Source organism: Lissotriton vulgaris, chromosome 9 (genome assembly GCF_964263255.1).
Source record: "Lissotriton vulgaris chromosome 9, aLisVul1.2, whole genome shotgun sequence".
In the NCBI taxonomy this organism is placed as follows: domain Eukaryota; kingdom Metazoa; phylum Chordata; class Amphibia; order Caudata; family Salamandridae; genus Lissotriton; species Lissotriton vulgaris.
The window spans coordinates 307691478-307763566 of record NC_141697.1 but is presented as its reverse complement, the minus strand read 5'-3'; positions in this window follow the sequence as shown (position 1 = coordinate 307763566).

Below are 72089 nucleotides of genomic sequence, written 5' to 3'. Positions count from 1 at the left end.
TTACCCTGCTACAGTTGTCAGCTATTTAGGGTGGTATGTGGGCCAGTGCCCAGGGGTTGTAATAAGTTGCATTTTTTCCCTCTATGTGTTGAGAGTAATGCACTTCCTACCCATATCCTGCGGCTTTCTCCACTATTTTTTCGTGTGAAAATCTGGACTTAGACATCCATTTTAAGTTGCTCCCAGGTTAAAAAAATATTAACGTAAAACTCCGTCCATCCATTCCCATAGTTGAAAGGAAAATGTTTTAGCTCACTCGCACCTGTTTCAATTGCTGTCTTGTACCAGCGAGAAAATATTGCCAGTTTGTGAGGAAAAAATTGCCAGAGCATCGAAGAAGGTAAAGCAGAATAGGCACAAGACACGGTAAGGCCAGTAATCGAAATCTACGCAAGGCTTCACTTTCATAGTAAAAATAATGTGTACCATTTATGCTTTCTACTGGCAGGTCGTGAACCAGCGAGTGTGAACTTACAGCTAACCAATGCAGCCCTTCAGAATCCCCTATGTGTCTTGCTCTCGGGCTATATACGGTTGGAGTTCTTTGTTTCCTCTTCTGTACTGAGCTCCAATCCCTCTCATTGCATCGAGTGAAGGTCGTTCTCATAAAAACCATTGAAACCATCTCTGCACACACCTCGGAATGCATCTCCTGTGCAGTATCTAGTCAAATGTATGTTAATTGGGAAAAGGAGGCAATCAGCATGTCATGCATTTTACGCATTCGCATTGGGTGTTTGCTGATGCTTGAGGCAGGCATTTTAGCAAGGCTCGGCTGCTTCTCACAAAATACCTTGAAAAAGTGTTAATCATGCCTAATTTTGCATTCGGTGATCATTGTAGTGAAAAACTGAAGGTCTTCTTTGCACATATTAAATGTTGTGGTGAGTGACGTTGATTTTTGTTTTGCTAACACAGCATTTAATTACCAGAGTGGTAGTTGTTCGTAAACTAAACAGTAGATGTCGCTATTATTCAATGCAGTAAGATCTCGCGCACCGGAGACTGTGAAGCCAGCGTCCCTCCATTCGGAGAACCCTGCAGCAGAGGGCGGTATTAGAAGAATCCATCTGTTTTCAATCAGCATCACAGTTTTTCACAAGTTAAGTCTAAATTTTGTAAGCAGCCGGTAAAGATATACAAGAAATTTACGCGCAGAGCAGTTTCGCTCTCGCTCGTCAAATTAAATTTATTTTGAGATTCAGTCTATCAAATGTTTGGAGGAACGACTATGCGCATGTCTTCAAGAAATAGTAGGCAGCAGATAGGTAACTAAAATGTGTACTTGGCACACTTACTTTTCAAACTACTTATGGATATGCATGCTGTGAAACAAATCGTTTGGAATGTAAGTTACTTACTCTCGGTTTTCCTGAGTAGATTGTAATAGAGAGTACATTGCTGTGCATGTCCCTGTGCTGGAGTGCAACTTGACATAGTGCCAATATCGGCAACCTTCCTCCGTTGTCATATAGCAACATAAATAAATAAACCACACAACACCGTTTTAGTGGAGAAATTTGCTGCAGGTGTATTTGCATAACCAATATGCCAACATGGTGGGTTATTTTACGGGCGATCCCAGGGCAGGCCAGCCCCTATGCCGACTGATGAGCCAAATTGCACCGTGGCCGTCGCCAATTGGTGATTACCAATCATTGGGAGGGGCCACCCCTCCATCAGTTGACCGCTAGTCCACTTCCTTACTCGCACCCCCCAAAAGGTTACGGCGGAGAGAACAAGCATTTGCAATGCAATAGGTTGTTCATTCGCGAGAGTTAGAGCTATTGCTATTGTAAATGTAAATGTCTTTCATCCATGTATAGGATGGTAGGATCCTTCTAGCATGGTTGCCCCCACCTTTTGCTGGTGTTATTCTGTTTCTGACTAGTCTGACTGGGATCCTGCTAATCAGGACCCCAGTCAATGTGCTTTCTCCCTAAATTCGACTTTGGTACGTACTTTTGTACCTTCCCAATTGGATTCTGGTGTACCCTTCTAAGTCTAACTATAGTTCTAAGGTACCCAGGACATAGGTACGCCAGGGGTCTTCCATAGGTTGTAGCATGTATTATGCCACCCTTGAGACACCAGTCAGACTGTGACTACAGGCCTGCTATTGCAGCCTGTGTGAGCTGGTACTTGCACAACTCACAACAGATATACATTTCTTTATAGCTTTATAGCTGAGGTCACTGCACTTAAAACCTATAAGTCACCCCTAAGGCAGGCCTTTCAATCCTGAAGGAAGGGTGCTAGGTTATAAGTGTGAAGGTGCCCTGCATGACCAGGACACCACCTAGAAACCCGATTCTCCAGGCTTTGTAAGTACGGTCCGCCATTTAATACATATAGAGTAGCCCCGCCTGTATTCCCAGTACCATCCTTTCAGGGTCTAACAGCAAGCTTGTGCTGAGGCCGACTACAGACACGATTCAGCCCTCCTGCTGCTGAGCTGAACTCGAGAAGGGGAAGGTAAAACAATAAGTTTCCTGTCACAGGGAGGTGTGACCACCTTCCAGACAGGACTTAGTGTATTGGCCTGGGGTAAGGGTGTTTGTCAGCACCACCAAACTGTTTTGAAGGGCACACATGGTGGCCTCCTTGCAAACTCCAGTTGGAAGCAGTTCAGGGAGCCATTGGCTCCCACTTTGGCGTGAAAGTGGACAAAGGACATTGGAGTATCTTCCCCTCTGTACAGCCCCCTTTCTGGGAGGGATCCCTGAATTGTCCCAACCCTTTCCCTAGTGTACTTAAGGGCTCACCTGTGGGTGACTCTTCAGATTCATTGTGAGACAAGATTCAGATCCGAAACAGCATCAACTTCAACCGTCGGGGTACCTTGGACTTCGTTGGACTTCGCCTGGAACCAAGACTGCATAAAGGAAGACTCCTGCGGCTCCTTGTCTTGTCATCCTGCCAGTCGACTGAATTTTCTGTGCCTGCGCTTCATCCACATTCTTCTCCAGGCTTGTTGGCATCAAAAACACCCAAAGTAATCTTCGTTGTAGTGGAGCAGTCTCTCCCCTGGATCTACAGGCACTGCAACAAATCTGACCAGTCTGCTGCTCCTGAGGTCCCACGGACTCTGAAAGGTTCTGCAACACAGGCGGGGGTTCTGAAACTCCCTGAAGACCTGCACTGTCTTCTCAGGAAGCTTGAGGCTAGTATCCCCCGTCGGAACCGCTGGAATAGAGCCCTGTCCCGCTGACTTGCCATTGCCAAGGCTTGTTGACTTTGTCCTCCAGAGATCTCTGGGCTACAAGAATCTGCAGCTTCCAGCATCTCTTGCTGCCAATATCTTTGTCCTCACCTCATCTTCTGGCCTGTGGGCCTGCATCTTTGGTAAGCTGGGACAGTCCTCTTGCAACTCCTATGCCTTCGGCCTGTGAGTGCTCTTGAGGGTCTTCTTCGGCTTTGGTGGGTGCCCCTGCTTACTCAGGGCCTGCTCTGACTCTCCTGCACTTGGTGAGTCTTCTGGACCTTGCTGGTCCCGACACTGCACCTTCTTCGTTTACCACGTCTGTTGCTGCTGCCAAGGCTTGCTGGTGCTCCCGCCGGACACCGATCCCCTGGTTCTCAACTTCTGTTGACGGCCAGGTTGTGCACTCAGGCCTTACATTATACCACCTTATATTGCCAGCTTTAAGGATCTTTCCCTTTCTCTGTACTAGTATTTTTACAGCTAGTCAGCCACCGAAGGAATGGCTGGGATTCAAGGTATCAGGGACAAATCATTGTCACAGGTACTAGGTAGGCACAGGCACATCAACAGCTAGTTAGCTTTGAAGATCTTATCAGTTGAGGAACAGCCTGGAAGAGCGCAAAACAGGCAGAAATCAGACACAGCACCACTTTATGCACTTAACCCACAATTGTCCCTAGTATTTGAGCCATACTGTATTGTATAATCACTGCTAACTGATACTCTTGCCCACCATAATGAAACTTCTTACTAGGATAATACCCAATATGCATAGTCAGTACTGAGAAGATCCTAGTCACTTATACATTTTTGCTTAAAGCAACCTTTAAACAAAACAGTTCTCGAAAACAACTGATAAATACAGTAAGTATGAGGGTACTGTGCTTGGTTGGTACTCCTTAGCCTTGACCGTAAGTGAGGTATTGGCTCTATGTTTTGTAGAATACAACAGGTCTTGCACAGCACATGCAGGCTGCCTAGGCTCTACCTAAAAATGGGGAAATTAGGTGAGCTTGGTGACCTCAAACTGAGACTGATATATTGTAAGCCATGTACCTGTGTGTCTATCATCATGATGGAAGCACAAAGACAGATTTTGAGACTAAGGGCATGGTTTCAAGTTATGTAGAACCTGGGTGACTATTGGTGCACATGGTAGTTACAGCTTTTGTGGTGTGGGGTGGAGATTGCGTAAAAAAAATCCTGAGTTTCCCACCACAGAATGAAGATTAACTTGTGAAATATATGTTTAACACACCGATTAACACATGTTTTGCATTTATGTCTTGGCATTTTATCCTTAATGATTTAATCTTTCTCGTTTTGCTGTTGAAATTTGCCAGGAGAACATTGCAGAATGTGGCCATCAATGCACAGTTCAGAATTCTAATCGGTGTAAAAATATCCGTTTGCCCATCAATCAGATTTTTAACCCCTTCGATGCTCATGATGGAACGGTTCCGTCATGAGCCCGTTGGCTCATTAGAACCTTCAGCACAGCGCAAAAATTCGCGCCTCGCTGAAGGTGTTAAACACAACTTTGAATAATGGTCTAAGTAAACTTGTGAATAGTTATGTCAATAGAGATTTTCCTAACTCTTTTTTGCCACTATTACAGCCTCACATGCTATAGGTTTTGTTTACAATATTGTAGATGTATTTTTACAGTGCTTCACACTCCTAACGAGGTGTAAAAGCACATTTGTGTCAAGGTCGCACACTGCTCCATGCAGTGACATAGACAGATCAGAGAGTGTTTGTTGTGTAGCCTTCATGGAGAGTTTTTTTATCATGAGGATAATTTTGTTGTAATGCTTCTGCATGAATTTGAATAGAAATTAAATGGGTGAGAGGTTGCTTAATCATTCAATTCTAACTGATGGACTGAAGTGAGTGCAGTCTGTCCTAACTTTGAAGAGTTTGAGTGCATGGATAAGACTGAAACTACATAACATGTACCATGAATAAAGCTTGTGACTGTCTTACTCATTGATGTAGGAGAGAAGTGTGAGGATTGATACAAACCCACAACACAATACCTGATATCTATAACGTGGTCTGTGTGTATATAGTTGGTACCACGTTGAATATGAAACTAAGAAAGAGCGCATGGATGAAATATTTTAAGCTTAGGAGTGGCAAACACATGGGTGCGGGAAGTTATGGGGCCTGAGAGTGCACCCAATCAACCGCAAAACAGTTTTTGTGGAAGGAAAAAGCCATATAAAGTTCACAGTACATCAGGGACTAAAGCACCCACAATGCACTTTGGGGTCGATTTTGGCGGTCCGCCTGCCCAACCGTTGCAGCCTCCAGGACACTGCAGCGACTGCGATTTTCCTGCCAACCTATTCTGAGTTGTACTGTCTGAAATGCCGAAACAGACTATGGCGCTGTTCCTGCCAGGGCCGCAGCAGTCTGCAAAGCTGGTGATGCATACTCCGATGCTGTCATGGATGCGGCGTACCCTCAAATCCTATTACAACTACACAGTTGCACTGGCAGTCTCCCAGCAGCAGTTATCCAACGGCAGAAGAACGCTGCAGTATGCTCACAACCAATCACCACAACAGTGACCATTGGATAGATTAAAAAACAACACAGCTGATGTGCTTATGCCAAGTGGACACATTGGCAAATCACACAATAAAACACAACCCTTCCCTGACCAGGATTCTTTGCTTCTCACCTAGAGCACAGATGATAGGAGACCCCTTTGTGACCCAAAGCAGCCCCCTTTTTTTCATGTCACCATTAGCAGTCTCCACCACCTTTAATTTTATGTTTGCACATTTCAACCAATATCACTTGTTTGTGTTTACTTTCATATAGTCACTCATATTTGTTTTAATATTTTTTATCATGCCTGACCCCAAAAACCTACAGTTCACTGAGACTGAGCTGACAGCCATGGTGGATGTTATCATTGGAGTAGAGCCCCAAATGTTTGCTTACCATGTTCAGCATACCCCTCCCAGTAGGAAAAAGGAATTGTTGGACAGGATAGTTAACATAGCGAATGCTGTTGGTACCACTCTACAAACACAGCTGGAAATTAGGAGGAGGAGGAATGACCTCAGGTTGAATGGGTGTACTTGGTTCAACAATCACTACTTGGAGGCCTAGAGGACTGGCAGTGACCCTCCCAGTGCCCCATTACAATTCTTTTCCTGGGAGGAGAATGGTCATCCTGCATTCTGAGGGCTTGACAGGAATAGCTGGGGGAGTGGAGTCAAGTAAAGTTACACTTCACTAACTGTAACAATACCACCATGTCCTATTTGCTCTCAACTCTGCTTTTACTATTCTATTATGTTATCTATCTACTTTACCAACAAACAATACTCAAAGTATCAGAGAATTTGGTTTGTCTATGTTACTGTGTATTGTTGCATATAAGAGAACGTGTATCAATCTGCATGATATGCAACAAGTTGGAATGGTGTCTGGAAGTGGATCACTATGCAAATATCATCCCAGGACCCATGATATGTGTTAATATGTAAATTCATGGTCCATCCCAAATGCATGTCACCAACAGGTATGTAACACTAGCCGTGTTTGAAGTGTTGGTGACTACAACTACCATGATGCCCTGTGACTGGAACTCTAATCAGGATGCTACATTCCTTTTGCCCCTACTCACTTGTCTGCCATGTTACAACTGATGGTCACTGTTCATGCAGGGCACCATTTGTCAAGTATTGGTAAGTTGACATAGATTGCACTACAACTACCATGAGACCCTGTGAATGGAACTCTAACTAAGATGCTATACTACATTTGGCCATTCTTGTCTGCCATGATAGAACTGGTATTCACTGATCATACAGGTCCCCATTTGTCAAGTGCTGGTAAGTTGAGATAGAAAAGCTACCACTGCTACCATGAGGCAGTGTGACTGGAATCATGGACTGGGTAATGTACATACAATGCTCCACTCAAATACATGTCTGAATTCTTTGCTTGATGGTATCCTGGTCTCATCATCTGAAATATGTTTTTATTTTATTTTATTTTTTATGTTTTATTTATTGATATTTATATTTGCAAAACAAAACCAAAATACATTCAACACCACAGACCAGTATACCAGTTATACATGTCTTGAATCAGTCAATATCATATATTGTACGTTACAAGTGTTATGTAGTGTGCGTCCAATGGAGCTGTATGCCCCAGCATCACCATGAACAGCTATTCATACAGCAACTTACATGAGGTTTACAGTTTTAGGAATATAGAAGCCAAGCCCAGACCCCGCCCAACATGACCCCTTCTATAAACATATCTGAATACCACATCGGATCATGTCATTTCCTCAATAGGGACATCATGTGCCATTGCGGCACTATCCTCACACCCCCCGTTTCCCGGCCCAAACATTAAATGGCTCCCAGATGTCTTGTGGTCTCGAAGTAGCTGGTATTAAGTCCCAAAATGTGCTTTATGTGAATGTCTGTACGTTGCATCCTTAATCCATTTCTTAGTCGAGGGCTTCCTCCCCCTCCCCCAGTGCACGGCTATCTGGCGTTTAGCAAATAACAGAAGTAGTAAATGTAGTTTGCGTTTCTTAATTGGCGTATCCTTGACGTAGCCTAGCAGTTCGAATAGGGGGGAGTGGGACAGCGACACAACAAGAATCTGATTAATTGATGTGAATATCATGGACCAAAATGAGGTAAGAGTTGGACAATCCCAGGCCATGTATAGAAAAGAGGCAGGGGCAAACCCACAACGCTAGCAGCTCTCATTCTCTCTTAGCCCCATACGGTATAGACCTATAGGTGTTCTGTAATACGTATGGAAGAATTTGGAATGTAGCAAACAGAGCCTATAGTTAGGGGATAACTAAGTAAGTTGACAGCAGCAATATGTCCATTCGTCCTCGGTTAATGGGATGGGGAGCTCGGCATTCCACCCCGGCAACGCTCCGGGTCGTATCACTGGAGCAGTGTTTTGCATGCGTGTATAAAGGTGTGTAATATGTTTTTCGTGGCGACGGTGAATGCAGCAAATTTTCTAGGGCTGAGAGGGTTGGTGGGGGGGCTGGGAAGTCATCATGTAAAGCACGACAGGCGACACGTAGTTTATGATAGAGAAACATTTCAGCAAACGGTACACCTTAACCATCAATTTCAACAGGGGGTTGCTGAATATGTTGTCTGGATAAAGGTCCGCATTGTGTGCAATGTCAGATTCTGTGCTATTGTCTTACTTATCCCGTCTTTGACTTTTGGCAGCATTGGATTTAGTGCTAATGGAATAGAAGGGGCATACAGTATCCGGACACCCGTCCATCTATGCAACCCATCCTAGGCCCAGCGTAGAGTTTCTGTGGTGTCAATGTCTTCTCTAGGGCTCCGATATGGCTGATATACCGCCACCCTGGGAAGAGGCGCTACTGCATCAGTCTCTACTGCCACATGGGGTTGAAATGGTGTTGGGTGAACCCAGTAATGTAAGAACTGTGCTTGCACACAGAGTGCTTATAATTTCATACCTGGAGCACCCATACGCCCCTGTGTAAACAGGAGGGTCAGTAATTCCCACAACACTCTAGCCTGCCCGCCATCCCACACCAGGGATATCAGCAGGGAACGTAATGTTTAAAAAAAAGCATGTGTAAGAATGATCGGCAGATTACCAAAAATATATAAAAATGTAGGCGATACTACCATTTTAGCCAGGGCAATCCTTCCAGCCAAAGATAGCGGTAGCTTTGACCATACCGCAACCTTATCTTCCATCCAGTTCACGGCACAGCCAAAATTCAACATCCAGACTTCCTGAAGGCCAGGGCTGATCCAGATGCCCAAATATTTAACCTTCTCGGCTTCCCATTTCAGAGGAAACTCAGAAGTGATAGCCTTAGTGTTATCTGTCAGGGGAAATATGACTCACTTAGCCCAATTAATGGATATACCGGCTAGCCCTTCAAATTTCATGAATTCTATGAGAATGGGGTCCAAATTTATCGTTGGGTCTATAAGATACAAAGTAACATCATCTGCAGAAAGCAAGATGTGGAGGCTTCTGGTGCTGAACCCAATCCCTCTGGCCATATGATGTTGTCTTATACGTGCGGCTAGGGGTTTCATCGCTATTGCGAAGAGCAAGGCGGACAAGGGGCAGCCCTGCTGTGTGCCTCGTAAGATTGGGAAATGTTCCAACAGGAGACCATTGACCCTTACCCGAGCGGTAAGCCAAGTGTACAGTAACCAGATCAGATTAATAAAAAGGGGAATAAACCCCATGCGGCCTAATATCGCAAAGAGATATGGCCATTCCAGTGTATCAAAAGCTGTAGTATGTAGCATCTAGGAATACTGCCACTGCCTGCACATCTGGGTGTAGGTAGTATAGTACCAAAAAATGGTCTGAAGATTATGAGAGGTAGACCTACCGGGGATGAACCCCAACTGGTCCGGTTGGGCAATAAAAAGGAGCATAGGTTGCAATCTATTGGCTATCAACTTAGCTAGAATCTTCACATCCACGTTAATTAACAACAATGGTCGATACAAGTCTAGCTCTGTGTCAGGTTTCTCAGGTTTTAACAAGGTGATAATGATCGCTTCGCACGTCATTTGGGGCAGTATACCCGAATCTTGGGCCTCCTCGTATACCGTCAACAGACGAGATGCTAGCTCCTCCACATACGTTTTATAGAATACGGTTGTCAGGCCATCGGTCCCGGAAGACTTGTCTAGGGGCATACTTTTATCACCTGATCAATGTCTTCAGTAGTAAATGGGATGTCCATGTATTCCTGTGATTGTTATTAAACCAAATTAGTCCCAAGTTATCTAAGAAGGCCTGCATGCCCTCCGGGCAGCTATCTTGAGTAGCCGTATATAGCTTATAAAAGAATATGGAGAACTCCTTAAGAATATCTGTTTGGCCCCTAACTGTTTCACCGTCTGTGTCAATCAGCTCGGGCACCTAAGTTGTGGACCGTGGGGTACGAATCATGCCAGCAAGTGTCTGCCCCGGCCTGTCGCCATATATACGCACTTCTGCATGCTTCCCCAGAAAGTTTACCTTGTGCTGTGCTTCCTCTGCATAGTCTAGCAGTTTGGCTTTCAGGCGAGATAAGGTTTCAGAGTAGTCAACAGCGTATAATTATGTTTCAAGGTCTTTAAATTGGCATTCAAATGCGGCAAGCGTACAGCAAAGTGTTTTCAGCACCCTGGCCTGACGTGCAATACATTGGCCTCTAATGACCACCTTGAATGCTTCCCACAATGAGGTTTCTGTGTCAATAGAGCCTACATTAAGCGTAAAATAGTCAGTTATATCAGTTCGTATTTATTCCTTAAAGGCCTCGTCCACCAGAGCATGCGGGGGTAGTTTCCAAGAGAACGCACGCGGAATGGAGTCTGGGAGTGCCAAATGCAGAAAGCACTGAGTGTGATCTGATAAAGTGTGTGGCAAGAGTGACACATCTATATCCCAACTGGCCACATCTCTAGATGTCAGCCAAAAGTCCAATCAGGATAAAGCTCTGTGATGCCCAGAGAAATAAGTGCCTTCCCTAGTCAATGGGTTTCTCAATCGCCAGACATCAACTAGGTTACCATCCATGAGTATGGCATGCAAAGCAGTGCTGGCAGTGGGATGAAGAGTCTGCGCTGTCTCTTGTCTGTCCATATCATCATCCAACACAGCGTTAAATTCTTCCCCCACAAAACTGTAGTGCACCGGTCACTCACCTTGGCCCACATATTTTGAAAGAACGTAGAGGAATTCACATTTGGGCCGTATAATGCTACTATCACAATGGTAGCACCACGCAGTGACCCCAATAGTATATTGTACCTGCCCTCTGGATATGTGTATGCCTCCCACTCCTTCCAGTTGATGCTTTGCTTAACCAGTACCGCTACACCACAGGGATAGTTTGAGTATATCGAGGAATAAACCTGTCACTATCTATTGCGTTTAAGCTTTGGGGAGGGTCTGATATTGAGGTGAGTCTCCTGCCGGAGGCATACACCTATATTATGTCTGGTCAGGTAGGCGTGCACAAGCCTAGATTTTCTACCTTCATTTAAACCTCTAATGATCCATGTAAGAAACCTTAGGCTGTTAGCGTGGTATACAATAATTCAATAAACATTAAATCACATTGTCCAGGGCAGTACTCCGTCATCGCAAATTTGGTTGTGCATTCAGTTCGATAATACTCTGGTACATGGCCAAAACATACATCAACAGCCTCAAACCTCAGCCCGCCACCCACTCCAACCCCCCAATCAGGATGAAGGAAACCCCCCAAAACATAAATAGTAATAACTGAGATACGGGAAACTTCCTATGGGGGTGTGGTAGCTCCGGCACACTTCCCTACCTAGGCAGGGTGGCCAAGAAACTGCAGAGAGTTAGGTTAGCAGCATAACTGCTAAATCTGCTAACCTGGATCTGCCCTACACTAGGCGGATAACCTACCCTTCACAGGTACTCCTTAAACTGCGAGATAAACCGTTACAGGGATGTATAAACGGGGAAAACGTTTATGTAGAAGGGCCATTCTCCTGCTGTCATTGCCACACTCAGTTGAACATCCTTAAGGAGAACACCAGCCATACTACCTACACAAACGAACACCTGCCCATCCCTGCTAACAATAATGCCAATGAGAATTGTATGATATACAAGAATCTCCTCTGTAATATTAGATCACTCTCCAAGCACTCAGCTGAGGTATGGGATCAAATCTCCACCAGAGAACCAGACTTATGCTTCTTAACTGAGACATGGCTAAAACCCCACTCGACCCCAGCCATCACATTAAGTATCCCGATGGGCTACAAGATAATCAGATTAGATCGCCCCATAAAAACAGGTGGAGGGATTGCGATTGTTTATAAACAACAAATTGGTATCACCATATTAGAAAAACATAGCACCCCCGATTTAGAATTACTGATCTTCAAAATAACATCTGCTCCCAAGGAAAGAAGACTGGGAGCGCTGGTGTACCGCCCTCCTGGACCGTGCGCTAATTTCTCTAACAAACTGATTGAAATACTTGCCCCATTCATAAATCACGATAGTGACTTTTTATTAGTAGGAGATTTTAATGTGCACAGCGAATTACAAGACTGTGGTGAGGCACAGTCCTTACTGACTGACCTGTCCCTATTGGGATTAATAAAACGTAATAACGGGCCAACTCACCAAGCAGGCCACACCTTAGATCTGGTCCTGTCCAACTCCCCTTCGGTCCTCTGCCTGCCCCCCCACACAAGTTACGTGGACAGACCACTTTGTCATTGAATTCCATACCTCCCATTTAAAACCTACCCCCCCAGGCCCCATCTCTCTACCCAGCAAACAAAGACAGTGGCATAAAATCAACAAAATCTCATTTAAAGAGGGGTTTGTGGAACCCTCCTTCACTTGCTCTGAGAATATTGACACTGCCCTCAAGAAATTTGAAAGGGCAACTAGGACAGCCATAGATCACATAGCCCCTGAAAAATTGTTTAAATCCCGACCAGCTCACAAACAAGAAGTTTGGTTCTCAGAAGAGCTGAGAATGCTAAAACAAGCTGCTAGAAAATTGGAAAAAACATGGAGATCATCCCACCAGTTGGACGACAAGAAACGTTACTGGAGCTCTCTACCTATCATAAAGCCACCCGTGCAGCACGTAAAACGCACATCACGTCCCAGATTACTGCTGCAGGAAACTCCCCCAGTGTTCTGTACCAAATCCTACAAACATTCATAAAACCATTGGCATGTAAAAGCTCTGAATCATCATCACAACAGCTATGTGATGATATCTCCCAGTTCTTTACTAAGAAAATTGACATAATATATGAGAAGATAACCACTTCCAACAAGGCATATGGTACGCTTCAGTCACTCCCTCTAACTAAAAATGAACCAAGTCAGATTACTCAGACCCTAGATTGTTTCCCCCTCATTACTATAGAGGAGGTATCATCGCTATCCACACAGATCAAGAGTGGAAGCCCGGATTATACAATTCCAGCTAGGATTATGCCCATGCTAACTGAAGAACTATGCCCTGTAATTTAGAGACTTGTGAACATGTCTCTAACCACAGGTGACGTTCCCAAGAATTGGAAACGAGCCTTGGTCAGACCAATTAGAAAAAATACTGCCTCACCGTGGACCGAACTCACCAATCTTAGTCCCATTTCCCCACTGCCATTCTTAGGGAAATTAATTGAAAAGCATGCTAACCATCATCTCTTTAAATACATTGAACTTGCTGGTGGCCTGGACTATTCACAATCTGGGTTCAGGCCAAGGCATAGCACTGAGTCCACTCTTCTATCTGTCACGGATGATCTGCGCATGTACCAGGATAAAGGCTATGCCGTCATCCTGGTACTATTAGACCTGTCGGCAGCGTTCAACACCGTGTCACACACCATCTTAATTGACTGGTTGGCTAACATTGGCAAAAAGAACAAATCCCTCGCCTGGCTAAAGAGCTTTCTAACCAATCGCACCCAGAGTGTCACCATGGGTGCCTACCGTTCAGAGGAGGTGGAGATTTCAAAAGGGGTGCCACAGGGCTCATTTCTGAGCCCAACTCTGTTTAACATCTACGTGTTACTCCTGGCAAGAGTGATGCGCACGTATGGCTTCATCCCAGTGTCATACGCAGATGACACACAGCTCCTCTTCCCTTTCAAAACCCTCTTTACTGAAGTAATCAGCTCCTTTTCATCCAGCATGAAGGCTATAGCACAGTGGATGTCCAGCAACTGCCTCCAATGCAATGTAAATAAAACGGAAGTCGTGCTATTCGGGGAGGCCAAAATGTTATGGTCCCCAGACTGGTGGCCGAAAGACCTAGGAACGGCTCCAGAACCTAAACAGGTTGTTAATAATCTAGGGATAAAACTGGACCAGGACTTATCATTAAAGCAAAACAGCAACTTTGTTGTAAGCTCCTGTTTCCATACCATCAGCCTGTTGTGCAAAGTTTTTCCCTTGCTCCCGGATTCATTTCGGAAAACTCTGGTACAGGCTCTAGTGTTAAGTCGAATCGACTATTGCAATGGCCTACTACTTTCTGCTAACAAGGGTGTGCTGGATAAACTACAAGTTATCCAGAATACAGCGGCCCGCTTAGTCCTAAATGTTCTGCCTAGAACAGCATCCCAACCTCTTCTGGACCAACTGCATTGGCTCTCAATCCGGCAGAGAACGAAATTTAAAATATGCTGTCTAATACAGAAATGCCTCAAAGGACATGGGCCCGCATACCTGATAAAGAAATTTACCGCATACATTCCCACTCGCTCTCTCAGATCCAGCGACCAACTTCTTCTGGTGGTACCCCGTGCCAGAAAGGCAAGATATGGCGGGAAAGCTTTATCCATTACGGGACCCATACTATGGAACAAACTCCCACTGTCCCTCAGACAATGCACAGAGCATTTTAAATTCCGTAAACAACTTAAAACCCTGCTGTTTAGTAATCAGATCTAAATCCCAACAGTAACAATCTGTTCTCTCATGTCCCTGGCCCTAAGCGCAGAGATACTCCTCATGGAAGTTGATTCAAGCGCTACACAAACCCGCAAATAAATAAATAAATAACTAGGTAGTAGGTCAGTGGTTAAATATCACAAGACACTTGCACGGCATTCCATCCCAGCCCATCCCAGCATGACCTCACGACGGTAATAATTGAACAACAGTCCTCAGATTGCTAGCATATAGAATAACAATTCCCTACATCAAACAGGGACCTCTTCCCATTGTCGGTGCATCCATTCCTAAAAATAATATAATGATCTGCAAATACTCCAGCTGTAACCAACATGAGATAGTAAAGAATATGACAATAGACTGGGTTACAAATAACAGACTCAGAGTCATGGTAAAATAAGAGAAGACCTAAATAGCCTCCATATAAAGTCCCAAGCGCCCTCAATCATTGTCACTTAGCTGGGTTTCCGCGGAAGCCTCCAATCCAAGGCTTCATTGCGCCCTTTTACCTCCTACATGTTTTGTAAACTTGAGCGTGGAAATGGCGTCAGTAAAAAAGTGGTAGGATCCATCATGCGACACCTTAAGTTTAGCAGGGTACAGCAGTGAATAGGGGATGTGTGCTTGCATAAGGATCCTTTTGGCAGGCTGTAATTTGCACCTCGCTGACTGAACCAGTGGTGTAAAGTCCGGATAGAAGGAGATCTGGTTCAATTTGTGCGTGATTTTACCCACCTCACGCGCCTGTCACAAAATTATATCTCGGTCCTCGGTTTTGCCAGGATCAGCCGGGGGTGGCCCTGATTGGATGTTTAGGACCTAAGGTGTGATGTGCTCTTTCTATCGTTAAGACCTGTGAGAGATGTGCATCAAAGAGTTCTCGCAGTAGGTCTGACACAAATGACTCCATTCCAACAATGGCTGTGGTCTCCGGGATGCCAGTAATGCGGCGGGATATCGCCTCCAAATCTTCATTGTTGGTGCATATCACACCTAATAATTTGTCCATTTGCAACAACTTCTCTTTTGTCTCCACTTGGAACTCATGTCATTCTATTTATTTTTTAATACATCCAATCGATTATAGTGAACCCCCTCCTGAGATTGGACAGATTCCATTTGAGTTGTCAGTGTGTCCTATTTGGCATCAATGGTAGGGAGGCTAGATCTCATTTCAAGCATGAGTGTTCAAATGTCCTCTCCCTAATCTCCCTATTGACTCTCGGTGGACCCCCCACCGCACCAGACTCCAGGACGGATTCTGTAAGATGGGTCGTCTTCCTTTGTTCAAAGTCTATTTTGGACTGTTTGGGGTCTTGTTTTCCCATGGCTGCTAGTGAGATCTGCACCACAGCGGCAGTATTAACACCACACTTGTGTCCGCTGCACACACCGGTCTTCCGCCTTCAAGCGGCCGTCTGGTGCTGGCAAAATGCTGAGACGTGAAAAAGGGATAGTAGCACCTGGTTCAGACAAGGCCCTCACAGCGCATACCACACTGAGGTAGGCAGGACCTCGGGATGTTCCTACCCCAGTTGAGCCCCTCTGAACCAGTGACATGAGGTGGTGTATGGGTCGATATCCACTACTCTCCAGCCAATTGCCACAGCTTTGAATGTTCATCGCCTTGCTTCGCCAGACCTGTTGACTGTCCAAGATGGTCACAGCTCACCGCAGTGTCCGACAGGGGTGGGCAAACTGGGTGTTATTAGTCTTGTGTGTGTTGCGGCGCACAGAGTAGTCAGGCACCGGGGGGCCAGCTGTTTAACTTCAGCCGTATTGCCCTAGGGGGATGTATGACGTTACCACGCATACCATTACCACGCATACCGTTACAACGCGGTATTTACAACGCATACCACTACAACGCCTAGCGCTTTGAGGTGCTGGATAGTGGTAAGTATAATTTTATATTCCAACTCCAGTCCCCGTGGATACTAGGGAAGGTGTTGGATATAAAATTAAACTTATTCCCTATCCTAGAGCGCCCCCCAGCGCAATGCGTTGTAATGGTATGCGCTGTAATGCCTGCGTTGTAAGTGTAGTGCGTGGTAAAAAATGCGTGGTAACAGTTGTACACCCCCTAGGGAAGGTTGCGGTGGCAGATCAGGCTTCACAATCCCAAAATGGTGCCCATGTGTCTCGGAGCTCCTCACAGTCTCCTCCATGTCTTCGGCTTACCCGCATGCTGCATCGCCGCACAACAGTGCCATGCCGTGGGTCTGCCTGACACCGCAGGCCCGTCCAGCACCACAGCAGGAGGTGTCCAGGTCAGTGGCCACTCGCCAATTCAACCAGGTAAGGCCTGCACTCTGTTTGAAGCCACGGTCTTAAGTAGTTTGGGTCTCCGCCCACCGAAGATGGTGCCCACATATCTCGGAGCACCCCGTATTCTCCTCCTCGCTCCGGGTTACCCATGTGTTACAGCACCGCTCAGCAGGGTCGCGCCGCGGGTTCGCCTGGCACCGCAGGAGGCGTCCAGTTCAGCGGCCACTTGTCGATTCATCCCGGTGGAGGCCCGCACCCCATCCGAGTGCACTGATTTGAGTAGTTCGGGTCTCCCACCATACAATGTTGAGATCCACCCTCATCTTCAAGTCTTTCAACTCAGGGCATGTATCTCATCTCCCAAGCGGGGTAGGCAGGCAAAGTCGGTGCCGCTTGGTGCAGCAGGTTTTCCACTACAGGTTGGTATGTTCCGGCAGGACCACAACTCCCCTTTTGTGCGGATATGTTAAGGATAAGTACTTGGCCGATGGAGCTCGCTCACAGAGCCGCCATTCTGCAACTCGGCAGACCACGCCCTATCATCTGAACTATTGATGGCATGAGTGACCCTATACCAACTGTGTACCCCTAAAATTTGTAAGCCATTAAGGAAAGTCAGCTGATTAGTAGTGGCAGGTGAGTTTTTGACTCTGCACTCCTCAATGCTAAATATACAATCAAAGTGTGTGTTTGCCTGTATTATACACAACTGGGCCTTGGAATGGTCAAATACATGGTACAATGGCACTGTGTAGTTTGCACTGTTTTGAAGTTGTCATGCCTATCCCCAAGGCCAAAATGCCACATATCAGCACACTTAATGACCTGATGAAATCTAACACTTGAATTGAATGTCTTCAAGTGTCAAATGTCTAGAAACCCACTTCAAGCAAATAGATGACAATATTAATCTCTACCTATTTTGTTTCATCCTAGGTCTCTATTTACTTTGACCTGAATGATGTGGATGTAGATGCCTCACTTCTAACAACAACAGTGTTCTCCATTTCTCAAAAGGTCCACTGGCCACAGCACCTGCAATGCAGTTGGATACCGAACAGACTTACACTACACCCGTGGATGAAGCCCTCAGTGATGACAACACTCCTGGAGATGTGGACATGTGTGACGGTCCTGGCCCATTTGGTTACCCTGGGCAGATGGCAAGAGAGGGGCTCACTATGCCCACAGCACTTCCTACCCTAGCTGTAACAACATAGGCAACCCCTACACCCCAACCCTGTGTACCTAGCACATTCAGTACCATCCTGTGCCCCCAGTCCTGGAATCTGAGGTTGCTCTCACCACCCCAGTCACTGTGGATACGGGACCCAGTGGGAGAGTGCAGCCTGTGCCAAAGGCAAATTGAGGGCACTGACACCCAGGCTATCATTACTCAAGTCCTGTGAGTCTACCAGGACTTCCAAGGTGTGATGGGCCAGAGACGAACAGAAATCTGGGAAATTAAGCCGATGCAGAGGGACACATAACAGGAGGTTGCAGGCATCCACACCTAGGTGGCAAGCATTAACGCCAACATGGCCTCCCTGGTTGGGGTGCTGTGGACATCAATACTAACCTCTGCAGGGCGTTTCACCCTGCACCATCCCTTCCTGTCATCAAAGTCCATCCAAGCCATCATCATCTGTAGCAGTCACAGGAAGGGAGGCCCTGTCAGAGGAAGACATGCCTGCATGCACCCCTGTCTCAGCAGCTGCGGATCCCCTCTCCACCACAAATAGGGGACGTCCGTGCAAAAATCCAAGATGTGGGGATGGCAGGACACCAACCAATGCCAGAAAGAGACCTCAACTCTAATTTTCTCCTGTATGTGCAACCAACTCACTTTGTGGACTATTCCTGGCCACTTTTCTTTTTTTTGGCATTTGGACGACAGACAATTTGGATTCTACAATGATTGTTACAGCCACCATGACTGGCTATTTCACTTTTTGAGGTTATCCTTGTTCACTTCTTTAAATACACATATCACCAAATCATTGTCTCTCACATATACAAATGTAAATGTACAACCATGTGAACTTTGCAAAGCCAAAACTGGGTACTTCTGGAAGCATGGCTATGTAATATGTAAACAATGTTTAACTCCCGATCACTAGAATATCACAACAACACATATACACAAGTGTCTGGTTTGATATCATTTTTACTCCGTTGTTCAAATCATAGGCTGACATGATGTCAGATACATAGCAAATAAGACAAGACTCAATTTTGTCTGTGTCAGTGATCACATAATCATCTGCAGACCTTTGCAATATGGAAGGAGGGGATCCATCTGACAATATCCTCTACAATAGGCAACATTAAATTAGGTCTACTTTATCAGCCGGATGCCATATTGCCTACCCCACAAAAGGAATCCCACATCAAATAAACAGACATATGTCAGTACCACAATTTCTGACTAGAGGGTCCTTCCAATCCAGTGTTGCTTGCATTTGGTGGAATGTCACAACAAATGTCAGTGACACAATGAGGATTGAGTCTAATTTGATGGAAACCCTTTACAATCTGTTGTGGATTAATCAGCCATTTTGCGAATAATCGATGATGTACCGGTCTCCTCTATGCATGTAGTGTTAGCCCTTTTTCCTTCTCTATCCTTATTAATACGCTATGTGTGTGCAAAGTCATCACATCTCACACCATACTTACACTCAGGAGAAGAAGATTTCTTAACTCAAGCTCATTCCTCCTCTTCACCTCTATCATCATCGTCATCTGGCATTTCAGGGTTTCCCACCTGGTAGCTCTTCATGGCCTCCAGTCTTTGGTATGTAAGGGATGTTCCGTCGCAGGCCAATGTTGTGGAACACGCAGCAACCCACAGTGATTTTACACATCTACTCGGGTGAGTTGAGGAGGGCTCCCTCAGTCTTTTTCAAACATCTTAATCTGGCTTTAAGGAGCCCAAAAGCCCACTCCACTAGCCGATGCATTCTTCCATGGGCCTCATTGAAGCGGACTTCCACTGAATTAGTAGGATTTCTCAGCAGTGCCAACAACCATGGCTGGCTGGGATACGCTGAGTCTCCTAGATGGAAGACAGACTGGAATGCTAACATGTTCAAATTATGCTACCTGTCATTACTCACACAAAGTTAGAACAGATCACACTTACCTACAAGGCAGGCACTCTCTGGTAGTAGTTGTGGCATCAGCTGGGGTATGAAAATGTTCCACAGTATGAAGTAAAATGTGCATATCTAAGGAATCTGGCACAGACGTTTGAGATATACAAATCTGGTAAGCAGACAACTTGTACATTAATAGAATGATAGTGCTTCCTGTTGTGGTACAATTGTTCCCCGGTATGCGGTGGTACTAAGGCAATATGTGTGCCTTCAGTGGATCCAATCACATGTGGGATGCGACCAAAAGCATAGAAAACAGCCTTCATAGTGGCTAAATTAACATGTCCAAAGAACTGGATGTAGCTGCCTACGTGTCTCAACCTTGTTGTAAGCACCTCTTGGAGTACACGACTGAACATTGGTTGTGACATAACACCAGAAATAGTGACCATGAAGTCAAAGGAACCTGTGGCTAGAAAATGCAATACTGACATGAGTTTCACAATTGGTGTGAGAGATGTAGGATGATTGATGTGAGGTAGGAGGTCAGGCTCCAACTGATTACATAAATCCAGTAATGTTTGACTAAACAAAATTTCTGGATGACATATCTTTCTTGCATGGTCTGAAGGTCTGGAAATGGCTGGCATAGTGAAGGCTGTCATATCCTCCCTCTCCCACAGTATCTATGTGAGGAGTTAAAATAAATGTGGACATTGGTCACAGTGTTCAGATTAACTGTTAGAAATGTGGGTATCTAGTTGACAATGGTTGGCACATTTGTCCAAATAGGGGTCCTTCTTTCTAGTCAGGATAAGGGGGATACACCCCTAAAATAACCCCTGCTCACCCCCTTGGTAGTTTGGCACAAGCAGCCAGGCTTATCTCAGAGGCAGTGTGTAAAACATTTGCACATAACCAACTGTAATACAGCTAAAACACAACAAAAGCACACCACACCAGTTTTAGAAAACTAACCAATATTTATCTATTCAAACAAGACCAAAACGATAACATACCAACATAGAGTAATTAAAAATAGGCACTTTGCAAGTATGACTTAATAAATAAAGTTCCTTGAATTCAGTAGCTCCGTCCGGTGCTATCACGGTGCTGAAAGCAACAGAATCCAACAGTTCTAGCGGGTCGCATCTGTGAGGACAGCCGTTAGTGTCAGCAGACTCGTAAACAGTACCTTTGGTTCCAGACAACCTCATTGTGATGTGAAGCGTAGAAGTGCGCCCCGGTGCCCTCAAGCTGCGTTGCAGTTAACAGCTCGGTGACGGTCGTCCAGTGGCATCGATGAGACCAGGGCTGCAGTGCGGAGTGAGGCGGTGCTTTTGTCGGTGCTGACAGATCACGGTGCATGGGACAGTGCCAGTTGATGGGTGCTGGTGTCGGTCGGCCCAGACTGTGGTGTGGGAGGGGTGGTGCATTGTGTAACTTATGAGCAGTGCCCCCAAAGCACGGTCCAGTCACGGGTGTCGCGGGCAACAACGTTGTCCATGAGACCGGGGTAGCAGAGTGAAGAGGGCTGTGCAAAGTGTGGTGCCCACAAGTCGCGGGGCATGCAATGGCTTGGTTGCAACGAAGGTCGTTATCGTCGGTGAGACCGAGGTTGTGGTGCGAATTGGGGCAGTGCTCTCTGCTGTGCCTTCAGGACACAGAGCCTGCAGGTGTGGGGGTAATGGTGTCAGCTACTTTCCCCCTCTGTGGCAACTGAAACGGTAGTTCCAGAGGCAGTGCGCAGAGATAGGTGAAGTCTTTGCTGTCTCTAAGACTTTGTGAACAGGAGGCAAGCTCTATTTCAAGCCCTTGGTGATACTCAGCAATAAACAAACAAAGTTCAGTCCGGTCCTTTCACTGCCCAAGGCATAAGCAGCAACTACAGGCTGACCCAGAAAAGCAACAACACCACCGCAAAAAGGCAGTACTCCTCCTGGCAGTTTTCCAGCTCTTTTTCTTGGCAGGTTCTGTGATTCAAGCAAGTTCTAAAGGTCTGGGGGCCCCAATATTTCTTTTGCTTTGTTCTCTGGGGCAGAGAGTGTCTGTGCTTAGTCCAAACCAGTTTGGTCCTCTCTTCCCCAGGTTCCCAGTAGGAGTGGAGACAGCATTTCTTCGAAGGCAGGCCTGGCCCATTCAGGTGCAAGGAAATCTCCTCCTACTACTCTAAATAGAGCCCAGGTTTATTCAGGCCAGTCCTGACTCATTCAGGAAAGGCAGGACACACCTCGACCCTCACAGTGGCTGTCTGAAATGGATGCGCATCCCCATCCCCTCTCACTCAAAAGCCAGACAGTCAATTCACAACCCAGCAGAGGCACACAGGAAGGCTAAGGAAGAAAATACCTACTTTCTAAATGTGGTACTTTCAAAGACAGAATATAAAAATCATCTTTATTAAAAGATGCATTTCTACATTCTGAGTTCAATTTTGGAAAAGGTGATGGACAGAGTTTCTGAATGATGCAGAATACTCCTACCCAGTCAAGAGATCAGGGCTTGATCCATCACCGTTTTTTAGCTCACTGCACCATCCCAGCTCAGAACCTGGCTATATGCAAATTAGTCTGTTCCTGTCCCAGTGCATGATGGGAACAGGGCAAACCAAACTACCAAGCCAATTCTTATACTGGGAAGGAGACAAGCTTCCGGGGACCGGTTTCTGGCATTTCAGCCGTCGTCGGCCCGGCTTGCTTGAATCCTGAAGGTGCAATGAGCTAGGGACTCACGTCTGAGTATACCTTCCCACACTTAGTGTGGATAAAATCAATTTTGGAAAAGGTGATGGACAGAGTTTCTGAATGATGCCGAATACTCCTACCCAGTCAAGAGATCAGGGCTTGATCCATCACCGTTTTTTAGCTCACTGCACCATCCCAGCTCAGAACCTGGCTATATGCAAATTAGTCTGTTCCTGTCCCAGTGCATGATGGGAACAGGGCAAACCAAACTACCAAGCCGATTCTTATACTGGGAAGGAGACAAGCTTCCGGGGATCGGTTTCTGGCATTTCAGCCGTCGTCGGCCCAGCTTGCTTGAATCCTAATGGTGCAATGAGCTAGGGACTCACGTCTGAGTATACCCTCCCACACTTAGTGTGGATAAAATCAATTTTGGAAAAGGTGACGGACAGAGTTTCTGAATGATGCAGAATACTCCTACCCAGTCAAGAGATCAGGGCTTGATCCATCACCGTTTTTTAGCTCACTGCACCATCCCAGCTTAGAACCTGGCTATATGCAAATTAGTCTGTTCCTGTCCCAGTGCATGATGGGAACAGGGCAAACCAAACTACCAAGCCAATTCTTATACTGGGAAGGAGACAAGCTTCCGGGGACCTGTTTCTGGCATTTCAGCCGTCGTCGGCCCGGCTGACTTGAATCCTGATGGTGCAATGAGCTAGGGACTCACGTCTGAGTATACCCTCCCACACTTAGTGTGGATAAAATCAATTTTGGAAAAGGTGATGGACAGAGTTTCTGAATGATGCAGAATACTCCTACCCAGTCAAGAGATCAGGGCTTGATCCATCACCGTTTTTTAGCTCACTGCACCATCCCAGCTCAGAACCTGGCTATATGCAAATTAGTCTGTTCCTGTCCCAGTGCATGATGGGAACAGGGCAAACCAAACTACCAAGCCAATTCTTATACTGGGAAGGAGACAAGCTTCCGGGGACCGGTTTCTGGCATTTCAGCCGTCGTCGGCCCGGCTTGCTTGAATCCTGATGGTGCAATGAGCTAGGGACTCACGTCTGAGTATACCCTCCCACACTTAGTGTGGATAAAATCAACTTTGGAAAACGTGATGGACAGAGTTTCTGAATGATGCATAATACTCCTACCCAGTCAAGAGATCAGGGCTTGATCCATCACCGTTTTTTAGCTCACGCATTCTGAGTTCAGACATACTAAACTCCAGTTCTCAATCTTTTCCCAATGGGAAGATATACTGGCAAGATGTTACAAAGTACTCCCCATTATATACTATGGGACCAATAGCCTTTCAATAGTGAAAATGAATTACACTGTATTTCCCTATCAGGACACATTATACACACCAGTACATGTCCTGCCTCTCACATACACTGCACCCTGCCCATAGGGTTGACTCACATGTTATAAAAGCGAAGGTTAGGTCTTGACAAGTGGATGCACTTGCTAAGTCGATATGGCAGTAAAAACCGGTCCCAGGATGCTTGTTTCCAGACCAGGGAGGACCTGGCTTGACAGTTCGGTCTGAACTTTTCCCAGGAGGCACAGGGATCAAGACTGATTTACATATGGTTGGTTCCAAACTGGGGTGGCGTAGTGGGCAAACGAACAATGGATTTAACCCAGATCTCTTGACTGGGGAGAATGTTTGAATCATTCAGCATTCTGCCTGGCACTCTCAGTGCACTTTACTAGGAACTTACCAGTAAATCAAATATGCAAATCATGGAAACACTAATACATTATATAATTTAGAATAGGAGCACTTGCACTTTAACACTGAACAACAATGAGAAAGTGCGCAGAGACATTAAACCAGCAAAAACAGTCCAAACCGGGAGGTCAGAAAGCAAAAAGACAGGGAAAACATGCCAAAAGATGCCGGCAGGAGACCAGTCCACAAGCACAGACTGGTTACTAGAAGCCCCTGTAAATGATGAAAAGATTCTGTTCAGAAGCAACAAAGAGTAACCTACAGACATGCACAGAAATATATAGCCTTATCAAATGCTCGTTAGGGTCTGCCCAGGAGCAATAGATGGTTAATTTGCAGGTGGGCACTGATTACTATGTCAAAGTTGTTTATATTGGGGAACGAGATACTCTTCTTCAGAGAGAACTGTTTTAACACTTCGGTATAAGTTGGTATGTTGAATTAACCAATCGCCACTAGCTTTAGTTGTGATCTGCATTCATATCTTGTAATCTTTGCAAGCCAAATCTGTCTCACATCCTTCCAATGTTGGCAAAATGAATACCATTAAATAGGATACCAGTAACACTTGTTGCTAAAATTAATTCAAAGTAATACAAGTGTTTTTTGAAGTGCTGTGTAAAACGAGGTATTATTATTGTGTTTAAAATTCTGATGTAAACAAGCAGGTGTTCTCAATGCTCATATTAAAAGGCAATCAGCTTAGTGACTATGTAGGAATGTAAATCGGAGTGGATCCTCCAATATTTAATACTGTGAATTTTTAGAATGCATCCAGATTTCAGTTGCAAGAGTTGACATCACTGAGGTGTCTAATCCATTGGCATGCTACTGTTGTTGACAGCATGTTCAGAGGGGTTCATGGAAAATTGGGGGGCAAATTCACAAGAAAATGTTGGCACAATGGAGATGTGACAAATTTGGCAGCGCCACACTCTGACTTTTTCAAACCACAGGGATGTGCCGTATTCACAAGAATATGATGCACCCCTGTGTTTACCCTAGCGCTGACGCAAAAGAAGCTGCCTAGTGTCAGTGCAGGCACCCTGCCGCCATGTTGCAAGGGTGCCTGCACTATAGGGATGATTGTTTACTTCATACATGGAAGGAGCAAAAAAGCAAGGAGAAATTCATATTTTCTCTCGATGCATCGTTCTAACGCCTGGTACTCCACTGCGTTCATTTTTTGCACTCCCTTAGCTGTGTAGATCTGGGTCAGTTTCAAAAAATCAATGGGCGTTGTGGTCAAACGCACACAGCAACATCCATTGCACATCCCTTTGCTTCAGAGGACTGCGGCAAAGAGCGGTCTAATAACAAGGAGGCATTAAGCCACGCAAAGTGGCTTAGGTCCACCTTGTAAAAATATGGAAAATGGGGATGCGACACTCCAGTGGCGCTGAGGCCTTGTAAATATGCCCCAGCGTGTTTTGTGTCTACTAGTGTTTATCTAAGCACTGAAGAATTCATCACCATCTGCTGTGACTATTTTTCAGCATCCTGGCAGCAACGTTCTGCTTCTGCACCTTGGAATAATACCTCCCTACAGATAATGTACCGCACTCAGAATGTAGTGGACGAGGAGATGATGTGTGTGCAGAGAGAAAGTGCAGACAGGCAAAAGGGATTAAAGTATCCAGCTTGTGCTTGTCCTTATGCTAGAGGTTAAACCTAACCGATCTTATGACAGTCTAAATCCAGCTCATTCTCTGTTGAGGTGGATTCTGATTTATAGGCTTTCAGTCATAATCCCACAAATGCCCTGAAATAACTGAGAGGTGACATGCAGCTCTATCTAAAACTCCTACTTAAATACATGGGATCCGATTCAAAAAGGTAAACTTACACTTTTACGTAAGTTTACTACTTTTCGACACTCACAAAGGTAAAATGAGGCCAAAAGTCCAGCTTTACTATTTTTCAATATCCACAAATGTAATCTTAAATCTAAAGTCCAACGTTAGTAGTAAAAACACCCTTTTGTTCATACCAAAAAGTAGTAAAGTTAGACCTTTAGTCTAAGTTTTCCTTTGTGAATACTGAAAAATTGTAGTTAGACTTTTGGTTTAAATTTACCTCTGTGAATACCAAAAAGTAGCAAACTGTTTCAAAAGTGTAAGTTTACCTTTGTGAATACCAACAAGTAAAAAGGTTTACTTTTGGTTCAAGTTTACTTCTGTGAATACTGAGAATAGCAAACTTACTCAAAAAAGGAAGTTTACATTTGTGAATCGTGCCCATGGAAGTTTCACTCCAAATAGTTCATCCCACAGCCAATGCCAGGGACACCTTCGTTTAGACAGTTTTTTTTTCAACAGGCAATAGGTGGTTTCTTGTTAGAACGAGGACCCTAGGTTCCAACATAAAACCAACAATAAACTTTGCATCAACAAGTTATTATTTGTTATTTGGAGTCTATTAAAATCAGTTCTGAAGACATTCTTCTTCTCATTTTCCAAATTCAGCCCTCATAGTTCCCTTTTGAGAGTTTTACAACATCACAACATGTGAGGGTGGGAAATGTATGTCCTCTGTTTTTACTTCACCTCCTTTTTTGAGGTAGGTACTGCTGTATATAGTTTCACTTGTATCACAGCTCTTTGTCTAAGCTGTTCCATACATCACATTTCGAAAATGGAGTTTGGGTGAACTAGGAAAAAGGGGAGCTTTTTGTTTAATCTGACTGGGGATCAAATTTCTCCAAATGCATAAAATGTTTTGCAAAAAAATACAACGAGAGAGGAGGGGGCAAATGGCGTGCATCGACAAATGGTCTGCCAATTGGAAATTAATGCGCTGAACATTCGCGACATATAAAAAATGAAGACAATGATAAATCATTGGACGGGGTATTGCATCCAAAATTACAGACTTTCATTAGCTGCTTCCTCGGTGTTTTTATATTGCCAAGTGAAATGGATATTGGTGATTGTAAACTGGATTGCTGAATTGGTTTGGGGAAATAAACAAAGCTATTAATGCTCCTTTTATGGGATCCATGTTGCGAATTGAGCTGGATTTGCCGAGCTATCTGGAAAACTTATTTTTTTGTTTCCTTTCGTTATTTGTGAACAGGAGACAATTTTCTTTTAATACCACGTCAGTAATGCGCAAACGAGGCTAAAAAAGTAAAGTCTGTGGGTGGTTCCACAGAGAGCAAATGCATGCTATATAAAAACGCTTCCGTGATAAGCAAGAGATCACGGCAGGAATGCAGAACAGAAGCAGCAGAGACGTGGGTGCAATGTGACACAAAACACAAACCTCGGTTGCACAATGCCCCTCCTGTTAGGAAGATTCACTGGAATATGATCGATTCTATCAATATTTGATCAAGACTTACACTTGATTGACTTTAAAATGGGGTGTACATTTGCAAAATGTAGGTGAACTACGGTAAATAAGCTTACAATCCTAAACAAAGATGCTTAGTGGTACATTGAATCCTAACATCATGCCAGCGACGCTTTGGAAATAAAGCAATAGGTCTGTCGACTAGACATTTTACGAATTGAGGACACGGAGATGTGCAATAATACCAGTATTGTAACGCAGCCAAGGCAATAAAATCTCAGAATAAAGGTTTGGAACCAACATGCACCATCACACTAACAGCCTGATTCATGTACGGGCCGTTTTGCGTGGCCCTAATAGCGAATCATAGCGACTCGCTATTGAGGACACGCAAAACGGCATTCATGTAGGAATTGCTAAATAAATAGCGATTCCTACATGTTCTCTATTTGCGAGTAGCAATTTGCTACTCGCAAAAAAAGGAATAACTCCCCATTCATTCCTATGGGCCAAAAGGCCCATAGGAATGAATGGGGAGTATCCCTTATTTGCGAGTAGCAATTTGCTACTCGCAAATCAGATAGCGATTTTAAGGGTGCCAGGGGTGTCCAAAGGACACCCTGTAGCACCCCTTAAATGCAAATTGTAACAGTTGATGCGCACACACATGTCCAAAGGACATGTGTGTGTGCAACATGCAACTTAGAAAAATGCTTTTAAAAGCATTTTTCTAAGTTTTTGCTATTTACCGAGAGGTCTGACCTCTCGGTAAATAGCGGCCCAAATTTGCAAAATCGCAATTTTGTAATGTGTCATGAATAGCATTTAAGGAATCTCTAATAGAGATTCCTTAAATGCTAATCCTCGCATGTTTGCTAATTCTTTAATAGCGATTTTTGCATTTGGGATCATGAATACCAAATGCAAAAATCGCACTCGCAAAGGGCCAGATTCTCAGAATCTGGCCATTTTGCGAGCGCTTTTAGCTACATGAATCAGGCTGTAAGACCTCTGAACTGCAATCACGATGTTAATGCACATTATTGAAAGTCAAGAAGATAACATCCTGTACTAGAACATCTTGTTGAAATACCCCGACATAGCTCCTCTGTCTAGTCACACTTAGGCAACAGAAGAGCACAACACCCATTTCAACCTCCAAAAGTCCATGAGGACCTATGCAGTGTCAGTCAAACAGTACATCACATGGGTTTGGAGGAGGACTGCAATTTCGTAAACCCCACTATGAATGACCAAACAGAGAAAACTAACTTCAGACGTCACACTGATATTGATTAGGTTGTAAGGGCACAATAACATCCCCTGCTGTGGAACACCTCCTTAAGGGTATCCACTGCATCCAGTCCATACTTCTACCTGCTTGGGATTTAACTCCTCCTTGGACACCCTTCACCAAGATGAATCTTAAACACGGGTGGAAGTTTGCCCAGAGTGATATGAGGCTACAAATCTGGGAAACTGCTCTTAAACAAATACCCAATAACAGAACATAATTTACAAACTGCACTGTCTCTACAGGCATATATTTACATGACATGCATCTTCCCCTTTGAACCTCATCTTTTGCCATTCACTAGAGATGATACTAGAGCGTCAACCCAACATCTTGATCTCGTGTCACTGCCAGCTGTTGCCAGTGTTTTCACAGCACAGAAATCCCAATAACAAGATGCAGCTCATTGTCTGATTCTTCTCATGGAGGACATCCAGTTGATGGCCCAGTCTAACAATTTGCTATTAAAATTTCCATAACACTGCCTCATCTGCAGTTGGTCACTAAACAGTTTAGCTGCAATGGTAGTTTAGACTTATCAAGCGATTATTTTCTTTTCTTTACTGTGACTGTGTTTAGTGTCAGTTTTGAGTGCTGCTTCTGTGGGACAAAGAGACTGATGAGTACAAGAGCATATACTGTTAACCCCTTCGCTGCGGGGCTAATTTCCCCACAGCGCGGGGGGAGGGGGGCCGCGCACGGCGCCGCTGTGCTCATGACGAGCCCAGGCTCGTCATGCAGCACGGTGCTCGTGTGCTGGTGACGAGCCTGGGCTCGTCATGACCACGCCCGCGCAATGGAACGCTCAGCACAGCGGGGAAATTAGCCCCGCGTGTGAGCGTTCCACGGCTCATGACGAGCCTAGGCTCGTCACCAGCACACGAGCACCGTGCTGCATGACAAGCCTAGGCTCGTCATCAGCACGGAAGGGGTTAAAGATCTTGTCAGAAGGAAGCACTGCGATGTTTCAGTCTACGGAACAAAACCTCAGGAGTAACCACAGAATTGACATGCCCACTATATCCTCCCTTACCATGCGAAATTATAGACCACAATCTTCAGCAGTACCGCAGCAAACAAAGAAGAACCAGATGGTGGAGATGTATCACAAGCTCCTAGGGCATGCTAGGTGACATAAAGGGATATTTATCTCCACGACTCACAGTCTGTCTCTCTCTACGTCTCTCTTTCTTTCTCTCTCCTTTAAATACAATGCACCCTTGCCTATGAGGCTTCATGGCCTACCTTAGGAGTGACCTATACATATTAAAGAAAAGGTTTAGGCCTGGCATAAGATTAATTTTGTCAGGTCGAAAGGCAGTTTTAAACTACACACTGCAATTTCAGGCCCAAGACATGTTTTTTAACTGCTACTTTATTACTTTAGTGTGGTGCACAATGAGCGCTGCAGGCCTACTAGTAGCATTTAATTTACATGCCCTGGGTACAAGCAATATAATTTATTAGGGACATACCAATAAATTAAATGTGCCAATTAGGGGTAGACCAATTTACCATGTTTGGAGGAGTGAGCAGAAACACTTTAGCTCTAGTTAGCAGTGGTAAAGAGCACTGGGTCCTAAAGCCAACAAAAACAAATTCAACAACTAAGAAGGCTGAATGCAAAACATTTGAGGACACCACACAAGGAATGTCCGTTCCTACACACACAAACTGGAAATTTCAACTTGTCACTCCTCTGAACAATGATTTGGGTCTTGGTGATGATTGTGAGCATGATTCTGTAATACACCCTATCGACTGGAGGGAAATCATTGTTCTCACTAACACCGGTGTTAGGGAGTCGAGCCACAGTGAGGCAAAATAGAAAGATGTGGATCAACAGTCCTTTATGGTTAATCCTACAAAAGAATTGACTTATTAAAGAAACTACACTGGGTGGTGTAACAGTGCTAAGCCACCCCAGCTACGCCTGTGATTTATTGAAGTTGATATGGATGCAATATGATGTGTGCATTTTATCTTGGGACATTAATTCATTAAATTTGCTTTTAAAATGTTCTCCACCTCAAGCTTGTCCATTAACAACTTGATGTTGTCCTTAAAAATTCTTCCCATAAAAGTAAGTCAGACATGACCTGAAAATACTTATGTTGATGAATAATGTTTGTTGTGTTTACACAATATTTATGGATATTACCAACCATGAGTCCTAAATTACTAATTGTTTCTGGACGGGAACCTATCTAGAATGATGAGTTAGCTTGAGTCAGCTGGTGATCCGAAGGTAGGTAAGCCAGGAAATAAACTATTATAGGCTTGTTATTTTGAAGCATATTTACTAATCCCTATCAACAAAATTGAATTTATATTGATATTGTTTCTCAACTTTCAATTTAAGATCACTAATGATTTACCTGTATTCTCAGATGGAGCGGTGCAACATGTAGAATTAAAATTTGTCAAGAACGCTCCTCAGATATGATGGATATATATATTTATATGGATCAGCAAATAAAGAGTTAACATTTGTATTCCTGGTTCTATCTGTTTTAGTTCAGGGTGAGATACTTCTGCTCATGTGGCTATGAGATATTTTCCCTGTAATACATTGATATTTATGAGTGGAATATGCAAGCTGGTGATGAGTTACATCAAAAGCCTACATTTGGGCGTGGCTTGAGCACCAGCAGGGATTGTGGCTGGCTGACCTCGCTCCGGACCTAAATCTGGGAAATAAGCGAGGAACGGCGGATTTGGACTTCGCCGGCATATGTCGGGATTGTTTTACGTCGTCGGAATGCCTGTGGTGTCGGAAGACTCTGTTCCGCTGCCGAGGTGAGCCTGCATCTTTCAGGGATTTGCCTTGGATTTGCGGCGCACGCCCGGTGAGGATTGCAGCCGCCATCTTTTTTTTTTCGCGGTTGTGTTCCAGCGCAAGAATCGGCCTCCTCAATTTAAAAGCCCACATTTGCAAAAGGTTGACCGACTATCTACTGAACCCATGTTAGCTGGTTAAAATGTATGACTCGTTCCTGCACCGGTTCACCATGCAGTTTCTGTGAATCAGTGGCATCCGAGCCACAAATCTGCCCTCTTTATTAAAAATAATTGTTAGCATCTGTATGTCAATTTTGACTACCTGAAAGAGAAGGCTCTTCCTGCAGCAAACTGAACAAACCACCGAAATAAAATAATCATTCAAACTACATGGTAAGATTTTACGGCCAACCACATTAGCACATACCTTTAAAGTAAAAGAGAGTACTCATTATTGAGAAGGCAAAACTTGTTTACCAGAAGGATTGAAGGAGGCGTGCCAATAGTAGTTACTGAGGGCACAGACCAAGATGGCAGCGGCACTAACAACAATTGTGCCTCCACGAGGAGAACTGAGTATTTGAGAGCCACATTAACAGTGTTTCCTTTTCCCTAACCAAGTGAACAGATGAATAATTTTTCTAACTCCAGCTCTGAGAAGACACACTTGATTAATTTTTCCATACTCCTAGGAAATAAAGCACACTGATATTTCATTTGGCAAAGACAAACACTTTCACTCTGGAGTGAACAGTAGTTGCATAAAACAGCCATTCTCTCATATGTAAGTTGACGGACTTCATAGGTTGGACTCACTGTAAACCATTCTTAACCAATTGCAACTTTCTGCTGGAACATATGATATCAGTCTTTACATGGGGTTTTCACATAAAGGAAAAAGCTACTCTTTCACCGAGTATGTTAAATATAGTGTTTACTTAAGATTAAAACAGCTTTAGGGCCTGAAATGTTTATATGAATGTACTTGCCAAGTGTTAATTCTAGGCCCATTCCACCCATGAATAGTAATATATTTTTGTACGCACTCTCTGACTCCTGTTAAGCTTCTCTGATTATTTCAAATGCCAATGCAAATTCCCATTGACAGGTAGAAAAATCAGGGTTCCTGTCCTGATATCTTGTGCAATTCAGTAACGTTATCTCGCTGCATGGGACTTACAGCCGAAGTGGAAAACCATTGGTTTGAGTCATCAGAGGTTGATGGGTGCATTTCCATTTTTAACTGGTGGAACTAGTCTTCTTATTTAAGTTACATTTTCCTCACATTCACCTCCTCCTTTACCTTTAACTTAATTCAGCCTTACATTTTAAAATCCACTCACGAGTAGACAATCTGGGCAGATTTACTAAGGGATTGCATTGCCCTTGCATGATGCAAGTCGTTAAAAGGCAATGCAAGGCCTTTGGAGGGATTTGCTTATGTGCACAAAGCCACCTTGCGTGACTGTGTGTGGTTTAGTATATACAACATAACACAAGGAAGCGCACATCCCTGCTTTATGTTACCCTGCTGCAGGGAAGCATTCTTTATTTCTCCGTAATAATTCATGTTGGACCTGACATTCTTGTTTGGTTTCCCTCAACCTTTTGCTTTCAATCCTCCTGATTTGCTGGTAATGTTTTTGCTGGCCTTATGACTCTCTACACTTTACCAGTGCCAAACAGTGCTAACATGCTTGTGCTCTCTCTTCAGAACATGGTAACAGTGGCTTCCACCTGATTGACACATTTAATTTACTTGTGTGTCCCTAGTAAAGGGGCTCTATAAGTACCCAAAGGCGGAAATTGAATGTTACGAGTGCTAATTTAAAACCCTTATAATTGGTGAGATTTGATTTTAGGTTATAATTTAGACAATGCCACTTTTAAAAATGTATTTTCTTGTCCCAACCATTTGGTGCTTACAGCCTGTATTCTGGGTCAAATGTCTAAGTGTGACTGGCAGTTGGTCTTTCTGTAATTCACCTAGACAGTGTGAAAAAGAGTTAATAGGTGTTGGCAGGATAGGCCATCTGTGTCCAGATGAGGGGGAGGACCTGTGACATACCACACTTGCACAACATAAAGCTACGCCTTATCACACTCACAAAGATTTACATACTAATCTTTTGTGCACCCAGAAAAGCTGGGGCCAGGGCAGGGAGGATGGTAATTCCAGAAACCTCTATATGGAGAGTACTCTAGAAGCATCTCCGGCTTCAGGTTGGCCACCATGTACAAGGAGTAGACTCTCTGACCCAACTCTTTAGATCGTTTTTGAACCTGTGGACTCTACCAGGAAGAAACACTGCCTGGGTGTGAAGTCTGCCCTGCTGACCTGCTTGTTGAACAAGGACTGCTTTGTTGTTCATTGCCTGCTGTTGCTGCACCAGGAATCTTCTGCTGCTGTAAGCTGCCATGCTGAATCCAGCCGCCCTGTGCGGGTCCAAAACCCCAAGGAAAAGGAATCTCCAAGTGTCAGTCAACAGCCCCCTGTTCAAGCCACTGGAACATAACAGGATTCTCCAAAGATGACGCAATTCCATGCATCTCTATGCAGCGCGACACAGCCTGCCATCGACTCTAGAACAGCAAGATGCAGTTTGTCCTCAATGCAGCTCAGCGCAAGTACTCACAAGCCCTAACGGCTTGTTCAACTCCACACCGCCTGATGTTGAACTCAGCCCACTGTGATGTATCTCATACCTGGCACTGACAAATCACAACGCAAGTCCTCCACAAGCCCCACTGGCTTCCTCAACAGCGATGCATGACCTTGCATCACAGCTTCTTGTCAACTGTTCCTCTGTGTTCCAATTCTTTATTGGGTTTTAAAGTTGGTAAAGGAATACAAATATACCATATGCAGAAAGGTATAAATGAACAACAATAGAGGATGTGGCCCAATAGCTAGAGCGGTCGACACTACAGCTGGGGTAGCAGGTTCGAGTCTCGGCAGATACATTCAACATCCTGTGATTCTGGGCAAATCACATAATATCCCCGTACATAACAAAATGAATGTGTCTGTCGGTAACACAACTGGTGGTCATGTAAAGTGCTCTGATAACTTCGGTCGAGTTTGCACTATATAATGCTCCCCCCAAAAAAATAGTAACAGCAAACCTTTGCTGAGTAAAGGATCATACAACTAGTGGTGTGAAACTGAATTCTCATTCTCCACCTGTAAGTAATGCCTAGCATACCCAACAGTTGGGAGAACAAATCAAGTGGTCTATGAAGGTGCACACATGAGGAGAAGGAGCAAAGGTAAGGCTCCCCCTCCATATCCCAGTGGGGAACAATCCTTCATCCCTACCACTGCAAAACCTGATAAATAGTGCCTAAGCTATACGTTGTGGGCTGCCTGCAATGGAAATAAAAATAGAGAGAGAGAGATTTTGGATTACAGGATTCTGAAAAGCGTGAGTGTCAGCGACATCGGAGGTAGTAGGGCAGTGCCCTGAGTGCTTTCTGAGGGCATGAGCCACACCTGTAGTCTAACAAACCGAGCACACGGCATATGGAGACATGCCAGTAGTAGTCAAGGAATCGGCCCACAGATCCTGTTCTCCCTGTGCCTGGATTCACATGCCCCCTAAGAAGACCTCCCCGAATGTATGCAGCTGGTCATTCAATTTGTTTATATACTTTTGTTAAGAAGTCATATTATGCATATTGGATAGCCATGTATTAAAAAACGGCAGCATGACAGTCTTTCAATGGAGTAAGATCTCTACTTTCGCCATTGCCAAGGCCGTGGACAACCACCATTTCTCTCATTGAGACAATTCCGGTACAACCAACAAGTCATATAGCAAAGGCAGCTGGCTCGTCAGTTGGTCAGCTACGTTGAGTTCGCCCTTCAGCATAGCCCAGACAGTTCTCTAATATTGTCAAGCGCCGTAAAGTCCCATAGGACATGCACTTTATCACAGTCCGGTGCTGCACATCACCAATAAATAGAGGATGCTTGCACACGAGCCCTATGAAGTTTCACCAGCATCCAATGCCATTGATGAAGGATCTTGAAATAAATACATTTCAGTCTGGCCTCCTGGAGCAGTTTGTCATAATACTCCAGTATATCAGTTTAGTCCTTCTCAGAGAACATAATAGCGAACCTCTGTTCCCACCAAGAGCGGAGGGCATGAGCTGTCAGAAGCAAGAAATGGGTATCCATGATGATGGTATAGAGCCCGGCGATCCTCCCTTTACAGCCCTTCCAAGTCAAGATGAACTGGAACTGGTAGTCGCATTCACGTACACAAGATGACGAGCCCAGCATTGCCCTGAGGGGATGAGTGAGCAGGCGATAACTCCAGCGAGTGTGGCAGAGCAAAGTCGCATCAGTTAATTGAAGTATCTTAAGTACCCATCACAGAATAAGTCATCTAGGTACTGTATCCCCCTGTCCAGTCATATGAACTTTCACTACCTTAAAAAATTATGGTAGAGATGATATAGATATTGGAAAATCTAGCGTTCGTAAATATGTGATGCTCAAAACAACCCCATCCATAGAACCATATCTATTGTGGCCACAAACGACCCATTAGCGGTTTTTATTGATCAGGTTTCGATTGGACTTTTTTCATCTGTTACTTGCTGTACCAAAAGGGAGCTAGAGACGCCAGGTGTTAGCATCCTGTGGCTGCGACGGAGTGTCTCCTCAGGATTTGCTGCACTTCCTGTTTTTTTGTAAACTTTATGATGTACCTCGCAGATATTTCTTAATACCCGTTTTAAAGAAGTTGAATTTTATCCAGGTCCGCCCAGCCCTTTTTTATTTACAATTGCTGAAACCAAAATGTTTATTATTTGTATTGGGTTTTTGAAATCCTCTTTGAGATCTAGGATTTGTATGGAGAGTTAGTAAATCCCCAATGTTGGTAGACATCCCTAATTACCACCTTTGAAGATTAATTTTCACCCACTAGCCATTTGTGCTCCCCTCTCTTTTATTATTTTGTATTAGATGTATATGTACTGGGTTAACTCCCTCCCTTTTTACTGTTATGAATTGAATTGCTACATGGAGTAGTGCAACTTTTATGGTTTTATTTTAAAGCCGAATAAAGTATTTTTGAAATTGAAATCATATTGACCAATCAAATTTCTCCCCCTTCACAATAGTCCTATCCGCAACAGTGAGGCCTTCGAATGCACAATGTCCAAAAAAAGGAGCAGAATGTGCGCCAGTCACCATGTGTAGTGTGTGGCATGTATAATTGGGTTGCCACACAGTTCAGCCTGTGTGTAACCTAGCTAGAGAAAGGTTCCTTTATATGTAGGACATGGTGCTCGAGGAAGACCAGTAAGTAATCAAATGGAGGATGTATCACTTGTACCTATATTAACAGGGTCAGGTGTGTTGACCAACTTAAAAACCCTCATTCATGTACAGGAGTGGTAAAGTGGTATATCTTGATTCTCCGCTTCTCATAGAACGTGAAAGCAACATCATTTGTTTTTTTTGATAAGGTGCTTTCCTCCACCTGGAGGTAAACCAACTGGTGATAGCAACTTTATTCGGTAGGAGAGGAGGCAAAGTTGAACACTAGGGTGGTGCGTTTATAGAAATGTTACTGTTCTACAGCACCTCTTCGTTCATGTGAAAGGTCGACATGTTTCAGCCTTTTACTCGCCCAGAAGGGCCAGAGGCTTTCTTCAGGATCTATGTAGAAGAGAGATTGCTAATTTTAAGCACTCTGTTAGGGCAGGTAAATAACTCACCCTTCTTATTCGTAGCAGGTCAATAGTACCTATAATTTATTGTTCCAGAACTCTGGCTTCCTCGGGTGACCGGCAGGCTCTGTAACCTGAAGTTGCAAGTTACTCGGCTTGCGCTCGCTCCAATTACAGTGCCCTGGTCCAGGAAGACCCACAGGGGTGTTTCACTTACAGGTTTCACCATCAGCTCCAAATACAGCAAATGTGAGGCCAACCAATAAGACTCCCTTGAGGAAGGTGAAGACCTACCCAGTGTATTCTTGCATGTAATTTAGAGGACTTGAGACAGGGTCTGCAGTTTCACTATACAAGCTCTTGGATATGCTGACCTATCTCTCACAGCAAAGCCTGGGGGATTTTCAAGGGCAGCATGCTAAACATATAGTTAAACCTGGTCATCACTATCATTTTAATCACCTGCACCCTACCCAGGGGGATAACTGGACCACGTCACAAATTCTCATCTTATCTGAGCCGAGAACCACTTTGTCATGAACCACCATAGTCAGGTCTCCACTTAGATACACCCCAAGGTACTTAAGGCGGGCAGGTTTCCAAGTAAACGGGTAGTGTCCTGACTCTCTGCTGTAGCTGACTGTATCATTGGCATAGTCTTCCATATGGCCCATTTTATTCTCTACCCCGATAAAACAAAACACTCTGCACAATTCGGTGGATTCTGCCCACTGACAATGACAAATTTTATCCATTTCAGCTATCAGGTTTTTACCCAGGTGTTGTTCAAAATGGTGATGCTGTGGGGATAATCATCATGTGGACACAGCGTCTGAAACCGAGTGCCTCGAAGGAGGCAACATGAGGACATGTGTGACTTGCACCTCCCAGACTGTGAAGTGGGGCCATCAAAGGCCCGGACATCACAGCCTGAAGCGAGCATGCAAATACACTCAAAGTCTTGCTCCAAAACAGTGAGCACACAATTTTCTTAGTTGGGGTTAAAAGGTAGCACTTGTGGGGTGTTGTACATAGTGGCACGGTCCAAACAATGTTCTTTTTAAAAAAAAGAAATACATTTTTAATATTGTGGGCATGAAGATAATTAAGGCTTTTTTGTTTCAGATTCTAACCAGGGTAGAGAGAACATATACTGATAAAAGTGACTGGTCCTGATGAAGGTGGTTCTAATGCATTGTCTTTCCACCAAAACACGTTGACCTAAGTCCTCCTAACATCCCACTGATTTGAGTGGACAAATATTGGACAATAAAGAAAACAACGAATAGGAATGTTCACATGTCCAGACATATGAGTGGTATGATTGTGTATGATTGTGAGTAAATGTGGATGGTGTGTGTTTGTGTTCTCCACCTGGCTATTGGTTCAATTTTTTGTGTATGAATAATATAGAAGGTTGTTTAGTATTTTGATTACAATGAATTTTTTATAAAAATGAGTTGCTTTTAAATAAAGAAAAAAGATGGTATGAAAATATTCATCTTATAATTGTTTAAAAAAAGAAAAGAATGACTTTAATAAAAAAGAAATGAAAAAGTAGAAATGATGTAAGCTCACTGATTGGTCATGCCCAGATAATTTAAAGCTAATGTTGTGAAAATAATAGGAGGTCGTGGGGGAGCTGTTTGTTCTTGATTGGCCAGGGTGCTATTATTATATGGTCACTGATGATGTCAGATAAAATGTACCTATGTCTAAGTTGTCTGGCGGTATGATACCTTGACTTGTTGCGGTGCGGTTCCAGAGGCAGGTTCCAATCTCCCACCATCACTAGCCTAGTCGAACCACAGGACAGGAGCAAATTGGTTAGTGAAGCAAAAACCTCAGTCTTGTCCTCTATGGGGGCATGTATGAAGCCAACAAACAGCTGTTCCCCCAGATCCTGAGTTTCGCAAAAATATTTCTGCCAATGGGGTCCCTCCATGTGTGAAGTGTACGGGAATCCAGAGATTTATGTAGGAGAGTGGCCAACCCATTTTTCCTATGTTCTTATGTTTTGGCTAGTTGTTTAGGGGCACTACAGGATTTACCAACATATGTCACCGTACACTCCCAATCCCACTTCAGCTTATAATGTTCAATGTGTTTCTTGAGCCAGTTCCACTTCAGGACTTCAGGGTGGTGAGACTTCGGGTAAGACAGCACTTTCTTTCTTTTAATGAAGTTAATCAGCCCTCTGACATTACAAGAAAGGATCTGCAGGGGGTTGGTTGAACCAGAAGGAGAAGTGGGCATCTATGTGGTGGTTGTTGTAGGTCGCAAGTGAACCACAGGGAAAAAAATAAATGGAAAGGGGTTGAGAAGGAGGACGGGGCAGCGTATGACAAAGGGAAAAGCTAAATAGGGGGCTGTCTCCAAACTGTCTCAAAGGAAAAGGGTACTGTAAAAAAATGAGATCACAACTCAGAGGCTATTGGGAGAGACCTGCATCACTTCTCTTCTATCCAGATAACCGGAGCAGTAAGTTCTGTTCTGTGACTCTGGGTGAGGCAAGGGTGCCATCCAGCATCAATAGGCCCTGACCCCCAACACATCTGGGCTGGTGAATAAAACAGAAAACAACCATGTGTCTTGCAGGGAACCCCACCGACAGAGAGAGGAGTGCAGCAGCAATACAGGAGATAACTAGTACAAAAATCTAACGTGCAGAACATGATGAGAGACCCAACATATGTACAATCGTAAGGCAAAAAAAAAGATAGAAAAAAAAGAAATACAGTACATTTCATAAGTGAAATAGAACCCACAATCAGAGACCGAAGGAGTCTCACAACCATTCCACAGGAGAACAGCTGGATACTTCTGTAGTTCGTTGAGCATAGCACAGGAAGAAGTCTCCCACTGCTCTGGCAACACCAGCAGCACCAGTCAGTTAAAAGAGTGAAATAAAATGATAACAGTGTCCATCAGGGAAAAAGCAGTTTCTCCATGTCCAAATTGCTGCAGCCAACCCTAGATCTTAAGCAGTGAGTGTGATTTGTCCAACCAGACAGAGGGATGATATATAAAAATAGGACACACTCTATATTGAATGTTAGTGTATCGTCACAACAATGTAAAACTCAAAATAAAATTCACTCTGTAGACCAGGCTAGACTATTTCCTAACAGGCCTAGATAGTATTAAAACAGTTATTTTCTACCTCTGCCTAGAAAAGGACCTAGAAAAATACTTCAATGTTATTTTCTACTTAGTTTTTTTAATGAGACATAATGGTGAATTCAGATTTCTAATTACTTGATCAGGAAAAAAACTTTGTAAAAAAGTATTTTAGACTACCTGAGGCTGAACTGGCTTAAAACTAGTTCTGCCATTTATCACAGCTCCAGAGCTGGAATACACATTCTTGGCTGGAAGTGATAAAAACCCTAGCTAACAGAACAATGACCTGCCTCTGAGTTTATGAGAAGCCAATGGGTACTAACTGCAGACCATTTAGCAGGGATTAGCTATCCCTGAGGGGACAGGAACAGTCAGCAGAAGAAAGGCCAAATTTCAAAAATACCTCTTTTGACTTAAGATGCCAAGGATGGCTTCTTCAAATCAGCCCCAGGAGCCTCCTAGACAGTATAGTCCACCTACAGTAGAAGAAAAAACAGAGAACAATAGCTAAAGTCTGAGCCCTGAAAAGTATGAACAAATGGCAGCTTTATTGCCTATTTTGACTTGTAACTGCATAGAAAGGTTTCTCCTATTGAATCAAGGGGACCCTCCTAGGCAGCTCGACTCCAGCCACAGTAGGAGGGGAAACCAGTATTGACCCTCTCAGGTAGAAGAGTGGATAAGAAGCTGAGGACATGTTTGCCTGGTAGGAGTTGGGTCCTGCCATCTTAAAACAAGGATTCCTGGATAATGTTACAATACGGGTAAGATGAATTACTGCAAAGGGAGATGGGAGACTGCAAGAAAATTGTAAGGATTGGCTGGTAGATTTTCCACAATCACTGGCTAGTGCACAGAAGAAACCTGTAACCTCAACCAGCACTACCGTAGAACATCCCCAGACTTGGAAAGACTCCAGCTGAAGAATAAGGCCATGCTGGATGAAGAATCCTGGCTTATGACTTTTGATGGATGAAGAGGACTCACACAAGGACTGAAAGACTGAAGGAGACCTGAATACTTTTATCATCAGGGACTGGAACTGCTCTCCAAGGGTCAAGTTGTTGACTTACTATTTACCTGTTTCAGGAACACAAAAATAATCAGAACTCCGGACTGCAAGAAGCCCATCTGACTACAGAGGGTAACTTGTTGAAGACAGTCCTAGTGCCCAGAAGCCAGCCATGAGAAGCTAAGGGCCTTCAGGACTTACAAGATGAAGCTTTCCCTGCTGTCAATCACTAAGGACCTTATTTAATGTTTGGAGGACAATCCATCCTCCACCTAGGTGGCAGAGTACTTTACTCCATCGACCTGTCGGAGTTGCCTTCCACTAAAGTTTAAAATGTCTGCTAACCCAGTGGACACTTCAAGTATTGATAGGCACCGCTGTCATGGCTGTTCCTCTCAATGTATTTTAAAATTGAAGAATAGCACAGTCAAAAGCTGTACATCAAACTTACATTTTTTTTTATTTTTAAAAAGAAAATCCCAGAGCAGGATGTTCTTTTTGAAAAGAAAAACAAAACAATACCCCAGTCACCCTTGAAGTTTCCTCCTAAAATGAGGGAGACACTGAGCACTCTTGAGTGCCCTTACCGCCTGGCTTTTTCTGGTGGTGAGAAGCACTCAAAAATGGTGGTATGTCCACACATCTAAATTATGTGGGCAGCCATACAGCCGAACCACCGACAGCAGAGAAGGATTAGTCACAGCTGTCATCAAAGTATAGTCCATATGAGCTTAAATCAGGCAGACAGACCATTAAGCTGGTGGTGAGGGAACTCCATCGCCAATACGATGGAGTGCCCTCTCTGCCAACATATGTCTGGAGGTAAAATCCTTGGCTGCAACAACCTGCTTGGTATATCTGACCTTCAATCCATCAAGGTCCGCTTTAAATGGCACCTATGTCCTGGTCCATGTGAACTACGGCTTTTCCATAGTGCGTGACTTTCTAGGCACTAAAAGCCTTCAAACTTGATTCCGGTTCTCCCCAATCTATTTTGCCGATTGTGGTGTCATTTTCCTCATTAAGCTTTTCTCTATTTTTATGAATTGGTTCAGGAATTTTATTGTAGTGTATTCTGTACTTTAAAATTGGTGGAACTGCACGATTATAACATGGACATGCATTTAGCACTGGAGATTGCCTGCTGTTTGTGCCACAGCTATCAGGGGTTGATCACAGATTCTCTCAGAACTGTGTTTTGACCTAACCATAACCTACAAATAGTGGGTTTAATGGGTTGGTAGATGTGACCCCTTCACAAACCAATAACCTAATTTCTGACAGCTTCCTTCTTGTCAGAAGAGAGTACATCTTTTTTGCAAGTATACAACCACCTTTCAGGTAATAAAGAACCGCCTTTGTTTTCACCATGCTGTGAGTCTGGATTCCACATTTGGTTTGTACAAATGGGTCTCTAAGTGGTCTCTTCCTATCCATGAAGAAAGGAAGGGTTTTCCATCTCTGTTGTTAGTTCTGGGCCTACATTTGCCATTCTTTCACAAGTACGGAGACAAACCCCATTCATTATTAAGGAATGCTTAGCCTTGGACCCAAAACCTTTTAACGAGTGGGTGCATATTTTCAAGAGACAAACTAAGGGAGTTAACATGTGTGGAGTGAGCTCTTTTTAACTTAATATGGTGTGGTCTACATCAAGGGTTATATTTATCAAATAGTAATGCAGCACAGCCAGTCACCTTGCTGCACTGTCCTGCGTAACAGAGAAAGGGCAGGAATGCACTGTATTTAACACAATACGGTGCAGACCTGCCTTTTTCTCAGCACTGGCACACAATGCGCTGCCTAGTGCCAATGTAGGAACCCTGGCACCACAGTGGCAGGTTGCCTGTGTTGCAAGCAGGATGGTTTTTGTGAAGGAAGGGGCACAAAAACACAAAAACAATCCTGCACAAAAACAATCCCCTGAGGCATATTTCTCTTTCTGTGTGTGACACAGAATGCAGCACACATAGAAAGAGGAAGTAACAAGGAGAAATAAAGATATTTCTCCTTGTTACACCTCCCTTGGCAAGGCATATCATTTTGCCGCATTCCCAACTTGACCAGTAATATTAAATCTGGGAATGCATCAAAATATATTGGTGTTGTGTGGGGACAAAGCAAAACCCTTACAACTGGTACATCATATAAACTCTGTAGTGCTCTATTCATAAAATGATTAAATGCAAACCCTTTAGGAGCTTCCCAGAAGGTAGACCCAGTTGACCCTGTCAAAAGACTTTGTGGCGTCAAGGCCAGCAATCGTCAAAGGAGTATTCTGGGTGTCAGCTAGATCTATGGTGCTAATAAGGAGATGTGTCAGCTCTTTTTGCTTTCACTCTGGGCTGAAACCCCTCTTGCCATAAGCATTCTAATTATACCTGCCATCATGTTAGCCAATTTTTCTGTGGAGATCTTATAAAGCTACTGGCCTGTGCGATTCTCCGCTGGTACGGTCTTTGGCTGGTTTCAAGACCAGCACAATGGTGACCTATGACCAAGAGAGAAAGGCCTTCTCTCCTGCAAGACAAACTGTGTTAAACAGTTTCTCACACACAAGAAAGGGGAAGAGGCACAACACAACCACTACTCCAGCCTCCCGAATCACAACTGTAACACACACAGAGAGGAGCAGTGTGTATGAATCTTTTAAAGAGAGGTGGAATGGGCTTAGTGAAAAAATACTGCCCTTACTCACAAAATTGTGACATGCTTCATCATCGGCCTTGCTTCAATACACCCCTGTGCAGACCAACGCCTGGGATGTTAAACAGTTCCATTACCGGTTTTACTAAAGCATCTATCATTACCTTATAGAGTTCGGCCAGGAGCCCTTTGGGCTCAGAGGCCTTACCGCCCTTTAATTACATGACCTGTCTTTGTATCTCCTCTTTGATGATCTCCAAGTTGAGAACTTTAACCTGTGCCTTAGTTAAAATTGGAAGATCTCTATCAGTCAGCCAATTCTTAATGCTCTCTTTATCTGGATGTGCATCTTCTCTATATAACAAACTCATATATTTCATATCTCCCTTTCGATCTCTTTGTTGGTGTCGAGAAACTTTCCTGTTTCTGAATCTACTAGTGTGTTTATAAAGTCCCTAGTTATATCTGTCTAAGTCTTTCATGCTAAAAGGGACCTACATTGTTCTCAATAAGCAAAATGCTGCATCTTGCTCATTCTCCTTCTATCTTGAATTTTCCTTGTCAGCCTGCTTTCATATTCTTATTGTGCTTCCTCTAATTTTAGACAAATCCTAGCCTGCTTAGGGGGATTGTTTGTTGGGACTCTTCGTAGCTCTATCACCTTCTTCAGATTTTTAGTTAGAAGAATATCCTCATGATTCCATATTTCCCAGTTCCACCTAGCTGTAAAATTACTTATGACCCCACTCAGAAAAGCCTTATATGTATCCTAAATTATTGGCTGACTAGCTGTTCCCCTATTTAGCATAAATAATCCGGCCATCTCATCTGACGTTTCCAATCCTAAAGTCTCCTCTATAAGCAATACCCTATTTAATGTCCATCTTCTCAAACATAGCCTTCCAGGAAGGTGCTGCTTTTAACTTACAGAGGAGATGTCTGATACTAAAGCTGGAAGATAGGCAACAGACTCAACATAATGATTTAGAGCTTGGTCTAAGAGAAAATAGTCAATTCTAGAATCATGCCCATCTTTTGCTATAAAATGTAAAATCTAACCAAATATCAACTAAATTGTGATCCTTCAATGTATCACTTAATTTACTAAACATTTTGGGGGGAATTCATATATTTAGCTCTAAATGTTCTATCAAGCTCTGGAATTAAGACAATGTAAAAATCTCCTCCAACTAAAATAGGTGTGGGAGCTTCCAACAAATGCTGTTATAGAATCTCCAGAGATTATTTATTTATTTATATTGAGTCATCACAATTGAGATCATAATATACTGCACAGGATAGTTATGTATCACCATCTAGCAATGTTGACACTACCCATCTCCCATTTTTCATCTGTAACATACTTTACAAGCTTAGTTCCTGAATGCTTCCTGGCAACAGTGGCCACCCCTCTTGTTCTCCTTCACTGCACAGAATACACCATTTTCTGCATCCAAATAGGCTTATTAAAACAGGTCCTACAGTCTGGCCTCTCTAAATGGGTTTCTTGGATCATAATTGTATGAGTCACACTCTCCTTTAGATGTTCTGCAACTATGACTTGTTTTCTCTTAGACCTATCGTCCCATACTTCTCCCTAAATAAGACCTTACACTAAGTTCTATCTAAAATTGCAGCAGCTCCCACTATTCTTGATGTGTAATCCAAAGACATATTTTTTAGTTTTTTCCCCTAATGCTCCCTACCTAATGTACTTCTCTCACACCCACCCTGAAGAACACCTCTCTCTCTACCTTTGCCATTTTGTCCGCTATTTGAGAACTCGCACAGGCGATGCATACTTATACGCATAAGTTCGATGTCAATTCTCTCCATCAGTCTGACCTACATCCTAAAGAAGGACTTTCATTTCCTCTATTAGGCCAACTACTTTAGCCTAGTCTGTGAGGTTGCAGTTTGTTTTTCCACATAATCTGCAGCATCGCAGGGAATTTCATCAGAACCTTGGCCCCACGTTTCTGCAACTCATTGAATCTAGCACCAAGCTCCCATTGTTGTTGTGCTGTCCTTTTATCTATGTCTGACTTCACTTGCTAAGTATATACTCCATGTGTCAGAGCTTTCTCTTTTAATGCACATGTTAAGATCAGCTCTTTAACAGCATGGGTCTCAAAATTCTCAAGAATTTTTCGAGAGGTCGTCTGGTTTAGGATCTGCTTAAAGGGATCCATGGACTCTCTGGATCTCCCTATCTAAGTCAATATCTGGTCTATCCTGCAGGATCCCATCCTTTAGGTGACTGATCACATAAGCATTCAGATCTCCTGACCCCAATTCTTCCAGGATACTCAGTAGCCTCAAATGATTTCACCTAAAGTGGTTCTCCAAACTTTCTAGTTAATCCTTTAGCCCTTTATTCTGCAGTTTTGGCTTGTCTATATCTTTGGCATTGGAATGCAAAGTGAGACTCATCCTTTCCATATTCTCTTCCAGAGCAGAGGTTCATTCTGCCAAACTGTCAAATGTTTTCTCTAGTACACAGAATATACCCTGCATCATCTTCTGATTTATCCCAGACATTTTAAATCTTTTATTAATTTCCGATCTGAGACTCAAAAGAATACATTTCAAGGAATCATGAGGTCCACCCTTATCATTCATCTGAGCTTGCTTTCCACCCTCCACATCCTTCTCTGCCCCTTTAACAGTATTCAAACCCTCAAGTGAGTGGGTATTGCTTGAAGAAGAATGCAGGCTGCTGATAGGAGGGGCCCCGTCCCCTGCAGGGAGAATCACCTCGAACCATTTAACTAAGAGTAAGGTTGTGATTACCACCTCTTCTCTCACAGCAGCACTCAGAGATTGACCATCCAATTCTGGCTGACTAATGGCCACCTCAGCTAACTGATTATGATTGTTAGGCTGCCCTATCATTCTGAAGACAGAACAGAGTCACAGAGTTGGCTTAATGCTTGTTACCTCAACATTTCTACTAGCTAAGCTATGATTTGGGGGTCAATTTCTTCACTGGCCCCTCTTTGGTAAATCCTGTGTCTGGATTCTGCTCTTTAGCTCTCTCCTTTCAAATCTGTCAATACCTATTTCGGCCTGCTAAAGGCTTTGCCCGCTGGGATCAAAGGGTTACTAACCATATTCCTAGCGGGATATGCCTGGGAAATAGGTGTCCACCAGATTATGATTGGCCCAACTGTCCCAGAGGCAAGCGCTGTTTCTCCGAAATTTGCTGTGGTTTTCTGCTGCCTTCAACTGGGAACCTGTGCTGTGTTTTGATGGCTCGAATCTCCCTCCTGCCTCCAGGATGGGGGTCGTGCTGAGTTGAGCCTGCCTGTACTCGCCTGGAAGTTGGTACTGCCCCCGCAGCACAAACACACTGCAAGGAAGCACTCGCTACACACCAGCGGGGTTCCAAGGAGTAATCTGTTGTAGTCTTACTCTACTTGTTGCACTCCCTCTATGGTGTCTCTCTGCTTTGCTGCTCAGCGTGTGATGAGGTCATGCGGAATGTTGGAGTGTGTTTGTATGTGGTGAGAGTCAGTTGGTCTGGATGGGCTGAGCAGCCAGGAGGCTGCTCCTGGTGGGGCATTAACTGGGACAACTATTAAGGCAACTTAAGGACTTTCCATCTTCCTGTACTTATGAATAAACATCTTGATGAAACTACAAGACCCTGACTACGCATCATCTTTGATTACAATACTGGCGACGAGTTGGAGAACCTACGTGGAGAACCTAAGCTATCTACATTTAATGGGCTTGTACATATGGAACTAAAGAAGCACAAGGAAAAAGAAACTGAAATTCCTGAAACTGAAGAAACGTTACAAAACGAAGTAGCGCTTAAAAAAAAAGAATACTGGCTGTCCACATGCCCCACCAGTGACCAAAGACCGGTCGGCCCCAACGTGGATGTGCCAGTGCTTGTTGAACTTGGGTGAGTGTTAATTTTTCCCAAGTATGTGACTTTACTTATTGATTTTGCTGGACTGGGCTTACTGTTTCCCCAATGTGATCAGACAACAACCTGCTAACTTTAACGTGAGGAAAGGTGAAGCAGACAGGGAAAGCGCAACATCGTTTTTTTGGGAAATATTTAAACTGCTGCATTTGTTTATCGCTTTGGAAATTACACCCAGCTGATGTTTTGGGAATTACACGCAGCAGTTTAAAAACAGCGCATGAGGTGAACATTTCCAAATGACTAATGCGGGCTGATTACAAGTTAGTTGGGTTTTAGTAGCGGCTCATGGGAGTTTACACGACCTGCGCCCACAGCTGCGCTCACTGAACATCCTGTTTAAAAGTGTTTGGCTCCACGTTGAAAGCGCGTCTTGGCAGATGAAGAGACCTTTAATCCAGCGCGTTTTGGCAGAGGTAGTATCCCTAAATTTTGGAAATCGATCCAGCGTTTAAGAGACTTTAGCACGTTCTGTTGGGACGAGGCGTTTTGGTGCACCACAGTTTCAATTGCCGGTGGAGTGTTGGGTCTGATTAACTGCGCGCTTGCAGCGCATTTTGTCAGTAAAGTGAATGTTATTTCAAAATCGGGCAAGAGTTTCCCCCTATGCTGGCCGATTCACCTTTGGTCAGAGTGACGGTTGGTGTGTAGAGCTCTTCCCTGTTCACCTGCCTGCCTTGGTGTGATGACGTTGCCGGAATCCTTCGTGGTGTTGGTGAAGGTTTCCTTTGAGCGTGCCCTACTTCCTTCAGAAAGCGACGCTGTACGACGCTGTGGCGGCCATTTTGACACTTTGGGAAGAATCCCTTTGTTATGCTAAGTTTCACAATGTTTTACTATTGAAGTTTGAAGCGCAGCTACATCGCAGGGGAGTGATGTTTATTTTTTTTTTTTTGCCAACAACTCTTTATTTGAAGGATAACTTTCTTAAAGCTGTGGCAAACCTGGTGTTACATGGAGGATTTCATGGTGATTCTTTAAGATCAACTATGTTTGGAGATCTCGTGTTGATGGTGCTCCCTGTGACGCTATTCTCTACATATACCGGATTTAACCTGCACCACTTGGACTATGGATGAATGATTATGGACTGGACTTTCGGGTGAGGTATCGCTCATCTTCACATGGACTGGACTTTCGGGTGAGGTATCGCTCATCTTAGACTACGGTGACCACGTTTATTGTTTTAGTTTGTTATGTTCTATTTACCTTGTGATTTTTACATCTGGATGGGGTCATGTTACAGTTGTATGTTTGTTGTAACGTTGGCTGTGTGTTTTCAGAATGACGTTGTTTTCGTGGAAGACGTCGCGAATCTTCCCGTATTTACAACATTTCTTGTTTGAGACAGCTCACTGGAGCATGAGACATTCTTATTTTGCTGGTCATTTGTAGTTTGTCTTTTTGTTTTCTGGAGTTGTGGATGATAAGTGTGTGTGCTGTTTCTTTTGACTCTGGTGGAGTGTGCCTCATCCAGTTGTACGTGTGTGTCATGGGTTTATAGGTTTTCCTTATTTTTAGCTTGCCGTGGGTTTTTTGCAATCCACATTTCTGTTTTCCTTGGATTTAGTTTTTTCGAAATCTGTTTGCTCTAGGTCTAAAGAAATCTATCAGATGTTTGCCATGGGAATGGCGTTTTCCATTATTTTGTCTGTTTGCTCTAGGTCTAAAGAAATCTATCAGATGTTTGCCATGGGAATGGCGTTTTCCATTATTTTGTCTTTTTGCTCTAGGTCTTAAGAAACCTATCAGATGTTTGCCATGGGAATGGTGTTTTTCCATTATTTGGTTTTCCTTTGGGTATAGTAATGCCCAAAATTTTTTGTCTATCTTGGGATTTGTTTTTCCCTTAATTTGTTCTCTTCGGGTGAAGGAGTGCCCAGGGTGGTTTGCCTTTGGGTTGGTGTGTGTGTCTGTTTCTTTTGTTTTGTAGCTCTTGGGTTGTTGTTTTGTTTATTGAAATTCACATGGTTTGTTTGCTTTGTTTAGGGTGACCCATGTTTTGTTTGCCTTGAGTTCTTCGTATTCATATTTTAACAGTTTTGGATTTACTGTTAGCCATAGTTTTTTTTATGGGTGTTGGACCTCTCTTGTGGCGTTTTTGGTACACCGCGTCGTGTGTTGTTTTTTTGAAACGCAGTTTGTATTTTTTGTTTGTATCTTTTTGTCTTGCATTCCTTGTTTTCCTTATTTTCCAGAGCGTAGGGTGTATTATGTGTTTCTGTAGTGCATCCTCTTTTCTGCTTTGTGCGTTTTACCACCTCTATGTTTTTTTTGAGTAAGGGGGTAGGATGTGTGGTATGTGCGTTATTAAGGGGGTAGGATGAGTTGTATGGTATGTTTTATTTCATGCATCTTTCTTTCCTCTCTTTTGTTGTTCCGCTACATTATTTTGTTCCACTACACTATTTCCTTACGTTTGACTGTTATTCTTTCTTTTGCTTTAACGTGTGTCTAACAGCTTCACACTTTCTCTTTGTTTTTCATTATTATAATGAGGGAGATGTGTTGTAGTCTTACTCTACCTGTTGCACTACCTCTATGGTGTCTCTCTGCTTTGCTGCTCAGCGTGTGATTAGGTCATGCGGCATGTTGGAGTGTGTTTGTATGTGGTGAGAGTCAGTTGGTCTGGATGGGCTGAGCAGCCAGGAGGCTGCTCCTGGTGGGGCATTAACTGGGACAACTATTAAGGCAACTTAAGGACTTTCCATCTTCCTGTACTTATGAATAAACATCTTGATGAAACTACAAGACCCTGACTACGCATCATCTTTGATTACAATATAATCATTGTCTGTCGGCATTAATTAACCTTGCTCGGCCCAGTCTCTGTGCTGTTTATCAAGGTAAGCTTTGTAATATTGCTGCTCTAAATGGAGAAAGGAGACCTCTTTGTTGTTCCTCAAATTAGTCTGTGATGAAATCCGAGGAGGGTGTTGATTTAACTAGTTTCTCTACATGCAGCAATCCCCTAGCACCGAGCTCCCATGACGGGCGTTAGCCTGCTGCCATTTACCCCGGAATGCACCTACTCTGTTACACCTATTGTGGGATATTCATTGGAATCCCTTCCATAGCTCTTTTTGTCAGAATGTCAAGCCAGCACTCATGTAACAACCCGGACACTACATTGTTATTCTTTCTTTCATAACCCTCCTTCACCCCCCAACCCCCCAACAGGAGACTAGCCTGAAAGCCTGGTGAATCCGTGGCTGATAAACGTGATCATCTTGATTTAAAATTCACTTCACTCAACCTCGCATGCCAAAAATCACAGGATGAACGTAGAATGGATTCTTAAAAGAAATTGTGAAGCTGCACCCACACATCTTAACCTTTCTTGGTTGGAAATTTCCAACCTTCAGGAATTCACATATTCTCCCGAAGGTGTGCCTGGAAACATGTGACATTTTTCCAGCCATACTCCTGCAGGGTTTTATGTTGGAACTACGACTTCCTATACCACGACTTCCCTAACAACGTGGTCGCAACCACAACCTCGTCTAAACCACATTTATTTTCAACACAAATTCCTTTTCCATGATTTTTTGTGGTAAAGGAATGCATGTCAAAAAAAAATGCTTTCAAACTAGTACCCCGAACCCCCACCCCTTAAAAACGAATTCTCCCCACACTAATAATAAACACGATCACCCACCCACACTAAACTAATTCCCCCACCCTAAAAATAAGCACGATTACCAACACACCCTAATAACAAACATAATCACCCACACCCCTTAAAAACTAACCCCAAACCCCCAACCCCTGTATACTAACCCTAAACCCTTGCATATGCGTGGTTAAGTCTGAGTCGTTGTGTGGGCAAGTCCAAGGGCCTCATTTATGAGAAATGACGCATCGCTGCGTGAAAGCAGCGATGCGTCACTTTTCACTGCGCACTCCTTACGACATTCCTGATGCGTCATATTTAATGTATGACGCAACATGTCGCAAGGAGTTACAGATATGTCAGTATTTCTGACGTATCTATAAGCGCTAAAGTGACGCATTGTTGGAGTGTGTCACAAAAGTGACGCAACTCCAGCAATGCGTCCTTTCACATGGGGCAAGACCCATGTGAAAGGGCCTGCGTCAGTCTTACGCCTGCTGTGAAGCAGGCGCAAGATTTTGACGCAACGGCGTCCTAAAAGTGAAGCAGTGAAATCGCATAGATTTCACTGCGTCACTTCTACGACCCTTCCTTGCGTCAATACGCCCCCCTTGCATACATTATACCTGGCGCAGGTATAATGTGGCGCAGGGGTTTACAAAGTGACACATCTACCTAGATGCGTCACTTTGTAAATATGGTGCAACAAGGCACATCTTTTACGCTGCTGGTGCATCTCAAAAAGTGACACACCGGCGGCGTAAAAGTGACGCACGGCCTCATAAATGAGGCCCCTTGTTCGGCTTGCGTGACTCCGGAACTCGTTGTTCCGGAGCCATTGTTCAGGATGCTTCCACTCCTGGAGTACTTTTGTGAACCCCATTTTCTCATAAGCAACAATTGTATATTTGCTCATCCGAAAATCAGCTGTGCAAGTTTAAATGCACTTACTAATATATATTATTTATTAATTTATTTTCTCCTTGGGGAAATATTTCCTGTGAAGAAACCCCTTCTCCTACCCCCACAATAAAATTGATGGTGTTCCAAACACCTTGACATGCTAGAAAGGGGTTTATTTCTGCCGCTGTGAGTAAATATCTGACACGTTAAACGGCGGGAAAGGGTCAAAGGAGGTTTGCAAAAACCCTCAAATGTTTGGATTTGTGGAGGCATACACTTGCTCACAGCATTTCATCTTTGGAACTCTTCTTTTCCGTCCAAAGCCAGACAGAAAGAGTAGCTTTACTCAAAACAAATATCCTCAAGTAAATAAATCCTCTTGAGGTGAAAAATAAACTCAAATCAAAAAGTGATTTTGCACCTGTTAAGAAAGACTAGCTACGGGTGTAAGCCAAATTTAGACACGCAAATTACTTTGTGAATAGGCCTGTTATATTTTGTCCACTTTTGTAAAAGCAAACAATTAAACCAAAAGTTTTGTTCCCGCGATCTGAATATATTATAATTTCAGCATGCTAAAAATTAGTACCAAAGTAAATGTGATCATTTGTATATTTCAAGGTGTTCCTGTGTGGAATTTCTAATGATAAATGAACTTTGCAACAAAAAGTCAAAGCAGGTTGCATTTACTGACTGTCCTTACTATTTTGGCCTTTCAGGGCTCAAATCTGAGAACAGTGAGCAGACTTTGATTCCAGAAACTGAAAATGAACAGTGTATTCTGAGACTTTGTGGCGGCTTTTTGAAGGACGATGAAGGGTACTGTTTCAAATGATGCCTTTGCATGTATTTTTATCCTACTTTAAGTGTGTTCTGAAAAAACACGGCAGGATGTACAAAATATCCTCTCCGTGGGAAGGCGGTGTGTGACTGGACCTTGAACTGTGTCTTTTCATTTTCCAACATATGTAACATTTCATTTCAGGTGTAGTCGCTTTAATGCAGAGATTCACCCAAATTGGTTTGCTTCTCAGTACTGAGGGGCCACTGAAGAACTTGAAAATAATAACGTGCTTCATCAGTCTGACTTTACCAGTCAGGTCATCGGAAATGCAGACATCAGAAAGCCACATATTTCTTCTAACAGTAAAGTTTAGCAAGTTTCCTTAAAAGAAACTGGTATGAATTTAAAAAACTCAAATTAAACCTGCCTTCAATACTCCAGTGATAACCAATGCTTTTTTGGACGCCATTGACAGTGGACATTGAACTTGTAAACTCTCGATGGACCCGGGGGGGCAAGATGGCCGCTATGCTGCTGTAGAGAGCAGTCGCACTTACTCCTTCTCCTGGACCCATGGACTTCGAGGCTGGATGTAAGAGTTAAATATGCTGAGTTTCCGAGGAGTTTCCTGCAGTAAAGAAGGCACTAAAGAATCCACTGGTATCAAGATATTGCGAAAGGTGATTATAACCCTGAGACTTTATTACGGTGATCATTTGAGGAAAGTGCTGGCTTATGGTATCACTGCAGGTTTGAGGATGTCGCAACGCACTGGCGCGATCCCAAAATCCACGCTGAACAAGCGAGCCACAGCAGCTACTGCTCCAAGCAATACTGCCCAAAAGCTTCAAGTTAAGAAAGGAGAGAAATCTATTAAAGAAAAGGAAAAGGTCGATTCTAAGGCCGACTCCAAAGCAGCATTACAAGAGACACAAGCGGGAACTCCTGGAGCCAAAGGACAGGCACAACAACAGAGGAGCTCGCAATCGGACGGCGGAGCGCCAAAACATACGAACACTGTACCTGTTTCCAGCAGAGATCTGCGGCAGTCCACCGTTACGGAGGCATTTGCGGGGAGAAGCCAGCCAGCCAGCCAGCCTACAATCGTGGTTAGTGGATGCATCTCAGAGCCGAGCACGAAGGTAAACGCGGAAGCTGTTCTCGCCGACCGCGAGGACGCAAGCACGGCGGTTGCCAGGCAACCGGGGCTGCAGACGTGTACGCCTCAAGCGGGAGCCGTGCAGAGCGAGGAGACTGCTGCGAAGGCTGGCGAGGACGGGAACAGAGGCGGAGATGCTGATACGGAGAAAACGACGACGAGCAGTAGCGGTAAGCCTAGCAATGGGCAGCTGGAGGAGTTGGTTGTTCCGCTAAATAATAATAATGCCCTAATGCTTGAAGCACTAATGGAAGTAAATGTGGCACTCACTCCTGCGGATAAAAATAACATGGCACAGTCTAATTGGGGAAGTATGAAAAGCCTAGAGAGTCGCACAACAAAGGGGGCTAAAGGAAGGAGAGTACGTTCCCCGGAGGTGGAAAAAGTCTACTCAGTGACTGAGGGCTCAGACTCTTCTCTGTTGGGGTCAGATGAGGAGGGCATTACCACAGATCTCTCATCAGGAACTGAGTCAGAAGAATCTCTTTCTGGTGAGCATATAAGTAAGGAAACACAAAAGAAAAGAAGAAGAACTATGATAAGGCGAGAAAGAGATTTAGATAGAGCAGCGTCAAGTACAAATAGGAAGCTGCTATGGGATTATGGTAGCACCGCCAAAATGTATCAGGAACAAGACGTGGGTGACGCACCTGAGAATTACCCCCTAAATGCTTCTCAAGACGCATCTGATATTCCACCTCAAGCGACTTTGGATGGAATGTTTTCCATGCTCAAACAAATGCACTTAGAGGCTCGCTTAGAAAGCAGAAGAGCGAGACAAGACACTAAGAAAATACAAGCGAGCATCAGGAAAATGAATAGGAAATATGTGGAGGTGGAAGGCAGGGTGGAACAAGTTGAAGAGAGAACTGGAAGACTGGAGGATGAAGTCACGGACTGGCAGAATGTAAGAACAGAGCAAGGAAAAGTGATTGAGGACTTACAGTGGAAGCTGGAAGATTTCGAAAATCGCCAAAGGCGGAACAACCTACGCTTTTTGGGCCTAGAGGAAGGACTGGAAGGGAAGGACCCAAGGGGGTTTATGATTAAATTACTAAAAGACGCATACCCAGAGGCGCAGTGGCAGTGGGAACTTGAAGTACAGAGAGCGCATAGATTCCCACTAACGCAGAAGGGAGGAAGAGGCACTAATCAGAATGGTCTACCTAGGGCAATGTTGGTTTTTTTTGGTAATTTCTTGGCCAGGCAGGAAATTATGGAGTCTGCGAGACCAGATAGGAAAAAGTCAGTTGAAGGAATTACCTTTTTTACTAGGCCTGACTTTTGTCATACGACGGTGGAAAGGAGGTGGAAACTCAGGCAGCTTATCACTCCGTTCCAACGCCAAGGTTCTGAAGCATATCTGATGTATCCATCTAAGCTAAAAGTTATCACAGGGGGTCGCACCAGAATGTTCTTTTCGGAAGTAAAGGCAGGCGAATACCTCGCAGAGATTACAGAGAATCAGAAAGGCAGGAAGAGTAGGGAACCAGAACCAGCATAGGGTGCATACGAAGATACTAAGAGTATTGAGTATGTTAATGTGAGTAACTTGGGTGGGAGAAGGAGGCGACACTACAGTAGAGAGCAGCCACACATAGGTCAAAATTGACCTATTTGCCTGTAACAGGGGGGGGGGGGTTAGCAAGGGGAGGGGGGGAAAGGGGGGGTTGAGGGAGGGGGGGTGGGAAGGTGGTGGTGAGGAACTAAGGGTATGTACAGCACAAAGTAAGAAGAAATGTAGGCACAAACAGGTGGCAATAAAAAATTTAGAGGAAAGTGATTGTGGGCTTTATTTCAAAATCAGATGGCAATAAGACTTTCTACTATTAATATTTGTGGTTTGAATGATGGCGGGAAAAGGCAGAAAGTAGCGGCCATGTGTAGATTATTAAAACTGGATGTTATTTGTCTTCAGGAGACACATGTGAGAGGAAAAGATAAATATCTAATGGATCAGTTAGGGTATGAAGTTTTAGCACATACACAGCAAGATGTTAAGTCAAAGGGAGTCGCTATTTTAGCAAAAAAAGGATTTGTGCTAGTAAAGAGAAAGAAGGAAGACGTTGAAGGTAGATGGGTAATGGTAGAGGGAGAAACAACAACTGGAGGCAGATATACAATTGTTTCTGTTTATGGCTCTAATGAAGACGAACCTGACTTATTTGATCTTTTAGACATTGAATTGGCATTATGGCCAGAACCAGTAATCTTTTGCGGAGATTTTAATGTTAATGGTTTGTCAGGGTTGGGTATGACGGGAGGGGGGATGTTGGGAGACCGTAAGAAAAGAACAAGAAGGGCTATTGCTAATTTAATGAATAATAATGCACTGGTAGATGTTTGGTCGGCGTATAATCCTGCGGGGACAGGTAGCACTTTCTACTCTGCTCCCCACAAAAGTATAGCAAGACTGGATTATTTCTTAATTTCTAGTCCCTTAGTACCAGAAGTGAAAATAGAAATGTTACCTCGGGTCTTCTCAGACCATAATCCATTGGTGTTGACTATCTCCCAGAATTGTAATGCGTGCCACAAAGAATATAATTGGACATTCGAAAGAAGGTTACTCAAGGAACCGGATTATGTCAGCAGAATGAAGGTATGGATTAGACAATTCTGGGAGGTAAATAGAGGTACGGCAGCTACAGGTATGGTTTGGGACGCATTTAAGGCAGGGATAAGGGGAGAAACACTGGCTTATACTCTACATAGGAGTTAGAAAGAGAAATCGGATTTAACTAGGAGGCTGCAAGACTTAATGAATTTAGAACAACAACTTATTCAGGCGGTCATGAATCAAGAACCCCTTGAGCAGATCTTATTAGAAACAGAGCTGAAAAAGGCAGAGACTGGTGAAAGTTTGGCTAACAAAGCAGCGAGCAACTATTTAGCAAAAAAGGAAAAATGCTACGAATTTAATGAGAGGGTTGGACATTTGCTAGCAGTTCGTACCAGACAAGACCTGGCAGCCGGGGAAATCAAAGAAATTAAGAATAAAGGGGGGAATGTTGTAACTAAGGTGGAAGATGTGAGGGAGGTGTTTAGGGAGTTTTATTCAGAACTTTATGATCAAGACCTGAGAATTGGGGACGACGTGATAGAGGATTACTTGGAATCCCTCACAAAGAATTGATCTTGGAGGATAAAGAGGCTATGGAGCTACCATTAACACTGGGTGAAATACATAATGCAGTAATGAAACTCCCCTCAGGGAAGGCCGCAGGACCTGACCAAATTCCGGCAGAATTTTATAGGATTTTCTGGGACACTTTGGGGATTGATATGTTAGAAATTTTAAGGCATGCACAGATGGGGGAAAATATACCACAATCATGGGCTGGAGCAAGTATTATAGTCATTTTGAAAAAGAATAAATCGCATCTGGATCCTGGCTCATATAGGCCAATTACGCTCATGAATGCGGATGCAAAAATATACTCTAAGGCCCTTTCACAGAGGCTTAGCAGGGTAATTGAGGGGCTGGTATACACAACGCAGCACGGCTTCATTCCGGGTAAAGGGACTACGGAACACACAAGGAGGATGGTTACCATTTTGGACGCTGCGGGTGCTGCAGGAGACCCTGCCTCGGCTATCTTTTTAGATGCAGAGAAGGCCTTTGACAGGGTCTCCTGGAGCTATCTGTGGAAAGTGTTGGAATGGTTTGGGATAGGTACAGGCTATATAAAGGCTATAAAAGCGTTATATTTAAACCCAACAGCTAAGGTGAGGATAAACAGAGGGTACACGGAGGGCATACGAATAATGCGGGGTACAAGACAGGGTTGCCCGGCCTCACCATTGCTATTCGCCTTATATCTAGACCCCCTTTTGAGAAGATTAGAGGGAAACCTAAATATTATCCCGATTGGATTTTATGGACATGAGTATAAGACGCTTGCATACGCAGATGACGTGGCAGTTGTTACACCAGATCCAGGGTCGGCTATTATTGAAATTGAACAAGAGGCCGCACACTTTGGTATGTTTGCAGGTTATTCACTAAACAAAGGTAAAACTCAAATAATACAAAACAATTGGGTAAACTATCAGGATATAAGAACAGCACCCGAGGTCACATACCTAGGGGTAAAGATTACAGCTGATTTAGATAGATTAGTAGAAATCAATATGAGCCCGCTATTGGAAAAAATTAAAACAAATACAGAAAGAATGAATAATCTACACCTGACCTTAATGGGACGAATTAACGTTATCAAAATGGTAACTTTCCCTAAAGTTTTGTATTTATTTAGATCCATACCTTTATTTTTTGATACTATATCGTTCAACAAGTTGGAAGCGATTCTGAATAAATGTATCTGGGTTAAAGGGAAAACAAGGAGAGCATATAGGCACTTAACTGTAGATAGGGAAAAAGGGGGTTGGGGAGCACCGGATTTCAGGCTTTATTATTGGGCAGCAGTATTACAGTATAGCAGGGTATTAATAGGTGGGGGAGGTTCAGAACATGTAGCGGGAACTGACGTAGGATTAGCCAATGTTTATAAGACACTATTGGGTGAGGAAGCTGAGAATGGGTTCTTAAATACAACTGACTTCACATATTTTAAACACACGAGATTCAAGACCTTGGAAGCGGTTTATAGGGTGTGGAAAGGAGTGGCCAAAAAATTTGGTTTAGGAAGATATAACAACTATACAAGATTATATACAAACTGTTCTTTGCCGAGGGAGATCTTTAAGGATGCCACTATGTATGATTGGTACAATAAAGGCATAGTGAAGATAGGGAACCTACTGGATAGTCAGGGTAATATGATACAGTTTGGGTTGCTCAAAACGAAATTTGGTTTAGAGCAAAATAGTTTTTTTTTAATATCTCCAAACCAGGAGCTTTTTAACACAAAAGCAAGGTGGCACGGCAGGGATGGGACAATGCAAAATTATGGAATATATAGAAACAACTAACAAATGTACGATAGGACATTTATATGCTGAATTGATAGAAAACAAATCAGATGAAAGGGCGAAATATTCGCAGAAATGGATGGAAAAACTGGGGTCTGGCTCAGAAACTTTTCAGGAGTCATTGGATTTGGGTAGAAGAGTGTTATGCTCGGCAACCCTTCAATCACAGCATTTCAAAACAGTGTTTTCACTTTATCATACCCCGGCTAGGATCGCCCAGTGGGGTGGGACAACGGGAACAACATGCCCTCGATGTAATGCGAATGGGGCAGATATTATACACATGTTTTCGCAATGTCCACAACTGTTTACTTTGAAAAAGGCCATTGAAGAATTTTTTGATAAAACACTGAGGATTAAGATTAAACTCGGAGATAAACTAATTATTTTAGGGGTGGTCGACACGGCAGAAGCTATGCCAGTAGAGTTTATTTTTGTTTCAATTGCAGTTTTTCGCATCTGCATAGCAAGGAATTGGCTGAATTAGGCTCCCCCACTATTTTCAGATTGGATAGCCAGCCTTCTCACTACATACAATCTAGAAAAAGCAATATACGCCAGGAAAGGCAGAAGGGCTAAAGCATTAGGCGATACAATATGGCAACCTATTACGAGGTGGAAAATAGCAGGATAAACCTTGTATAGCACAAGAAAGTGTGGTATATAATTAATTTTTGCAGTTGTCTGTTTCCCTTCCCTTTTTAGTTGTTCTGAATATGGTTTGGGGTTGGGTAGCATGTATTTTACATCTGAGTGTTGGATGAATATTTACTTTGTTTTTCTTTTATGTTTTATAGTAATGGAATGTATATATAAATGTATATAGAACCACCAGAAGAAATGGAATGTGCTGTAAACATATGTTGGAATACTTGGAAAAATCCTTTTAAAAATTTAATAAATATTAAAAAAAAAAAAAAGAACTTGTAAACTCTCAATGCATGCAGGTAGACAAATGGGTTCAGTCGCTCAACAAACATTGGGCTGAATCGGCTTTTGCCTACCGCCACAGCTAGGCCCCCATTAGGATGGCGGGCGGACTTTGCTTGCCCGCCACCCTTGCGGAAAATGGGACTGCCCGCCTTAGGGGCGGGGGTCCTGATGTTAGCATTAGGATGCGCCCGCCACAGTGGCGGGCGCATCCCTCATTTCTAACATTGTGGCGGGCGGTGCTCACTGCACCGCCCACCACAATGTCAGAAATGCATGCATGCATTTGCATACACGAAGTGGCAGGCACCGCACTGTGCCTGCTGCTTCGTGTATGCAAATGTTGGGGGGTACCACAGGTACCCCCCATGTGCACCCCCACCCCTCCTTCACTCTCGGGGCCCGCAGGGGGCCCCCAGAGTGAAGACTGCATGCCTTGACGCCACGGAAAGGCATCTGAATTGGCTCATCGTATTATGGCTGGCGGTGTCTATTAGACACAGCCACCATGTTATTCCTTTTCCGCCCCGGCTGCAAGGCGACCGGTGCAAAAAAACGTTGGACGGTCTTTCCGTCCTCCATGGTCCCCCCCGCCATACTAATATGGCGGGGGGAATTCACTTGCGGATGGCGGGCGGATTGCCCCCGCCAGGCCAGTGGTGGCTACCGCCAGCCTGGCGGGGCAATCCGCCCAACATCCTAATGGGCCCCTTAGTCTTCATGAGCTAGACAGCCAGGCTGAAGCTCAGCCTCACATCAAGTATTATTCCCTGCTCTCTTAAGTCGATTATTGAATGCTCAATGAGGCTTCCTTTATATATTGTCATTCCTTTCTGCGATGCCTGCCGCACCACTCCTAGGCTGATCCGTCTCCTTACGAAGTAACCAGATGCAAGGGAGAATATGATAGAAGAAATTCAAAACAAGCATTGGCAAAGGCAATAGCTCTTTAATTTTGTCATTTTTTTAGCCATGTGGGACATAGCATTGCTAAAAGCAAAAAAGCAACAAAAAAAACCCACCAAAATACTCTATGGAACGGTCAGTGCTTGCCACATCATAGCGAATGTGCTTATTTATCAGTGCAGAGACAGAATATGGACGTAGAAATATCGATTTACATTAATAGGGAGTCAAGAATATCGATGGTGTAAAATATTGAGGTAAGTTTTTTCGTAGTTAAAAATATCTAATGGTTTGTAATGCAAAAATATCGATTGCATAAATTTCAATGTCAAAAATATTGTTGTAAATAATATCTATGTGGGTGATTACGATGGCGGGTGGACTTGAGTCCGCACACCATCGAGGTGGTGATTGGAACCGCCTGCCTGTATGGCGGCGGTCCCGCATGTGAAATTTCGATGCAACCGCCACGTGGCGGTCGCATCTTGCATGTTTACCATTGCCGCAATAGTAAAATGCACGTAGTGCCTTTCCCTGCACTAGGTGGCAACCACTCAGTGCAGGGAAGTGCAGGGGGGAACCCTACCCCCAGTGTAAAACCACCTCCCCCCACCACAAGGGGGGCCCGAAACAGGCACCTGATACTAATCCCTGCCAACCTTTCCATTGTGGTTTCGCCGCCAGAGAAAGGTTGGATACAGGATTTAAGCAGAAATATCAGTTTTATAAAACAATTGTATTATTGATTATAAATTAGGAGTTTTTGTAGTTATTTATGTTTTATTGTCCACCATTTTCTTTGAATTTGTTTTAGTTTTTTGAGTTGCAATAGTAATTTATATTGTTTTATTATCCAGCATTTTCCATTAGTTGATTGGGTTTTGGATTTAGAATAGCAATTTAATTAGGTTTATTATGCAGCACTTTCCCTGAGTTTTGTTGGTTTTGGAGTTGGAATAAAAAATGTTTACGTTTTATTATCCAGCACTTTCCCTGAGTTTATTTATTTTTGTAGCTGGAATAGTAATTTAATTAGGTTTATTGTCCAGCAATTTTACTGAGTTTTGTTGGTTTTGGAGTTAGGTATAGTACATTTTAATTGTTTATTAGTTGCTTTATTTATTTATTTCGTATACATTTTAATAGGAAAGGAGATGTATGTTAGTTATTCTAGTAAACATTTGTAATGGTTACACATATTTTTTGTTTTACAGTTTATTTGTTCTCATTTGCAATTGTTATACATGTTTTCAAAATAATAAAACATTATTCAGGTGTTTTGCTGTTGTTCAAAATGTATTAAAAGTTATAATATATTTTTAATATACATTTTTAATGTACATTTCGAAAATTAACAACATTTTTAACATACATATTTATTAAAACGTAATTGAAACATTTTTTATTTTTAAGTATAGCCATGTAGTACTAAAGTAAATATATTAATTGTTCTAACAATTTACCTTTCTTTGTATATTACTTTTATGACAAAAAGTAAACATTTATTTTTTTTCAACAATTTTTTTAGATACATTTTATATAATTAAATTTTTTATTTCGCACGTTTTTTGGGTCCTTCTGGGATCCGTCCCGTGGTCAGTTGGTGCAATTCCAGCAGGTATCCACGCCAGTTTTCAACATCCAAATACAGTAAATAAAGATTGCGCACTCGGAAGGAAAGTGAAAATCACCAGGTTTTAATCCGTAATATCGCTACGCGTTTCGACACCCTGCGGTGTCTTGATTACACAATACATTTAGTTCTCACGGACGTGCATAAATACAATCCATAAACATAAAGGAGGAACTTCATATCTGCGCTCTCTGTCAGATTAAGTGGACACCATATTGGAAGAGGTTCCTACGTGATGGAAACAATGTACCTTGTCACATTTCCTCAACCATGTTAAAACACTGCAATTGAAACATACGACATTTCAATATATTTATATTATACAAATTGCATATTATAATGATTACCACGGATGGGCTGCGCTTTGCTACGCTATACACAAACCAGGATCTGTACATTTCCGTCATGTGCCAATCCAAGTACCATCTATGCTGGAAGGCATTCCCACGCACAGTCAGGGGAACAGTTTGTGAAGTACCTACACTTAATGCGTAAGTGTGTGGGCGTGATGTACTAGGTAAACATCCATTAATGCTTTCGGTCTAGTGTCGATTTTATGTTTACCACCTATAAGTAGTTTGGAGGACTAGTGCCCCACTACCCTCTTCATGGCCTAATTCTGACACATGCAGTCTGATCTCGCCACTTGGCCTTTCATAGCAGTGCCCCCTCTGTGGTTTGTTATGATCAACCAAACAACACAAAAAAATATTTACATAATCTAAATAAATAAATACAAATAAAATGCCTATTCCCAAAAATGAAAAAATCTCTTATCTTATGTTGTGAGATTTCTGATCCAATGAAGAAAAGGGTAGGGAACCCGTGCAAGTACAAAAAAGTGAAGGTGAATAGGTCCCTTCCTTCCCTCCTGCAAAAATTAAACAGAAATAAACAATTATTCTAAAATCAAGGTTGTTAAAAACATATACAGCATATTAACAGTATTTAAGAACATAAAACACATTTTCTAGTAGTATGTATGTACTAGGTTCTCACTCATTATCATTAATTTTCATGAAGGTGGGTGGCTAGTTCTTCGTCTAATTTGTGCCCCCCGGGGAATCTGGTCTCGAGCTCCATAATCCACTTGTATTCTTTTTTCCTTAGAGCCAGCTCTCTATTACCACCCCTCTTGCTCACATGCACTTGTTCAATGGCATAATATTTCAGGAGGGCATTGTTAGAGTGATGCTCTGTTTGGAAGTGGCGTGCAATGGGATAGTGTAGATCTACATTGGTAATTGCACTGAGGTGTTCCTGTACTCGATTTTTAGCCATCCATACAGTACTTCCCACATACTGCAAACGGCATGGGCATTCCAACACATAGATTACATAGGTGGAACTGCATGTCAAAAACTGTTTTATGGTAAAAATTTTGTTGGAACCTGGAATTTTTACCTCTTTAACCATTTGACTTACTTTGCAGGCTCTTCAGTGAACGCATGGGTAGAAGCCTTTGAGGTTATGTACAATTCTGATTTCTCATGGATGATATATCCCCCTTAACCAGGATATCCCTCAGGCTTTTCCCCTTCCGATATGTGACCAGTGGTCTGTCATCCATACTTGGGCCTATTATAGTATCAGCCTGTAGTATATTCCAATTGTCTGCTAGCACTTTGCGGACTGTGTGGGATTCTTGATTAAATGTGGTAATCACTCTGGTAACTTGTTCTACTTCAGTGGTTTCAGGTTTGTTTTCAAGGGTGCTTTCTCTAGTGGTATCCCTTACTTTATTCACAGCTTTATCAAGCACCCACTCAGGATACCCCCTTTCCATGAATCTCCTGAGCATTTCCTTTTGTTCTATCTCAAACAAGGTATCAGTGCTACAGTTCCCCCTCGCCCTCAGTAACTCTCCATAAGGAATACTCCATTTGAGTGTATCAGGATGAGCACTGAGGGCGTGAAGAAAGCTGTTACCAGCGGTCTCTTTTCTGTGCAGTCTTGTTGTCAGTTTTCCTTCAGATGCCATAATCTCTGTATCAAGGAACTCAATACTATTTGAGATCATATTGCAGGTAAGTTTGATGTTATAATTATTGTTGTTGAGTATAGCAACAAACTCTTTAGCTTCCTGTTTCAAACCACTCCATACTACAAAAAGCTTGTGGGTGTAACGGATCCAGACCTCGACCAACCTGAAGAATGCCGCAAGCCTATTATCAGTGCGAATTTCCTCCTCCCACTTCCAGAGGAAGAGATTCGCTAGACTCAACACAAAGCTTGAACCCATCTTGGTTCCACACACTTGCCTGAAGAGATCGCCATTAAACATGAAGATATTGTTCTTAAGACAGATCTTCATCATTTCTCCAAGCATGTGCGTGTGTTCTACGTACGCAATGTCCCTGGTTTTCAGAAAGTGGAAACATGCGTCGATTCCCTGACTATGGTCTATAATGGTGTCGAGCGAGCTCACACCTATAGTTATGAGTGTGAGCCCTTCTTTCCATGAGATATTTTCAATTTTATTAAGGAAATCTTTTGTGTCTCTAATGTGTGACAGAAGTGTGGTAACATATTCCCTGAGGAAGTTATCTATATATTTGGAAATATTTTCATTCACACTCCCCAGGGAAGAAACAATGGGTCTCCCAGGTGGTCTTCTGGGATCCTTGTGTACTTTCGGGAGAAGGTACAAAATAGGAAGTTTAGGATAGTCCCGTTTGAGATAACAGAACTCTTGCCATGTTATAAGACCTTCACTTTGCCAAAGCGCCAGCTGCTCCCAGGTCTTAGTTATGCTTTCTTTATATTCTGTGGTGTTACTTTTACAGTAATACTCAACATCATTCAGTTGTGTATAGGCTTCTTCAATATACATTTCTCTCCCCCATAGGACAATATTCCCCCCCTTGTCAGATGGTCTGATAATGATATTTTCATCTTCAGCCAGGGAAACAATAAAGTCCATTTGGGTTTTGGACAAGTTAAAGTTAAGGTTCTTATTTGCCACTTTTCTATGCTTGTGTTTTAGAAGTTCCTTAGACACAACCTCATGAAAGGTGTCTATTCTGTCGTGGGGCATGATCGGGTAGAAGACAAATTTGGGTTTAAAGGTAGTACATGCTGCCCTATCTGTACGGAAGCTGTTTTCCTCCTGTAACATGCCTCCTTCCGCCCCTTCTACTCAGATCCCTCCTAATTCATAGACAGTTTGCAATAGATCATTATCTCCCACAGACAGCTGTACATTGATGGAACTTTCCCCACTATTATTGATATCACGGGGTCTAGTGTTGTGTAAACAGTGCCATTTCCTCAGTTTGAGCTTGCGAATGAATTTGAAAATATCTACTCTAGTATTTGAGTAGTTGAACAATTCAGTGGGGCAAAACGTAAGTCCCAAACGTAAAGTACTTTTTTCTGTATTACTTATAAATCTGTCCGATAAGTTTATGATGGTTGTGTTTACCATGTCTTTGTCCATCATTATTTGGCCTTTCTGTAGCCTCCTTGTTTGTTTCCCACAGGCTTTTGATTTGTTGCGTTTTTGCCGGTTTTTGAGACGTCTTCTTTTGGAGCGCCCCTGCCCCTTGGTCTTCCTCGAGTCCGGCCTTGTCCCTGGGCTCTCTGCGGTGGTGTGATCTTTAGTTGGGCCTGTTCTTTTGCTCGGCGTGATCGGAGCACCCTGAATTCATCTAAAAAAGTGGCTGTTTTTTTTGTTACCTCCTCATCTGACATTGTACTTGTTGTCAGGATAGAATTGTCCGTATCCGAATCACTTGCTTGTCTTTGCTCATTGTTGTCTTCACTTGTCTCTGATATTCCGGACTCATTGGTTACAGTTATCTGTTGTTTGTAGAGATGGTCATACTTGGGGCTATAGGTAAGTATCTTACCACTTTCGTAGTCACCACAGTCTCTGTGCAGTTTTCTTTGCTTCCGATATTTAATGTCATCCTCATATTTCTTCGTTCTGGATTTGAAATCATCCCGGAATTTCTTTATTCTGTCTTTTTCTGGGCATTTTTTAAGTACCTCCTCTATTTCTTTAAGTTTGGCAATTGCTTTGTTGCGATCTTTCCATGCATACTTGATAAGTATACAGAGCATGTTTTTAGAACTATCAGAGGAATCATCTGCCCATTCCTGTAACATTTGAGGATTCAAGGATTCATGTGATGGTGTATTATATATACGTAAAACCCTTGGGACCATCTCTTTTTCCACACAGTCTTGTAACGAGGTCGCCTCCCACCACTTTGAGGTTTCTGTTCTTTTGAGTTTTTCATACCGTTTGAGTAAGTTATTCAATGTCTCGTTGCCTGGTTTCTCTACTGGAGTTTTGACAACAACCCCTTTGCCTGGTGCTCTGGCAAATAATGTTTTTGCCTCTTTCCTCCTTTCCCCTTCATCCTCCATATGCATAATACTGTGTTGTAGATCTGTGTTGTAAACGTGATCTTTACAGGTCGCGAGCTGAAACCAGGAGCTTAAGATAACCTTCAGGCTTCTGTTAGGCTGTTTGATGCCTGGCGATTTTCCACCCTTCCCTGCCTGACTTGAGTCCGCCCACCATCGAGGTGGTGATTGGAACCGCCTGCCTGTATGGCGGCGGTCCGCATGTGAAATTTTGATGCAACCGCCACATGGCGGTCGCATCTTCCATGTTTACCAATACAGCGGGTGCTGCTGACTGCAGCACCTGCCGCAATAGTAAAATGCATGTAGTGCCTTTTCCTGCACTAGGTGGCTACCACTCAGTACAGGGAAATGCAGGGGGGACCCTACCCCCAGTGTACAACCACCTCCCCCCACCACAAGGGGGGCCCGAAACAGGCCACTGATACTAATTCCTGCCAACCTTTCCATTGTGGTTTCGCCACCAGGGAAAGGTTGGCTACAGCATTTAGGCAGAAATATCAGTTTTATAAAACAATTGTATTATTGATTATAAATTAGGAGTTTTTGTAGTTATTTATGTTTTATTCTCCAGCATTTTCTTTGAATTTGTTTTAATTTTTTGAGTTGCAATAGTAATTTATATTGTTTTATTAACCGGCATTTTCCATAAGTTTATTGGGTTTTGGAGTTAGAATAGCAATTTAATTAGGTTTATTATGCAGCACTTTCCCTGAGTTTTGTTGGTTTTGGAGTTGGAATAGTAATTTTTTACGTTTTATTATCCAGCACTTTCCCTGAGGTTATTTAGTTTTGTAGTTGGAAAAGTAATTTAATTATATTTATTATACAGCACTGTCCCTGATTTTTGTCAGTTTTGGAGTTGGAATAGTAATTTAATTAGGTTTATTGTCCTACAATTTTACTGAGTTTTGTTGGTTTTGGAGTTAGATATAGTAAATTTTAATTGTTTATTAGTTGCTTTATTTATTTATTTCGTATAAATTTTATTAGGAAAGGAGATGTATGTTAGTTATTCTAGTAAACATTTGTATTGGTTACACATATTTTTTGTTTTAAACTTTATTTGTTCTCATTTGCATTTGTTATACATTTTTTCAAAATAATAAAAACAATATTCAGGTGTTGTGATGATTTTGTTCAAAATTTATTAAAAGTTATAATATATTTTTAATATACATTTTTCATGTACATTTCAAAAATTAACAACATTTTTAACAATCATATTTATTAAAACGTAATTGAAACTTTTTTTTAAGTATAGTCATGTAGTACTAAAGTAAATATATTAATTGTTCATTCATTTTTAACAATTTAACTTTCTTCGTATATTATTTTTATGACAAAAAATAAACATTTATTTTTTTCAACTTTTTTTTAATACATTTTATATAATTTAATATTTTAATACAATTATATAATATGTATTTTAGATATTTTTAGTATATTTTATTATTTAGTATATTAAATATTATTTGTATTCAAATATTATTTAATATGTTCAATAATTTACAAAAATATATTTTCACGTATTTTTTTATTATACATTTTTTATATTTTGGTAAATTTACAGTACATGAAATAAATATATATATTAAATATTATATTTTTACTGTTTTTATAATAGAATATTTAGAATATATATATATATTGAATATTTATGGAATTTTTAACTTTTTTAAATAATATATAAAAATATACATTAATTGTTTTGCATTTAAATATTAATTCTCCATTCTTTGCTATAAGAAATTAAGGGTTCATTGGGATGGCAGATTTTGGCACATCCTCGGTGTGGGGGTGGCGGAAAGCGTCCATTTCCTCACTCCTGTGGCGGTCTTTTTGGCCACCATATTACAATGGGTAAATATAGCCCATTTCCAGACTGCTGCGGACTTTCATGATCTGCCGGAACTTTCCTTCTGCAACGGTGGCAGAGGCCCAATAAAGAAAGACCGCCTTGCGGAATGACGTTACGACCGCCGGACAAATCACGATGCCTCAAACAGCTCATCAGAACGCAGCGGAGAAACAAGACACTCAAAGACTGCGGAAGCACAACTGCGGAGAAAGAAACTCGAATCCCGGGCACTTCCACACGTTCCTGACCGCCATGGATCCAGCTATACAAGCCCTTCTACTGCTGTACCTGATCCACTACCATCTGATAAGACACCGACGTGGTCAACACCACAGGTAAGTCAATTACACATCCCCGCATACAACCACAACACACAACTGTTGTGCTGAAATACACTTTATGTCTACATCAGAAACCCTGGTGGAGATAGGAAAAAATCCCCCAGTATACTTTACACATGTACTGCTTGCTAGAAATCGCCACCTCTGCATCGGGGTCATCCATCAACATGGAAATCACTGCAAGGTTCCGGTCATGTCACCCCAGTGGTGCAGACGCAGAAAAACCTGCCCACAATGTAGTAGGCAGGGCTGGCCCCAGGCATGGCAGTGTGGGCAGCAGCCCAGGGCCCCACCTTTACCCTACCCACAGTGCCCCGCATCAGTTGTTTACAGCCCACAGCACGCTTCCCACATCCATTTCAGCCTACACTGTGTGCTCATCTTGTGCACCCATCCAAGCACAATTTAGCAGCCAGGTGTGGCTCAACCTCGCACCTCACACTTCAAAGGGCAAGGTAGATTGTCTAGGAAGGTGGGGGTGAAGGTTAACACCTTGGCCAGAAGGTCAGCGGAAGGACAACCCTCCTCCTCACACCTGCCTTCCACTCATGTGAATCAAAGTGAGTAAATTAAGAAATAAAGAGTCACTCTGCATATTAACTACCATGGAACTGTGCACACTGCATGTCAAGTCCCTCTGACAGATCACACACTGAAACTCTGCCACATACATATACCATAAATCAGCAGCAATGTATGACAATAAATAGACTAGCCCAAACTTGAGTGTGCAGTGCAGGAAAACCATGTAGCAAACCACATAGCATTTGTATCTGACATGCAAGAGGAGGAACATATCACACTACCCTCAGGCCATCAAATCAGACATGGATGGCACAGTGATTAAAATCAAACTAAAGTAACATCAGTGCAATATCTCCGGGATACAGCAATGCAAGCTATGCATTGGCCCAGGAATGATAGGAAGTGTCAGAAGCCATACCGTGACCAGCCCCACATCTGAGGCAACTACCTTGACATGTGTATGGCACCAGCACAACACACATGGCTCATTGTCACACTCCCTGACTATCAAACCCAAGTATGACCCTCACACATACCCCTCATTTACCCATCGCACACCTGCACTACTCTTACACCAGTGAGAAACACACATAAAGGTGCAAATCAGGTCTTGTGAGTTTCCTGATAACCAATGACACACTCTGGTGTGGGAAACATCCTAAACAAAGAAGTATTAATAACGACTCACCTTAACAACAAAGTCCAAACAACGATAAATCCTGATCAACGAAGTCCTGAACAACGAAGTCCTGAACCATGACTTTTACAGGACTGCAATGCAAAACTGTGCTTGGCATCTCTCCGCCTCCATTCTCTGCATTGCACGTCACTTCCCCCTCACCCCCCACCCCACACTGCTGCTAAGGCCTGACATTAAGCTCAGCCCCCCCGGACTGCTCATGTCACCCTTCTCTGCCCCCACCCCTTTATTACACTTGGAAGCGGAAGTGAGGCAAACTGGCTGGCGGGCAACGAGATCTGAAAAGGGACGACAGTTTGAACTCTCTGCCCCCTGGCACAATGGGTGGCATATTTATCCTCTCCGCCTCACTCAAGGAATTGGACTTGTTGCCTCCTGTCTCGCAAACTATGAGCAGTGCAGTGATGCTGCCAGACCTCATGCAGTTTTGTAGCGCGACCCCCAACCCCAACTTGACAGTTGACTGGAGATTTCAGTTGTAAGCAAACACCACTGGAGTGCGTAATGTCTCCTTGAAGTACGAGACAGGGCTCACTCCAGTGGTGTTAGCCTACAACTGAAATAAATCTACTTCACCTTAAAAGCTGCACGTCTTTTCTTCGTTATTTCTTTAAAAAACCTGCACTTTTCACGGGGTCTGAGAAACGTGGGGAAACAGCCAGCCATCATCCTGTCAGCATGGTAATCGATATCATTAAATTGATATTGTTGATGTTTCGTTTTTTTAAATACATTTTACTTTTTTAGCATAATATCATTAAAAAATATATAGAATTTGGAGTTAGTCAGGTTTAAAAAAATATGACTATAAATTAAAATATACGTAGAATAAATAATCAAAGAAATGGGTAATAAGCCGCACTATTTAGTGGAAGTATTGCTATTACAATACTGCCATCTATTGGCCAGTCATGATGTGATTCTTTTCGTCGTTTAGGAAGTCATTGAAAAAACAAGTAGTGGTTTATCATAGCTCATTTTAAAGCTTTCGTGGTTAACACCTTGGCTGCGCAGGCTATTCCTGTGCTGTGCTGGGCCATAATGATAATGGGTGTGGTCATGACGAGCTCAGCTCGTCATGAGCACACGAGCACCGTGCCTCATAACGAGCTGAGGCATGACGCGCACTGAAGGGGTTAAAGAAGTCGTGGTTTAGGCAGTAGT